The sequence below is a fragment of the Ziziphus jujuba genome, chromosome 9 (genome assembly GCF_031755915.1).
Source record: "Ziziphus jujuba cultivar Dongzao chromosome 9, ASM3175591v1".
In the NCBI taxonomy this organism is placed as follows: Eukaryota; Viridiplantae; Streptophyta; class Magnoliopsida; order Rosales; family Rhamnaceae; genus Ziziphus; species Ziziphus jujuba.
In genome coordinates, this window is record NC_083387.1 from 8,411,518 (window position 1) to 8,482,871 (window position 71,354).

Sequence of the window (71,354 nt, forward strand, 5' to 3'; positions counted from 1 at the left end):
ATCAATTTCTAATTAAGAAAAAAAAAACATTTCCTCAATTATTAACATAAAAAAAAAAATTTATAAAATCTATTTAGTGTTTTATTTTTAACCCATGGGGGAAAAGAAAAAAATAAAATAAAATTGAACAATGAAAAACACATCGCCGAGTGGTGGACCCCAAACCCAAAAGGCGCCGCCCTCCAAATTTTCAGTCTCGTGATCCCCACCGCCCGTTGAATGCGCGATAACTGACACTTGGACAAAGCCGATACCATTGATGACGTCTTCATGTTGACCTGAATCAGTGGGGCCCCAAAGGACACGTGTTGATAGCTACAGTAGTTAACTTTTTGGACGCGTGGCAAGTTTCTAGTGCGTCGTGCAAAAACTGAAAAGCTCATCCGTTGTTATTGAATCACTTGTCAACAAAAACGAAAGGGACTCTAGGGTCCACATAATTAAAGCCAAGCCCATTAATGCGAAAATGAGAGCCCATTTATATCAATCATTGGGCCCAACAATGAAACGACGTCACTCCTATCCATTCTAATCTCATCCCTATAGGACCTTTTCTTAAATATATTTATATATAAACAAAATCTTTATTTTATTATTATTTTATTTCGATAGATGAAAATAATTGGCCTAATTAGAGAAGTTGTTGTCATGGAATTATAGAAAATATAACACTATGCAACTTATTCTATGAAAAGAATAAAGTTTTCAAGGATAATAAGGAATCCTTTTTCCTTTTCGACAAAAAAACAAAAAAAGAATTCCCCTGTATGACAGAAACCTTCAATATCCAATAATATCTAGAAGAACAGGAAAAACACAAGGGACTAAAACTACACACCACAAGCAAAGCATTGTTGTTATTTGGAGAAAATTGGGGAAGATTCTTATTATTAGGTTAGATTTTCAAAAACTACAAAACCCACATAACTACGGAGAATTGCTTGCACTTCTAGTTTACATCCAATTTTGGGTCAAGTTTGTTTTCTATAACATGTCTTTTTCAAACATTTTTTTTTATTGTAAATGAAAAATATTTTCTTGGTCAAGTTTGGAAAACAATTGTTGAAAAGAAAAGCATAACCAAAATTTCAAAAGTTGATTTGCCAAACAATTTCCAACCTACATTCTTCAACAGTGGAGTGACTGGGCAATCCACCGCCATTTTGCCGACTGCCAATCACCAGCCGTAAAAGATTGATATGGCATCTAACACAAGTTAAAAGCTTAGAGACTATGAATAATAAGAAAAAAGTTGGAAGCATATATCATTCCTCTTTAGAGTTATCTAAGAGTTGGCAGAGTTGTATTGTAATTTGAATTGAATATGTATATTCACAGAATCAAACTCATATCAGATCAAACGTGTTACACCCAAATGCTTTAATATTATCTATAGGCATTGATAAAAAGAAGGAAAAAAAAAAATTACTAGCTTTTCATCCAAAAATAATGGAAAAAATTTGTCGGTGAAATAATATTTGTCGAAACTGCAAGCATAGGAAGGGTGGGGACAGTGGAGATTTGAAAATGTGAGTAATCTAGATCTTGTTCAATTGACTAAAAAATTGCAGAATTAGGTTTTGTTTCTTGTAAAATTTATAAATTTGAATGGCAGACAAGTTGTAGTTATTCTTTGTGGGTTGAAATCCAAGACCCAGTAGAGAATGAAAGGAAGACTTTTGACTGATAGTAGTAAGGTTGGGGGGGTGGGGGGGTGGTCCAATTATAGCAGAATAAGATATGAACCTAATTTTGGTACCGTCAAAGCCTGGATGGAGAAGGCCCTGCCATTAATGTCAGTAGTGCTAGCTTGATGTTACTTTCTTAAAACACTTTTCAACGTATCTTTGGCGTTGAAATTTTCTTAAACAAGTAGAACCTATACGGCTAAATAAAATTAGATCCAATTCTATTGGATTATTCACTTTTCTGACTAAATTTGTCCATTAATTTGCATTATCACTATTACTATTATTCAATTGGATAGCTTAAGATAAGTTATAAACAAACTCTCACATTAGTGTCACTCCAATTTTTATAAAAATTATTATTCTCTTTTATTATAAATAATACTCACTTATATTCTCATCTACCATACAAGTGTTATTTTGCATACTTAAATTTATATGGATCCATTTGTTAGTACTATGCAGTTGATTTTTCCGATCCCAATTGAAGCAATCAAAACTTGTGCCCTGATGATTTGGTGAGATTGGGTGCGTTGACTGATGAATGCGGGCAAAGAAATGTGGATTTAAACACCCTCCTCCGCTTTCATAAAGTTCAGCAACATTCGCTAACGAACGAAATCAGTAATTTATCAGTTAAATTACAAGCGAGAGAGAGGTGCTCAAAAGGGAAAACAACCTCGCAAAAAGTTGTTCATCAGCTACTTGATTGTGATGTAGCGATTAGTCCCATGTCTGGCCCAGTAATCCTTGAGATCCAGTGGCATTGAAAGGTCATGGCCTTGAGCCGCTAGTCGACTGAGCAATCTGGTAAAAACACTTCCACTCATCTTCCGTCCACCCATTCTTGCGTGGCGCTTATTTGGCATTTGAGGTAACGGGTACATTGACATATTGGTTGTGCAACACGATGATTGCCATCCACCATTCCCCCATTTGTAGCACTGCCGGGGAACTCCAGTGCATGAGCACATTGGAACTGGCATTGTAGACTCGTCAAAAGTGACCAGGTTCAAGCCCACATCGTGACTATCCCACTCTGTTTTGTACTTTGTACCATCAGAACAAGCCTGCCTATTTAAATCCTCACCTACTTTTTTCCGTGTTGGCTTAGGAGTCCTGGAGGGAACTGCCTTATTCTCCTTTGTTCGCTTAGCCTGACGTGACTTGACGGCATCAGAGGATATAACTGTAATGGGGAAGGCGTCGGTTATTTGCATGTCTTTTGAGCTGTAATTAGCTTCAGACATGTTAGATAGATGACTCGATGGGTGATGCACGCGCTTCACTCCCCGTTGAACACCACCACCTGATGGGAAGTTCATGGTATTATCCCTGATTTGAAGGGCTGCAAGGGCATTGTCTCTCTCCATCAGGGCTGTATCCCGCTCAGCAAGTGCCTCATCTCGCTGCCGGAGGGCCTCATCCCTTGCAGCCAAGGCCTCATTCTTTTCAGACAATGCTACATTTCTCTCCCGTATGGCGGCATCCCTCTCAGCAATTATAGACATGATCTTCTTGTTCATGACTAAAGCATTTGGTTCCTTGGCTTGATGTTGAGCCATCATATTCCACTGCACATTTCATTTCTATTCCATTCAAAAGGACCATGAATTGCATATTTAAACAAAGAAGATTTCAAGAAGTCTGGGTAAAAATGCTTTCTTATTACCGGATATTGTACGCCTCTGTAATAATCCATCTTATGTCTCCCATTTTCATGTTGTCTACCACCATCCATCACTCCAAACTATCAGCAGCAACTAACTGAAATCAATTTCAAACCACTCAGAATTTATGTTAAGAACATCTAGCATCATTTTTTTTCTTTTGTTGTACTAATATGAAATCTGGAAAAAGCCAAAAGGTAATGAAGCTAAGGATGCTTCTATTGATAAGTGAAATAAGAATCAAATCAAAAGAAGTACCATAACACAAAAACAGCAGAAAAACTAGCATGACGACAAAAAGGCAACCAGGTAACTAAACCTACACATAGTTGTCATCAAGAAAAGAAAGTTTGCAGTCCATCAATGACCAACAAGACCCAATATATACAGTCTTACAACAGCCACTATAACCTAAAGATATTTGGGACATGATGTCAAAGTACTAAAAATATTAAGAATTACAATGACAATGTTGAAATCACTTCTGCCGTTTGGTTCAAAGAGGAATCAAGAAAACAGAAATAGTGCAAGTTCACCTAGGTGATTAGTATAAGTCAATGCTACAAGTATGGTTACCACCTAAAGAAAGAGTGACAGCAATCCTGAAACTGTACATTGTTTCTCTGTCACTTTCCTTCTTCGTTTTCTTCGTTTTTATAACTTTTTGTTAGCAATGAAACTCAATGTCAAATGCATCACAACCACCCTCATCATTCAACACTCGAGCTCAAGCAAAAGAATTACTGTTGCATAGTTCTTTCATGTTATTTTCTCACCAAAAAGTGTAAAGTCTTCAACATGGCACCAAAGATGGTTCAGACAGAAAATATTGGCACCATTCTATGGATGCTTACGAATACCGCAAGCAACTTCTTTCAAACAAGATAGAACACAATGGTGCATGTGTGTATCATAAGAGTTGATATGCCTGTTACTAAACATATGCTGAAGAGCATGGCTGATAAAATTAGAGAAGAAGATATTAGTCATCCACCACAAGTTCCTGTACTACCTGTACTATTGCATCACTATCATACATAAAATCAACATATAAACACAAGCATGCAAACACATTAAGCACACAATGTTCCAAAAAGACTGTTCTACCAAAGTACAGAAGAAGACAGAAGGATTACTTCTAAGATTACTTCATCATTGTCTCCTTAGCACTGGTGGTCATACCCCTGTGGATAAATTATTGTACTTAATCAGGTTCAAGTAAAAAGTACTCAACAGGTCATCCAAACATTCCAAGATCTTTTGCACTGAAACTTAAAATCACCCTCTTTATCTGAAATCATCAAAATGTAAAGAGAAAAAGAACAGTTAACACATATTTATAGGCCACATGAGAACATACTAAAACTGCATACTTATAAATTAATAATTCCAGTCATTCCAACTATAAAGTTGTCACCTATCCCTAACTTCAAAGAAACAAAAAACCCAACACAACCATCAGGAAACCAACCACAAAGAAGTTGTGGTAATTAGTTTAGCTCAATCTTTATTTTATTTTTTCAAAAAATATTACATATCAGCTTCCACAAAACATAAAAGAGCACACAAGACACAGAAAGCATTAGTGTAATGTTCAGTGCACAAAACAGTATTCTCTAGCCAGTTCAAACATAGGCAACTAAAATCGACTAATACAAGTAGAAGAAGATACAATGTGATGGATATATATAAATCTGTGCCACAAATAGGAAGGCTTTTCCACTAATAAAATATAAGAAATCGAAACAACAAAGTATATGATGCCCTTATCCAATATCTGCACCCTCTTATCATCTCACATTGCACTTTAAATACCTAAGCCTATTCCTGACTGTATAACTACAAAAATAATGTTATCAACTTTCAACACTAAGCCAAGAACAACTTGCAAGTTTATTAGAAGCACCAAAACAGGCAACTCCAACTTGTAAGAATTTGTAGCATCTCAAAGGCAAACATTAAGTTAGACATATTAGTTTTGACGCTGAACAAAGTCTGGAACTCCAAAATATTACCACAAGTCACATTCAATCGTCAAAATTCCAAATACAAATGAAAATCTTCCAAGCCAGCCAAAAATTCCTATCTTATACAAGTACAATGAAATCATTATAAACTCAATATTAAAAAATAAGAATAAAAATGAAAAGCATCATAGTCTTCTTCACTTGTAAGCAGGGCCCTTAACAAAATTCCTCAGCCCAATTCACTTCCCATAAAAGGTCCAAAACTCTTTTTCAGATGAGATTTAACACCTCACCAGATCAAATACGTTTGTGGCCTCCAGAGTTTAATTTACAGAAGATTCCACCCTCTCTAGTCCATGAAAGAGGCTCATCCACACCTCCAAATGTAAGATTACTCCTTTGAGAGCAATGTGGTTGGATTTCACCTCTTTACGAATTTCTTTCTTATCCTAAAAGTAAAAATCAGAAGGTTTCACTACCATTATGACCCTAGTTGTACACCAATCTCTCTTGTTATGTAATGTGTTTCATGACAAGCATTTTGTTTCTGTTTCAGCCCATCAGCGCATTGCATTAAAGTATAAAAATAGCCCAATATACTTGCACTATAAAATATATATACATATATACATAATATAGTATATAAACCCATTAATAATTCTAAGCTCAATCCCCGATTAAAAACCTCTAACTGAGCATGATCATGAAACCAAATAAAGAAAAAAATAAATAAATAAAAATTAACCCATTATATTTTAGGAGCCAAACAAACAGAAGAAAATTACAAAAGGAAAAACAAACTATGAACACTCTATCAAACAGGAACAAACTAAATGGAAGCAATTGTAAAATAGGCAACCTAATCTCAGTTCAATATCACCGAACTCTGGGCAAAGTATTTGAAAAAAAGAAAAAAGAAAATATTAAAGAATAATTAAAAGAAAAAAAAACGAAAATAAAAAAGCACCCAATTCATGATCGAATCAAGAAAGTTCGAAGTTACACAAAAAAGAAAAAAAAAAAGAAAAAAAAAAAGAGAAGGTTTTTTAAGCTTGAAAATAAGAGAACAGTAAAGCATTTGTTGACCTGAAAAAGATAAAGCTGCAGACGCAAGCAACAGAAAAAAGGAGTCGCAGAGGTAAAAGAATCGGCTTGGACTCGGATCGAATCGCGTAACCTGTATAATTTTTCTGAAATAAACAAACAAACAGTTCCTCATAAAATATATATATAAAAATATAAAAAAAGAGTACGGGGTCGTAGTGGGCGTGTGCGTTTTGGGTTACTCCAGAGAAACGGCGTCGTTCTTTACGATACGGTTCCAAAACTCAGCTTCTTTTAAGTTTTACCTTCAAATTTCAGAAAAATTACACACACTACCAGCCTAGCCTTCTCATAAACGTGTGTGATTTTTTATTAGCACCTACAAGTTTTTATTTTTATTGTTCTCAGTAGCACCTTGTTATGAAATTAATTAAAAAAAAAAAAGATAAGTATTTTTAAAATCTGGCTTGGATATTCAATTAGGTTGGACAAAGTTGAGGATATTATGTTTTTTTTTTTTTTGAATAAAAAATTAAAGAAATTAAAAATTCAATTTTATATGGTTTGGATTTCGGACCAAACAAAATAGATATGTAAACAATGTTGGACATATTTGGTTAGTTTTCAACTAAACACTTGATTATATCTCAAGCCTGAATTTAGGAATAATAATAATAATAATAATAATTGGTGTAGCTTAACTTTCTCAATTTTATCTTTTTTACCTAAATTGAAGATGTAGTTAAGAAATAAAGATGCCAAGAAAAAAAAAAAAAAAGAGCAACACTAAAAAAACAAATAATTAATTAGGATGTTGTATATATAAAATAGTTATAATTAGTACATTAAGAAGGTTTATTATAAAAAAAAAAAAACACAATTGGTAATTAAAGTGTCATTAAAATTATACCAATTCCTCTAGTTTTTTTTTTTAATCATTTATGCTTTTTTAGGTATATCAAAACCCTTATTTTTATTTCTTTCTTTTTTATTTTTGGAAATAGAAAGTATATTCTGTTATATAAATTTAAAGCAAGAGATAAAATGATATTCGGAAATTGAAACCTTAAAAATTGACAAAATATGATTTTATTAAAAAATTACAAATAATTTGATTGGATGGAAAAGGATATTCCGAATTTCTTTTTTCAGTACCTTCCCAAAAAAAAAAAAAAAAACTTTTTTCGCCTAATCTCCATGGAATCCAATTTTCGGTTATTATACTTTCACTTTTTTCTTTTATTTTTAACTATTGGCGTGCTCTGTTTGCGTAACTCAAAAAAGAAACCCCTTGGATCGATGTTCTCCGGCAGACTGACCGGAATTTGAAAGTGAAAAAAACTAACAAGTCTACGTATTGATAAGAGCTGTTTATAACGACGCCGTATCAAATGCAGAAACGAACCGTTTCAAGGCTTCTATAACCTATTCGCCTTTGCGATCAAGCAAGCGAAAGCAGAGACGCGCAAGGCAGAGAGCTGAGACTCTCTCTCTCTCCCTCTCTCTTTCCTGAATCCAACGCAGCACGCCTGGTATCATTCATACTTGGATTGGAGGGCTTCAGAGTTCTCGTGATTCGATTTAATTCCATCACGTTTGGTAGATTTTTTTTCTTTTTTATGGGCTTTGTATGCACTTGTCCTGTGCAGCAATGGTGGCGAATGTTATTCGGGACCCAGTTGAGAAAACATTCATCTTCTCCTAAAACTATACTTTTCCAACTCTTTGAACTCTGTTTTCATCTGGGTATTGCTAAAAATGGAAGTTGGGCTTGTTGGGTTGCTCAGAGTCTCTTGGATTGCTGGAACGTTGCCTATACTCATTGCTTCGCTACCCTGTTCTGGTTTGACTTCGTTTCATCGAGCTCTTTCTGGGTTCGCTAAGAGAGGGAAGACACTGCAATCTTCTTCTGAGGTAGTTGATTAGTTTTTTTGGATGGTGATATATATATATATATATATATATATATATATATATATATATATTTATCCCTTTTTGCTCGATTGTTTTTTTATTCGGTCGTGGAGAAAATGAAGGCAAAGGGGAAGGAATTTGTTTTTTTGTTTAAATAAGTTTTGCATTGGGCTTGTCTAAAATCCAGGTTCATGTTTTTCTGGATTTGATCTTTCAATCTTTCATCCATTTTCTTTTTAGCAGCTGAAGTTGTTTTTGAATTTGGAAAAATGTCTTATGTGGATCATGTTAAGATATGATGGTTTTGCAAGTGTACAAAGCATTTTAGCTATTGAAATCTTCCTTTTTTCTATATGTAGATTGATTTCATTTTTTTTTTTTTTTTTTTTTTTGGTTTGGTTCGTCAAATATCTCCAACTTGTTTTTTTTTGTCTCCTTTGTATGAAGAAATTCACAGTTCCTCAAAAATTCTTCTCTCATTTCTATGTGGTGGCTATGGTATGGACAACATTCTTGCTCGTGACCACTTGGATATATGCATATAGAATGGCGCCAATTGTTTCAAAGCCATTTCATTATTATACTATTACCAGCCATTTGACAGGGGGTTCACACATATTTTCATGGCATAAAACTTATTCGTCTCCTATGGAGTATAGATATGGCATTTGGCAATCTGTCTTTCTTCTTTTGTTAATGGAAATTCATGTCTCGAGACGTCTTTACGAGACAATTCAAGTTTTCGATTATAGTCCGTCTGCTCGGATGCACATTTTTGGCTATCTAACTGGACTCTTGTAAGTTTCTTGAACAGGTGTTTATTTCTTTGAAGCATACATGTGTTTGTAGTTTATTATGGTCAGAGAAGCAATTCCACCACCTAAATATTATTTATTAACTGTTGTTACATGGCAGTATGACATTACATTATGATATCTTGAATGATGTTGACATTGCCTTGGATATCTATATCTATGGATAATTGTTTTGTTATACGTGTGCTGAATACATTTTTTTTTTCTGATTTGCTTAGGTTACAAATTTAGGGTGGATTATTGCATGCTTTAAAGTTTCGAGTGTGTTATTATTGTTGTTCCAAAAGTACCACCCTTTACTTGTTTCCTTTTTTATTTTATTTTAATTTTTTTTTCCCTGTTGGTTGGCTGATTTAGTTTATTATTGTGTTATTAAAGGTCTATGGTAAACGTAGATCACACACTCAAACTGAAATGTAGGAATAGATGAACAAGAAGCAGACAACATTGAGACTTGGTTGCCCTTAGTTCTATGAAGAATGATTTTTTTTGTTTTTTTTTTAACTTTTCAACGATTGAATTTATCTATTGTAGTTGAAAAAATGAAGCACACAAGGTGCTGGTTGCAATTTACGCTTATAGATTCATCTAGTACATTGTGTTCCTTTCAGTTACTGCAAATGATACTTGGAACTCATAAATTATCGGGAAGTTTAGCTAAATGAGATGTGTTCTTTGATTGATAATTACTAATAACATTGAGCTTCTCTTTGTTTCTTGTTGACTTCCTTATTTTGCACACATTGTAATTGTAGAAGATGTTACATTGATTTTGGTTATTTTCTGAGTTTAGTTTCTACATAGCAGCACCACTGTCACTTTGCTGCAACTGTGCACCGGAAGTTTATAAATTCATGTTGAATGGAGTAGCTCAGTTTATTGTTGAGGGCAAGAATTACGTGTCAGACATAGAATTTGATTGGTGGGTATTTGTGATCTCCCTTTTGAAGCTTCGGTGGCACCAATGGATTGGTGCAGCAATATTTTTATGGGGTTGGATTCATCAGCTTCGTTGTCATGCCATTCTTGTATGTTCTACTGTTTGATTACAAGTTTTTCAATATAGGTGCATTGTCAGAAACATCTTCATAATGCATATTATTGTATAATTACTTGCTGTCCACCAAGTTTCAGTTTCCATGTAAATGAAATATTGTTTTGACATTTAAATTCTTCTACATCAGGGCTCACTCAGAGATCATAAAGAACAAACCAGTGAATATGTAATCCCTCACGGTGATTGGTTCCAAATCGTATCATCTCCACACTATTTGGCTGAGATTGTAACTATATCTCTCTCTGTGTCTCTCATCTCTTTTTCATTTTTCCTATTTCTGTAGATAACTAAAGACGTTATTTTCATTCTCTGTTGTTTCTTTCTTTACGATAAAGGTTATCTATGCTGGTCTTGTGGTTGCTAGTAGAGGAGCAGACCTCACAATCTGGTTACTTTTTGGATTTGTGGTATTATCTTTATCTTCTAGCTAAAAGTACATATTTCCCTATAATATAATGTAATCTCCTTACTTTAACCATTTGGGTTCTCTCTAATTAGAAACTGGATTGAGTTTGTGAATTTTATGGTTTTTATTATTTGACTTTTGGACGTGTTATGAACTTAAAAAAGACATAAGATATGATATGCACATTCAATATGCTTATTTCTTATCACATTAAATGAGGACAATTTTATTTTGAATGGCAGGTGGCTAATTTAGTGTTTGCGGCAGCAGAAACTCAGAGGTGGTACCATCAAAAATTCAAGAAGTATCCGAGAAACCGGAATGCCATTATTCCATTTTTTTATTAAAGGAAAATGTGTATGAATTTGTAAAGAGTCGATTAAGCGGAAAATTTTGTAGATTACCAGTTCATGCACAAAGCTACGTATAATCAAATTGTTAAACTACATTGGTTTAGCATGTTACAATTAAAATTTCCAACTTTCAAATATATTCTGTCCCAAGTTTGTGCCATGTTAAACAAGTAACCTAATTTGATTGTATTGTAATAGCAATCTTGACCTTTTATCAATTTAAATTCTGTCACCAAATGAAAAATGAAATAAGAATCAAAATCTATTCTGCTAGTGCAAACCATCTTTTAGACATTCTAGTTCTTTTTATTTCATTATTTTTCTTCTCTATATGTGAGATTACTTTTATGTCATTATTTTTCTTCACTATATGTGAGATTACTAGAAGGCTAAAACCTAAAAAGCAAACGAAGAGAAAAGTGATAATCAGAAAGAGCTCAGCTTATACAAGCGAGCAATCAATTTACAAATCTAACAAAGCCATGAGAACTGATCTAAAAGTCTTTTTCAAAGTGCGTAAATGCCATTATCAAGTCTTGGAAAACGTGTAGTCTAGTGGCTACCAGCCTCCCACACTTATTCTTTTGAGAACGCAAGGAAAACCCTCTCAGACACATAAATGGTCAATGCTCATGCATAGAGATCTATGCCCCAAAACTTGGCAGGTTGGTTGGTCCTGTATTTCCTATCCAAACTTTTAATCAGCTCCATATCTTCTTTGGTAAGCTCGAAATCAAAAACTTCGAGGTTTTCTTTCAACCTCTCAAGTTTTGATGACTTTGGTATGACAACAGTGTTCCGTTGAACACCCCAACGGAGAGCAATCTGGGCAACGCTCCTTTGATATTTCTTAGCAAGATCCTAAAACAATGAATGAGAATATAAAATTTTCAGCAAATTGGTATAGAATAAAAACTTAAATAGGTTTCGTAACTGGAAACACTGACACTTGATTTGTTTCATATAAGAAGAATTATACCTTGAAAACTGGATCGTCGAGACATGAAACGGTACCAAACCATTCAGTATTGGCAGCAGCACCTCCTAAAGGAGTGTGGGCTGTGACAGAAATCCCATGCTTCAGGCAAAATTTGACGAGGGAATCACGTTGGAAATAGGGGTGAGTTTCGATCTGGTTCACAGCAGGCTTAATTTTGGAGTAAGCCAAGCAATCTCTAGTTAGGAAGATGTCGTAGTTGCTGTGAACAATATTTTCAATTATCAGAGAACAATTCCAGATCTCACAAAACTTTAAAAACTTAAAAGAAATGCACCAAAGTCGGGGAAAAGAAGATCAGTAGGCTGGACCAAAGTCGAGCAAAACCAACTGGTGTGTGTGGGTGTTTATGTTTGTTTTGTCCTCTCTATCTCTTCAATTTCCACTTTAGTACGCCATAGGAAAATGGAGAACAGTAACCTTCTAACATAAGATACATACCAAAGAGGCTACAAATAGCACTTCTAAACTTTTCAATGCACACCACAAAGCCCGTCATGTAAATGCATATACACTTGCAAGGAGATGATGATATAACCAGGTCAATATTCTTACTGGATGAACCTCTATAAAAAATAAATTAATAAATAAACAAATAACTTAGTAGCGATTGATATTACTACCCTACATAATGCATTTCTTGTAAAGTAGGGATTGGAAGGTTTCAATCATCTATCAGTATCTCCACTTGAATCTACTTGATTTTTCTTCCCATGTTTGTGAGCACAGAATGAGAATTTTTTTCTAGCGTGCATAAAACTTTGATAACATAATGGCAGAACACAAAGGGGAAATGGTATAAACAAGCATATGAGTACGAATAATGCCATATAGACTATAGTTATTATACAACAATTTAAAAAGCCACCAGAACATGGATAGAAATTTTTAAACAGTTTGCTCACCTGATTCCAATACTACGTACCAGACCCTTGGAAACCAGATCTTCCATAGCATGCCAGGTAGTTTCCAAGGATACAGTTGTGTCTATCTCTAGGACTCCATCCTCATCTAAAGCACTGCCAGTGTTACCAACTCCTGATGTATGTAAAACAGAACCAGCAGAAGAAAAAAATAATTCAATAGAAATGGGTGAATAAATTTCATACGGCTTTTAATAGCTAAAAGCAAAATCATTCTTGGACTCCAAAGACAAACTTCATAAAATTTTGTTAACCATATCTCCATAAATGGTACTAATATTTTCCAATCTAGCTAGCTAAAACCTATCATGTGGCCCCCACCACATCCCCTCTTTTTCTATGTAGCATTGATTGAGACATCTTTCCTATCTGACAAAGAGACTATCTACGTAGAAAGCCTTCACCGGAATCATGTAATTCCCCACCAATAATAACTTATACTGCATTGTCCATTTAATTTCTGGATCTACATGACCCAAGGAGATTTATCTTTTTGTTAGTTATTTAACTTTGGGTTACAAAACGCATATGAAGTTGTATAAATGATAATTAAAGCGGAGGGAAGCACCGGTATGTTTTGTGGCTACAGGGAAGTGGACAAGGTATAAATCCAGATATTCTAACCGTAGCTTCTTCAGGCTATCTTTGCAAGCCTCAAGAACGTGTCCATGGTCCGAATTCCAAAGCTGCACCCGGATCAACAGGAGGCAAATAAAACAGATTCAGTTTGGGCAATATAGAATAAGCATTAGTCAACCAAAGCAGATGAAAAATAGTTAAAATAGTTATAAATTAAACTGGCCTTGGTGGTAATAAAAAGGTCCTCTCTCTTCACAAGCCCAGTCTGAAATGCTTCTGCAAGAGCATCCCCAACTTCTGCTTCATTCTTGTAATCAGCTGCAAGCAACATCAATTGATCAAACATTGCATAGCTAACAAGCACCAGATAAAAGGTCTTATTATGGAATGAATATCCTGTCAACATTTTCAAGCCAGACAGAATAGAAGGCTGAAAGCAAACGATTAAGGTCACAAAAAACAGGGTTAGTAACCACAGTTGTTAAAATGTTGGCCATTATTCCAAAAACTTGAGCTTCTAACTAGGACCAATTTGTACTAATTATAATATTAATCTCAAAGCATAGCCTCTATTTATTAATTTCCACTTGTTTGCTGTCTCTCCATTAAGGGGATCAGGTGGATCTCTTTTAGTTACTAAATTTAACAAAATGCATTACAAATCACAACCTTAATTACTTGGGATTTTGTATAGAACTTATTGAAAGCAAATGAAAAGTGTTTCGGGGGAATCAAAATTTGACAGAACCCAGTAAACTAAAACCCAAACATCACAGGTAAATAGGAAAATAAATACAACCCAATAAACAAAAAAGGAAGTTGCAAATATCAATATGAAAAAGACAGCAGAAATGAAAAACACAGTACCAGCACAATCAAAATGACGGTAGCCAATTTGAATAGCGTTGATGATGAGGTCTCTGATTTCTTTTGGTTCCATGCGCCAAACGCCCAAACCCACGATCGGTATCTTAAACCCACTGCTCAGTGTTATTGCCATTTTCGTTTTTCAAACTTTGAAATCCCAAAAACCACGCAAAACTTTGTGATAAAGCTCTCGGTTCTCTGCCTGATGATAATCTGTTTACCTGGGTCCAGTTGCGTTGTCTGGTTGTTTGAGCTTTCTACTCCAGATGGCATCTCCGCGAGATCCCTGATTTTTATTTCCGTCCTAAAAATCAAACTTTTGCAATTGACTTATGTTACTTAATTTGCATAGTGCAAATTTACAATTAAGCGAACTTGATTTAGTTGTGAAATTAACGAAAATGTTTATTTTTTATTTTAGTTTATAATTTTTTGGACGTACAAATTATTGCTTGCTAGCAGTCCTCGATCGTTTGAATATGTTTTTGTACTACTACGCGTCTATAGTGTCAAAAAAAATAAAATTTCATAGTACAAAATTTTGATTATAATTGGCAATTATTAAAACTTTTAAAATTTTTAATATTTTAACAAAATTTTAATAAATTTTTTATCAAATATTTATATTGATTTATTGAAAATTTATAATTTTTTTTATTAAATTTATATTTAAAATAATTTTAATTAAAAAATAAATAAATATTATTTATGTTTAATTGTTTATTTAATGTCTGTTTGGCAGAGTTTTTTTAAAGGAATTAAAAGTTCTATTTGAAGGTTAAAATCTCTTCTGTTACAAAATTAGGATGTTTGACAAAAGTCAACAAGTACTTGTTGATCAAAAAATAATATTTTTAAACTATTTTATAGAAGCTCAAATATTGTACTTTTTTTAAAAAACTTTTCTTTTTACTTTATATAGAAACTTAATGACCATTTAATCTAGTTTTTTTAATTTATATGGAAATTTATTAAATATTTAATGCAACATTTTTATTTACAACTAAATATTTATTAATTTTTAATTAAAAATTATTTTTCAAAAACATCTATTATATAAAACTTTACAGACTAAAATTTTACTTTCATTAATTTTATTATAATTTTTATCATAATAAATTTAATATTTTTATAAATATTATATAATATATATAAATTATAATACAGATAAAAATATAAATATATATGTAAAAAAATGATAAATATTATATAAATGTATAGAAAATATATTTTCTGCATTTATAGTTAAATGAATCGATAGAAAATAACTTTTAGATATCCTTTCAAACTTAACTATCAAAAAATAAAATTTTTACATAAAATCAATTAATATTATATAATAATTATCAAATATGATAGCCATATTTGATATAAAATTGATATGATTATCATATTAATAATTTCATACAAAATTATCAAAAATATACAAATTTGATAATTATTTTTTATATTTTATTTATCAAAATAAAAATAAAAAAGAAATCAATAATTTTAAATTATTTAGAAATTTTATACGATGTTAAGATGCCATATCATAAAAGGTAATTTAAGTAAAATAATTATTATATATATTTTAATTAATAAAAAAATTAATTATATATGTATTTTTTAATGATAATAATATATTCAAATGTAATTTTTTAAAAATAAAAATAATAATTTGTGGATATTTGAGAGATTAAGAAAAAAATAAAGATCTATAAAAAAAAGCAATTAAGTATTTTTAAGATATAAAATAAAATTTTAAAAATTTATTTTTTAAAATATGTTCTTTTATTTATTAAGTATATTTTATAAAAAAATAATTTTTCAAATATTTTTCTTTTTATATTTTACAAATACCTGATGACCTTTTTTATTTTTTATAGTTTTTATTTTTATTTTTTTGATATATAAAATATGCACAAAGTATTGTTTTTATTTTTTGAAAAATTATATTTACATTTTTATATGAATCTATGGAATTCTTTTTTCATATTCGAATTTTTTTAAAAAAATTATTATATGTAAAATATTTTTATTTTAATTTTTATTTTTAAAAAAGTATGTTTAATTTTTTTAAGTTTTTTACTTATTAAAAAATAATTATCCTCTTTTTTTTATTTCTTATTTTTTTATTTAGAAATTTTTGAAATTTGCATTTTAAATTATATAAAATTACACTTTTACACCTTTATTTCCATTAATTATTTGATAGAAGGACCAATGATGTAAGAATGTTGTGAGTTTTGGTTGGGCATTGTTAGCAAACAATCTCTGGGATGCAACGTGCCAATTTCATTAAAATTTAGGGTAGAACGTACTAATTTTCTAAAATATTATTATTAGATAAATTAGTTATAATATTGCAAATTGTCATAATAAGAAATATTTAATTATTATATTTTTGTTTTGAAAAGATTTTACTATTAGATTAATCAACTTGCAAATGCATGTTTTTCTCTTGGATTAATCAACCAAATATTGCAAATTCCAAGCTATAATTGTACAAATATATGTAGGTCGGCTGGTGTTGAACTCTGGTCAACAATAATCTTGATTGGGTTCTTATTTATCGGGTTTGATTTGCCCAAACGCGGCCTTTGTCCTAAGCTCTTGGGCTGCGTCCCTGAGTCACCATGAACATTGGGCTTGATTCTTCAGCCGTGGCCGCATTGGGGCCTTGAATTTTGGGCTTGAACTTGGTCCAAGGATTGGGGCTTGAGCAGTGGACCTAAAGGCAGCCTTGACCTTGGGCCTCAAGCCCTGTAAAATTGGGACTCGACCATCTCCAATTTCTCAGTTGGGGAATTTGGCCCAATGCCCTATAGGGATGAGCTTCACGATTTCTACCCTTTCATTTGCTATCTTTTTTTTTTCTACCCTTCAATATCTATTTTAACCTTAAAACAAAAAAAAAAAAGATTTACATATCCTGTTATATTTTAAACAAAACAAAAATCTACTTTTTCTAAACAAACTTGTTTTTACACAAATACACACAAATACAAAAAACCAAAGTTGCCGTGGAAAAGCCAAACCAAAGTTCATCTCATCTCAGCACTGTCCGAGGTAATTGTTTGAATATTTTTGTTTATTTGTTGCCGTGGGACCGGTGTGGGTTTGTTTTTGTGTGGATTTTTAGCCTTGCCGTGACCCATGTGGATTTGTTTTTGTGTTTATTTGTTGCCTTGCCATGGACCCGTGTGCGTTTTTATTTTTATTTTTTTTGTGTTTATTTGTTGCATTACCGTTAAAAACTTACAAATTTAGTACAATTTGAGACATTGAAACTTGTGATTTGTGTTTAGAACCAGTTAAAAATGTGGAATTTTTGAAGATTTAGGTTTTTGTATGGAAGTGATTATAACCTAGGTTTTAGGATAGATTGATATTGGGTATTAGTAGGAAATGAAGAGAGGAAAAAAATGGGACCGGTTTGGCCTTGAATGGTGGCCAGAGGTGGGAGAAACAACCGGGTCAAGAATCGGATCGGGACCGGTTCAGGCGAGTTCGGGTCAACCCGGACAAAGGTTGAAGATGGATTGAACGACATGTCATCTGGGATGAACGACACCCAGACGACACGTCGTTTTTAATTTTTTTTAAATTTTTTTGGATTCCATCGACATCCCTGAGCATGGAAAATAAACAAAGGATGAAGGCAGGGAAATCAATGAATTTGATGAAGAATAATGTTAGTTTGTAATAAAAAAACATAATATATGTATATATATATATATATATATATATTTGTTACAACTTAGGGATATAAGGATTTTTACCCTGATCGAAGTTTAAATCCTTAAGCTAAAGGTGTTATCTCACTAGTGCATGATACTCAAACTCTGTCTAGAAAACTGCTTTTGTGGGTTGAAAAGAAGAATTTTTTTAAAAACGTACTTGACCCGTAGGAAACTAATTATATTTCTTTTTGGATTTGTATACAGATAAATCCTTGATCCTAAACTAATTATACAGATAAAATAAATATAAAGTGAATGATTTGTATAGCATATATAGGTGTCAGTAGGTCTGAGCTTTTATAACCAAATCAGGTTAAACACAAGCAGTATGGGGAAGAGATGTAGCTACATTAGTTGACATACTCATATAGAAGTGGTGGACATGTTGCAGTCTAGCTTAACCTATATGTTCAGATTATAGTCTGCAACTTTCTATGCATATTTTTTAGACATATATTGTATGGTAAGAAATAATTAAATATAACATGAATATGATATGTATATATACAGTCTAAGGGCTGCTTTTGATTGGCTTATAACAATCTGTTTGTTGCGTAGCTTCTATGTAGTCTTCCACCTCTATACTTCACTTTCTTGTTTTTCTATTTTGGGTGAATTGACTACTTCCTCTCCAGTCATTTCAATATTTCACTTTATCTGCTTCTGCATGTACCATCATAATTGGCCACACTTGTGGGTTGCCCTATTAAAACCCCACTTTAGACTATAGCTGCATTAGAAATCTTAGTTGCTTTTCAGACCTTCTTTTTTCTTTTAAGTTTTTTCTTCTTCCTTTTTGCTAGGGTAATTTATTACTAAAAATCAGTACTTGGAGATAAGAGAAAAATACTTTATGATTAATTAGAATTGAAGTTGAGAATTCCAGAGTTAGTACTTTCTAAACGTATAGATATATATATATATATATATAGAGAGAGAGAGAGAGAGAGAGAAGATTGGTGCATAAAATTTTAGGTACATGGTTAGCTAGAAGCAAACACGCAAACACTTTATCCCCAAAAAAGAAAAAAAAAATTAAAGAAGAAAAAGAAGAAGATAGAAAGATTTAGAAGTAAACACACTGCTATACAGTAAATGTTCAGTAAATATTTTGTAGATGGTATACACAATATCCTTAGGAAGAGAGCGTATGAAATCGAGGATTGCGGATATTTATATATGTATACATAGTTGACAATGTGGTTAAAGGTAGATAAAAGTTTATTAATGTTGTCAATGTACATTTGTAGGTTGTACTTTATAATGGCACCAAAGAGGAACTTGCGACGTCAACCGAAGAAGGGAGTTAAGAAGGTGGAAAGTAAGAGATGCGGTGGTAGCACAGCAGCACTCGACTCTAAGCGTCGACGAACTACTAGGCAGAAATCCAAAGCTGAGACGGAAAGCGCCAAACTTCGAGGGCACGTTCCACTTTCCTCTCCCCCATTTGATATGGTAAGTTTTATATTCATTTATGTTGTTTTGTGCGGTAAATGATAAGACATCTATCAGTATTTATTCATGAATGTGAAAACTCAAGAAAAACTTCACCCGATGGCCATTGGTAATTGCCGATAGGCCATCGGGATTTTTTTTAGTTCATTGTAGGTTGATTACTGATGGTTACATCGGTAATTACCAGTTGTGCAAAAATGTGAACCCATATGTCTTAAGATTTAGTTGGAAATTATTATTATCAAGTTAGGGTGGAAAAATAGGGTATGATTAAATTGCTGATGTCAGTTCCATTTATGTAATTCATTTTGCAACCCATCGATGCTCCAAAGGAACGAATCTTTCAGGATGCCGATATATTTAAAGTTAGGGCACATTCATTCGGGAATCCAATAGAAGCGAACAAAGTAATTACAAGTGTCCTCACAAGTGAGCAGCTGGAAAAGTATAGACAAACATGTTTTGGACACTTACTTGACATGAAGAACCTCTGGTTCTCTGGTCAGGTAGTGCATCACCTACTTTGCAGACAAATTGTGTCCAACAATCCAGAAGTACTGGAGTTTAACTTCGGTGGATCTGGAATGCGGTTTACGAAGTGGGAATTCGCACTCATTAGTGGCTTAAAGTTTTGTAGGTACCCTTCCATGTATGATATGCAAATTTCCAAAGGAAAGGAGCTGTTCACGAGGTTGCTAGATGACAGGACTGACTTGAAACCGCCCGAACTGGAACGAATATTCAAGGGTACACTTTTTGTGGATGATTGGGATGCTGTAAGAATTGCGTTACTATATTTCTTAGTTCATGGTGTACTCGGAATGGATCCGAAGGTTCAAATAAATAGAAAATTCATTGATTTGGTTGCTGATATCGAGGTATTTAATACCTACCCTTGGGGCATTCTGAGTTACAAGGAGACGATCAACTCATTCCATAATGCATTCCAGCATAGAGGACGTGCAGTAAAGAATAAATCACAGTATTATTGGTTCACCGAACCATTTTGCTGTCCATAATTGGTTCACCTCAAATAGCAATGTAAGGCAAATTTTTTTTAGACTACATGGTACGACTACATTCAAGTTACATTACCATAGTCAGTTTCCAAATTTACTTTTTTTTCTTTTCTTCATTTCATGTAGTATGTTGTGCATTGGAGGTTAGATGCTACCAATGAGGAGAAGACTATGGATTACTGGCGAACAATAGCAGTTAACATACATGAAGTGCGCTACACGTCACCTCCACTTGTAGCACCAATAGCCACTATTGGCGCTAAAGATGCGTCCAAAGCTGAGGAGCATTCTAGTGGCCCTCCAGATGCTAATTTCAGGGTATGCAATTGTTACTTGCACGCAAATTTGTATTTCATATGTTGTACTAATATATGTTGACTTATGCTTTGGATATTGATATTGATTAGCTTGCTTGCTTGGAGGCAAAATTTGATGAATTAAATAAAGAGATGGCAGCGTTAAGGAAGATGCTTAGTTCTGTTATTGACCAACAAAAGCATCAGGTATCATTTAGACTATCATTTAGACAACTTAGTATACTTTAGTGTTTCAGCATTATTAAATAATATATTGTAATTCAGCAATTATTTGTTGATAGAGTTTGGAAACTGCAAAATAACCATTGTGTTTTGCAGGCCGAACATCATATGCACAGCCATTCATCGTCATCTTCGATTCGACCATCATCCCCTGTGGCACTGTCATTTGGAGAGCAAGTCGAAGAATTTGATGCACCCATAGACGGTTCCAATGGTAGGAAGGAGGATGATGATTGTACTACACCGTTTGAGCCTATCGTACCTGGAGGACCCTATATGGAGGATTCCTGGGCTTTGGTGCCATATCGGCCTTTGCATTTTGGGTGGGATATCGGTGCTTCAGCTAACAGTCCACATCATGACCAATCAGCTGAGATTGAGGTGGAAGATTGGACGCATAATGTTGGTGATACAAGCCGATTCGATAGAGTTTACCACTAGTCACATCATGTCATCTCTCCTTACACCGACCCGTGTAAAAAGAAGGTCAAATTTAATCTTAATCGACATATTGATGCATCGAAGGAGAGGGCGTTCGATGAGTGGTATAGGGTGGCACCGAAGGAAGCAACCGTGTGTACATCTTATATGACGGTGGGAAAGAAATTTTTTGCTGAGCTACTTACCTCTGAAGGATGGTTGAATTTCGATGTAAGTTATATGCTTTATGTTCATGTAAAATCATTGTGTTCCTACGTTTGGAATGATGTTTTATTTATCACTTCGCACTTGTTACTTATTTCCTTTAATGTGGTTTTGCAGCATATTGATACTATTTTGTATTTCATACGAAAAAGGCGGTTTGAGAATGAGAAGATATTCACCCACACCTGTGCCATATTAGACGTGTTATTTTGGGTAAGATGATGGGATGTTACTGCATTACTTAATGTTATATTGATGATATTTTATATTGTATATATTTCATTATTTGGCAGTCATCCATCAAAGGGCGTTATCCCATATGGAGGGCATCTCGTAGCACATATTCATGTGATGCGACCCTTTGTAGCTGTGTGCGTGGGAAGTCACCCAAACCTAGCGTGCCGTGGCGGAGATGTGATTATGTAAGTCCCTACATATATTTAAAAAAATTCTCACTAAGTTTCCCATTTTGTGGATAATGAGGTTATATTCTAATTTGTAGGTGTACATCCCTGTCAACAATGGAGACGCGCATTGGTTGGCAGCATGTGTGGACTTGAAGGCCCGACATATTGATTTATACGATCCAAATATGGGAAATAAATATGTCCAGAATAAAGAGTTGAATAATGCGGAATGCCTTATGTATATGCTGCCTTACCTATTGAGGGATGGGAGATATTACGAGAAGAATCCGGACGTGCCTCCCACTTTAGAGCCATTCACGATAACCATGATCAAAGATGCACCCCGCCAAGATAATGGGTATGAATGTGTTGTCATTTCAAACAACTTCTATTGCTGCTGTTTTATTGTGGTTACGTGTGGAAATACAAGTGGTTGGTTTTCATTAATGCTAATCATTAATGCTATTCTGCAGGGGTGATTGTGGCGTCTACGCTTTGAAATTTATTGAATACAAGAGTAGTGAGGAGAATCCTTCATTTGGCCCGTAAGACATTATGTTTTTGAGAAAAAAATATGCTGTTGATTTGTACTTTAATAAACTTTTAATGTAGATCGTATGTTTAATGTTATGACACTCTATACTAATGTTATCTTAATATGCTGAACCTATCTTTAGTAATGATAACCGCTGAAAAAAAAAAAAGAGAAAAGAAGACCCTCGGTTGTGATAAAAATTAAAGCAAAGATGATTACCGATGGTGCATCGATAATTCCCGATTCACCATCGGTAATTACAGAAACGCTTTCGGTAATATGAATTAACCTTTTTTTTTCTCCATATACTCAGCTAATGGGGTGTTTCCGGCAACAACATGCAAATTATACATTCATCAATGCCCCCAAACATCAAAACCCCAAATGTTCCGAAAACGTTCTCCAATTGGCAAAAATATTTAATTACCGTAGGTTTCATCGGTGATTACCGAAACCCCTATGGTAATCACATTTTACCAATTTTTTGGGCCCCACAAGTCCCTTTACGTGTGTTAAATGAAAAACCATGCAAAATATGGATTCTAAAATTATCCTAAGGAGGGAAAACCCCAAAATCTCTGAAAAAGTTATCAAATTGGCCAAAAAATTACGATGACTGTAGACCTTCGGTAATTCCCGATGAAACCTTCGATAACCAACATATACCCTCTGGAAAAATTACCGTAGGTGTCATCAGTAATTACCGAAACCCCAGTGGTAATCACATTTTACCAATGTTATGGCCCCCATAAGTCTCATAATGTGTGTTAAATGCAAAAAGATGCAAAATATGGATTCTAAAATTATCCTAAGGAGAAAAAATCCCAAAATTGCTTAAAAATTTCTCAAATTGGACAAAAAAATACGATGACTGTAGACCTTCGGTAATTCTCGATGAAACCTTTGGTAAGCAACATATACCCTTTGGAAAAATTAGCGAAGGTTTCATCGGGAATTACCGAAACCCCTATGGTAATCACATTTTACCAATTTTTTGGGCCCCACAAGTCCCCTTACGTGTGTTAAATGAAAAACCATGCAAAATATGGATTCTAAAATTATCCTTAGGAGGGAAAACCCCAAAATCTCTAAAAAATTTCTCAAATTGGCAAAAAAAATACGATGACTGTAGACCTTCGGTAATTCCCGATGAAACCTTCGGTAATTCCCGATGAAACCTTCGGTAACCAACATATACCCTCTGGAAAAATTACCGTAGGTGTCATCTGTAATTATCGAAACCCCAGTGGTAATCACATTTTTTCAATGTTATGGCCCCCACAAGTCCCATAATGTGTGTTAAATGCAAAAACATGCAAAATATGGATCCCAAAATCTCTGAAAAAGCTCTCAAATTGGCCAAAAAATTATGATGACTGTAGACATTCGGTAATTACCGATGAAAACGTCGGTAACCAACATATACCCTCTGGAAAAGTTACCGAAGGTTTCATCGGGAATTACCGAAGGTCTACAGTCATCGTATTTTTTCGGCCAATTTGAGAAATTTTTAAGCAATTTTGGGATTTTCTCTCCTTAGGATAATTTTAGAATCCATATTTTGCATCTTTTTGCATTTAACACACATTATGGGACTTGTGGGGTCCATAACATTCGTAAAAAGTGATTACCATTTGGGTTTCGGTAATTACCGATGACACCTACGGTAATTTTTCCAGAGGGTATATATTGGTTACCGAAGGTTTCATCGGGAATTATCGAAGGTCTACAGTCATTGTAACACCCCGTCCCAAAGTACAATGGAAATTTTCCAAATTTGAACGATGTTGACCGTTGACTTTCACCGTTGACCGAAGGGGTCAAAAGTTGACTTTTTGACTCGGATGGAATTCTAGGTTGATTGAGGTACCGTTACAAAGTATACGTTGGCACGAGTTCGTAGACTAGTAGCACGTTGAAAACGGAGCTACGGTTTGAAAGTTATGAGCAAAAGAAGTTGAGGTCCAAACTGTCCAAGGGGTGCTGGAGTTGACTTTTTATTCATGCAAAGTTGAGCTTTGACTCATGCATGGTTGTGAAGTACTCATCGATACGAGTCCGTAGACTAGCGGCACGTCCGATTTGGACATGTGGTTTGAAAGTTATGGACATGCGAAGTTTTCCAATTACCGCAATATTTTATTCTATTTTCGAATTATGCACAGTGCATGAACAGTGATGCCACATGTCGACATCTTAGAGGTCCACGTGGGTGAACAGTGCCACCCACAGTGGCCTTAAACCGGTGTGAAAAAAGGGGGGAGGGGAGAGAGAGAGAGAGAGAGAGAGAGAGAGAGAGAGAGAGAGCCACCAGCCGCCGGAGTTGCATACTTTTCAGGCCGAATCTTGCCACACACGCCAGCTAGGCAGGAGCGCCTCTCCATTTCTGGCCAAACCCCAAAATTTCACAGCCAACTGACCAGCGACGCGCGCGGATCGGGGCTTTTTCTGGCGGCGATGCCGATTTCTTCAACCGCCGAGATCTCCTCATTCCGGCCTCCATTCTTGTCACCGTCGGTCTTGTTTAGACCCTCTCCCTTCAACCTACAAAATCCCCAAAAATCTTAGCCATCGGCCACCGGACGCGCCGCCGGAGGTGACGGTTTCCGGTGGGTCTCCGCGGCTCGCCGGAAAATCCAATTCCGGTGAGTATCCAGTTACGTCTCCGGCCCCTCCCCACTAATTCCGATCCCCTGAACTTAGATCCAGGGTCCTTTTCCTCCAATTTGCGACGGTTTGGGAGAATCGAGGCTCTAAAGGTCGAGAGCTTTCCGGCGAGATTCTGGCCACCACTGGTCTGATCTCCGGAAAGTAAGATTGGATTCATAATCCCCGCCTCACAAGCTTCGATTCAGTATATTGCTTGTAAATTTTGGTTAACGTTTGTGTTAGTCCCCCCGGGTACCGGGTATTATTTATCCGAATAAAATATTAATTTATTTGAGTTGTGTAATATTGTTGTTCTAGGAGCACGTGTATGTCGTGGAATTTATCCCATGGAGGATCTTGGATTAATTGCGTGCTCGAGGTGAGTGACCCACCTTCAAAATTATTTTGGGATGTTAAGATATATATATTTGGTGTAAATTGATTGTTTGAAAAATATGTTTGATGTGTTGAATATTTAGTAAATTTATATTTGGAATTTTGGTGCCAAAATTGAATGGAATTAAATATTTGTGCATTATAAAATATTTTGGTTTTAAGGAATTTGAGATTTTGGTAATTATTATCAAATTTCATTGTTGGAATATTTCATATTTAAATATTTGATAAATATGTTTTATGTATTTGATATTAAGAGAATTTTCATATAAATTGTATTGCTAAATTATAATGTTTTTAATATATGTGTTGGTGCCAAAAGAATATATTTGGGAATTTAAAGAAATTGTGGTTTGATTTATTTTAATTATTGCTATGGTTATTATTCAATTATTGTGCACAATTATATGAATTAATTATATATGAAATTTATGTGGTTTTAAGGATTCGTTGATTTAAATGGATTTTGAGGATTGGAGAAAAATATTGTTTTAAAGAATTATGTTTCAAAAATATTTATGCCATTGGAAAATTGTATATTTGAGTTGATGGAAATGAAAGTTGATGGATTTGAAAATTTTATAATTGTATCAATGGATTTTGTGATATGAGAAAAATTATATATATTATCGAAGTATTCATGCTGGTGATATTAAAAGAAGAATGTGGGATGTGAATTCGAAAAATGGTATAATTCCCACAGTGAATTTTGGAAAAATTACGTATCTTTTTATAATAAAATTTGGTTATTCATTTTAGATGCACTCATACAGTACTGGTGTTCTGTACTGTATATGTTGATGAGCGCGCAAGTTATAATGTCTCCCGTGAGTTGCCATCGGACCGAGGGCAGACAAGTTTATATGGTGCACATAAGTCGCCCCCCTCCATGGCCGGGATGACGGTTTAAGCAGCGGTGCTGTCGGGACGCCGAGGCGATCGTATGCAAGTTTTTCTCTTTAACCTCTCGCCGGACGGTGCTCGGGACGCTAGGTATCGGAGGGCATCACTGGTATATAGTGTGGTGCGTCAAGTATAAATTTTCAGATAGAAATTTCAAACCCTAAAGGTTTTAAAATCGTATTTAAATTAAGTGCATTTAATTTGTTTTATCATCTATTTATAATTATTTAAATTATATTTCTGATATTATTTATCTTAATCTATTTAATCAAATTATATGAATTATATATTGAATTTTTCTTTTATGTTATATTTCTTTCATGCAAGTATTCTAAATTTATTTTATTATATTTCATTACATTTTATTGGTATTTGGATTGTTTAATTAATTATTAAATTAATTATTATTGGATTTGTGGGGCATAAAATGTTGGATTTATTTTTGTTCTTATGCCAAATTTCTTTAATATAAGTATTATTTATGATTTTATTTATGGTATCCAATGATGTCTTATTCTATATTTCAATTATAAATTTGGATCCTTAAATTCTTGTATTGTATTTGAAATTTATTGACTAATTGTTTTCCTTGATTTTTTTGGGGCATAAACTATTGGATTTTGCGAAAATGTTTTCAAAAGGAGAACTTTTCCAACGGAGTGAATAGTGAGGGTTTTGAGAGAAAATATTATTTTCAATTAATTATTATTTATTTATTCTTAATTAATCAAATTTACTATAATTATCGTTAATATTATATTTGTATAGTAGATAGGGTCATTCACTGAGATGATTAGCATCTCATATTTTTAAATTCCGTTCCTCTAGGTACAAGGTTTGAGAGACGTCGATCGTCCGGGGCGAGCCCGATGTCTCAGTTCATTGGCGAAAGCCCAAGAAGCATTTCTTTCCTTTTTCCTCTCCATCTTGTATTGCTTCTTTATCTGACATTATATTAATTCCACATTTATTTATATAATGCTCTGTATACTGTATTGGACATTTAGTTATTAATTATGCACTGATTTACTATTATTCATTTGGAGTGCTGCAAATTTGTGGAATTATATTATAGTAATGTGGGAGGAATAAGGGGATGTATATAGAAGTGTGTTTTCAGTGCAGGAAATTTGTGGTAAGTCCAACACTTAGGGGAGGTTCTGCCGGATTTTCCATTGGAGGGTCCGATAGGGTTTCCCTGGGATTAGGGCTTGTTTAGAGTTCCGGTGAGGAATTTTGGATGGGTCCTGACAGTCATCGTAATTTTTTTGCCAATTTGAGAAAATTTTCAGATATTTTGGGGTTTTCCCTGCTTAGGATAATTTTAGAATCCATATTTTGCATGGTTTTTCATTTAACACACGTAAGGGGACTTGTGGGGCCTAAAAAATTGGTAAAATGTGATTACCATAGGGGTTTCGGTAATTCCCGATGAAACCTTCGCTAATTTTTCCAGAGGGTATATGTTGGTTACCGAAGGTTTCATCGGGAATTACCGAAGGTCTACAGTCATCGTATTATTTTGGCCAATTTGAGAAATTTTTAAGCAATTTTGGGATTTTCTCTCCTTAAGATAATTTTAGAATCCATATTTTGCATGTTTTTGCATTTAACACACATTATGGGACTTGTGGGGGCTATAACATTGGTAAAATGTGATTACCACTGGGATTTCGGTAATTACTGATGACACCTACGGTAATTTTTCCAGAGGGTATATGTTGGTTACCGAAGGTGTCATCGGGAATTACTGAAGGTCTACAGTCATCGTAATTTTTTTGCCAATTTGAGAACGTTTTCAGAGATTTTGGGGTTTTCCTTCCTTAGGATAATTTTAGAATCCATATTTTGCATGGTTTTTCATTTAACACACGTAAGGGGACTTGTGGGACCAAAAAAATTTGTAAAATATGATTACCATAGGGGTTTCGGTAATTTCCGATGAAACCTTCGGTAATTTTTCCAGAGGGTATATGTTGGTTACCGAAGGTTTCATCGGTAATTACCGAAGGTCTACAGTCATCATAATTTTTTGGCCAATTTGAGAACTTTTTCAGAGATTTTGGGGATTTCCCTCATTAGGATAATTTTAGAATCCATATTTTGCATGTTTTTGCATTTAACACACATTATGGGACTGGTGGGGGCCATAACATTGGTAAAATGTGATTACCACTAGGGTTTCGGTAATTACCGATGACACTTACGGTAATTTTTCCAGAGAGTATATGTTGGTTACGAAGGTTTCATAGGGAATTACCGAAGGTCTACAGTCATCGTATTTTTTTGGCCAATTTGAGAGCTTTTTAAGCAATTTTGGGATTTTCTCTCATTACGATCATTTGATAATCCATATGTTGCATGTTTTTTCATTTAACACACGTAAAAGGACTTTGGTAAAATGTGATTACCATAGGGGTTTTGGTAATTACCGATGAAACCTACGGTACTTTTTGCAGCAAAAACAAATTGAACGTTGTCATTTTTTAATGCCATTTAATCGCTTACTTTGTCTGAATTTATCATTAATAATGCTACATTTAGCATGTTATTGGTTGGAACATACATGATTGAAGTTGTCGGATGGAATTGTGGTGATTCTTTTACGACGGTGTACAAATGTCAATTACCAACTATGCATCGGTCATTACCATTGGGCAGTAATATCATCCGTGCAATAGTAAGAAACATACAAACAACTGAACCAAAAACTGAACATGGAATGATATGTTATCAAAACAATACGACAGATGAATTTGGCAACAAAAGAACATATAAAACCAACGTTTATTATGCCAAAACACATGTTATGCGGTTGAGCAACTAATTGCATTCCTGACTACATTGCATACACACGCATACCGCATAACATGGCCCCATTGTTTGAATTTAGCATCGTGCGATTGATGGGCCTTCGGTTCAATGGTGCTGTTGGTTGGTAGTGCTATCAAGAGGTACGGTGGCAGAGCATGATCGGCTGCTGTGACCAACCTGTTTGCACCTCCCGCATCTATATTGATGACGCTCCTCTCCTTGAGATTGAATCCTCTTCTTTCTCAGTCTTCCTGACTGTTTGCCAATTTGAGGTGGAAGTACAACCTGGTTTATGACATCATCTGGAGCATGCCACTGACATTTATTTCCAAGTGGAAATATGGTTTCTGAATATGCATCATGGAGTGAGTCAACTGAGTAATGCGCCGAGCAAAGGAAATATGGAGAAATATGTCGATGCTTACATGCTGCAATTGCATGGACACAAGGAAATCCATCAATGTCAAATTTCTTGCATGAGCACGTCTTATTTTCTAAATTAACAACTCCAACGAACATGCCATGGCCAACAACTTGAAACTCATATAAGTTCATTGGCATAACACGTAAGCCTCTGCCATTATTTGAGCGCTTCTGCATGATTTTTTCCAACCAATTAGTAACAGGAGTTTGCATTGCAGCTGCGTTAGTTCAACGTTCATACCACCACCTTTGCAAGACATCATGAATGTGATCTAGTAATGGTAAAACAGGTTTGTCCCTAGCATCAATAAGCATAGAGTTCATGCTCTCTGCAATGTTAGTTGTCATTATGTTGTATCTATTGCCCGGAAAATATGATCTAGCCCATTTTGAAGGACTTGCATCCTTAAGATATTGTACAGCTTCAATACTAACCCCTTCTAAAAGCTGCATGGCCTTATCAAAATGCTCAACAATATATGCTCTAGCTGCATCATTAAAAGTTGATATAATCGCATTGACATTACCTTTAAACTTCTTAGCACGTAAATTTGTACCAAGATGATATGTGCAGTGGCCATGGCGATTATTAGGGAAAACTGTACGTATTGCTTTTGCAATGCTCTTGTGTCTATCCGATATAAAAGCTATATTAGGATCATCCCCAAACGCTTCTTTAAAGCTCTCAAAAAACCATGTGTAAGCCGCATCCGTCTCCCTAGGACCTATTCCATAAGCAAGTGGATAAATTTGATTGTTCCCATCCAAACATGATGCAATATATAACAAACCTCTATATCTATTCTTCAGTGTAGTTCCATCAACAACTACGACTCTCTGCATATGCTAAAACCCTCTAATGCTAGCTCCAAGTGCCATGAAAAAATATAAAAATCTGTTTTAATTGTCAGTTTCAATTCGAGTAAACGTGCTCGGATTTTTGCTCTTCAAAACATGACTCCATAAAGGAAGTTTTGCATATGAAGCTTCTGGCGTGCCCCACAAACCTGATAGTGCAACTTCCTTAGCGGCCCATGCTTTGTTGTAGCTTATGTTTACTCCGTAATTAGAGCGAATGTCATGCATGATATCTCGAGGTTTGTATTGCCTTGAAATCCCATCAAACGTTGGCTGGATGATGTCTCCGATAACTGAACTTGTTGCTTGACGATGATCCCTTTTCATGATATTTAAAGAGCAAATATGCTCATCCTTGAAGGCCTTAATCATGAAGGCCTCTGTATTATCACCATGTAGTTTGGTAGCACGCATTCGCCACATGCAATTGTCGTTTGCACATACAACCTCATATCAGACTCTATCTGACTTTTTGACCTTGAATTCAAAATTTCTCCTTAGTGCATAAAGACTAATCTTCTTCTGTAGCACATTCTTACTCGCAAAGAGTTGGTTGATTCGAATGATTTCATGGGCATTGACGGATGAGAAGCGATGGTTAACCCTAAGTTCAGCCATGGTTGCGGTAGAATCCTATCGAATGTCCAAATGGTTTTCGGTACAAGGAGAGGCAAGCACATCATCATTCACATTATCAATTGGACTACTACTATAAAGAGACTCACCATGTCGACTATCACCAGCTGAAAGTCCCGAATGTTGGGTCCAACAAATGTCTTGTAACCCATCTTTACTACGATCAGTGTTGACCTCAACCTCAAATTGTTCATCTTGATCATAATCATGTCCATGATATTCATTCATATCATTAATGTCGAAGCGCTCATTATCATGATCATGTTCCACAGATTGCACATTGATTTCACAAATTTGATTTTCAGAGAATCCAGGTTGAGTTTCCGGCACATGAAGTTCGGTCGCTGGGGACTGCATGTCAGCATCAGAGGTACAAGTAGCTGTCTCGGGAACTGCAGATAGTGGGGCAATAGTCATAAATCCTGAACTTGTAGGTATCCTATTCACAACACATCCAGTAGTATTAATACTCTGTGGAACCCTGGATAACACATCAACAATAAGTGGAGATTTGTCTTGAGGTCTGTGTGAACTATACTCTTCTATAAAACTTTGTAGGTCTTCATCATTTTCCACAACGTACGGCTCACATGACAAACACACATGGTATATGAACTTGAAGATTAATTGATGTTGTGTAGAATCTAAGTTGAGAGCGTTGTAGACAACATCTTCAAGTTCTGCCAACGTACAATTCCTTTTGATACGTATAATCTTCGTTCTTTGACATTGGTATCTCCAGGTACCTTCAGAACATACACTCCATGTTCCATCATAGAACAGTAAAACTGAAATTTGTGACATTGAGCACAAAAGGTTTACCAATTCAAAACATACTAAGTATCTACTTGTCACAAGCTTGTGGTAATTCGTGAGGTCGTATGACTAAAAATAATTGCAATCGTAGAATCTTTGCTGGAAGGTTTAACTATAATCCTGAAGCAAAAGTAATGAAAAAATACAAATGCATTTTCAGTAAATGAGTACAGAAAATAAGCCAAACAATTATGTTATTAACGCCTAGTGGAATAGCATTTTAAATGCAAATGAGTAGAATAGCATTTTAAATACAAATACAAATGCATTTTCAGTAAATGAGTAAAGATAAAATACAAATGCATTTTATGTAAATGAGTACAAATGCTGTTTAAATGCTGCATATTAACACCTAGTAGAATAGCTACTCTTGACAGACATAGTGGATCAAGTAGATTAAGATGTCAAATCTGTGGCACATGTGCTAAATCATACAATAACGTTAGCTTGAATGGATGCAATGTTGACAATGTGGTATTCTGTAGATTATTTTGTTAAACATCATAAATATAGTTACATTTAGCATGTCATTCGTTTACAATAACATTAGAGAAGTGGACAAATTCGATTGTCCAATCGGTTTGCTTTTAGAAAATGGAAAAATTAACTATTCCGATGGAACTGCCGTTAAATTTTCCAACAAGCAAGTGTTTCATAATTACTGATGGACCGTATGTAACAAACAAAGGTAGTAATATTCAAATGGAAATTTCTGAACCATTTATGGATTGTTTTACATAAAATAGCACCAACATAGAACTTGCACTTATATATCATGTCAAAACGTGACAAACAATGAATCCAATATAAGGGAAAAATGTATACATATCTGTACACATATTTATATATATATATATATATATATATATATATATGTATATATATACACATACCAAAGAATCTTTAACTCTGATCCGCAGAAACGTACAATTTAATTACACCTTTCACAATGAAGATTTTCAGTCTTGTTGTTATCACAAAAGATTGGGGGTGTGCAAGGAGAGTGAACTGAACTGAAGGTGGTATTGTGTTTTCTGCAATGTTTGTCAATGCAAAGAAAGGCTGAAAGGTACGTAACCAACAAAAGAGAAAGAGAGAGGAAGACACACAGGATTCATTTAATGTTGTAGCAGGGAGAGTAAGAGAGAGGGATAGAAGTTAATGAGGGTAGATGAGAAATGAGAGATGGTAAAAAAAATTGTTTTAATATTTTCCACTTTATTCGACAATTAATGAGAAATGAGAGTAGATGAGAAATACGAAACTGTTACATTTATTTTATACTTTCATATCCATTTATTTAAATAGTTTCCACAAGTGCACAATTAATTCCCTCCTAACATCTCTCGTTTGGACATACTACCATGGAGCCGTTCATGTAAAAGTGATTGGAAGAAGCTTGCAAGCTAGGAATCACATTTTACAATCTAAAACTAACTACATTTCAATGCATACCATTCAAACAAGTTCTAATGGTCAGAAACTAGAGAGCCAATATTTGAGAACTCAATTACCATTCATTTAAATTATCATCCTTCTTATTTATTGCTTTTCCACATATCAAATACTATGGAGAATTTAATAATGAAATTGGATCCTTACACATCATATTGACATGAGAATCATGTACAAAAACTAAAAACAAAATCTGAATTAGCAAGAGGAAATTGTACAAGTGTTTTATGAATAAAAACTAGAGAATATTACAGCTCCTACAAAAGCCTCTGTTGGTATCAATCTCGAATTGACCCAATGTTCCCCATCAATGTCAAAATCTCGAACACCAACTGGCACCACAATTGGTATAATGCCAAACTTTAGTGACAGCATTAAAAGCATGCGGGGCACCTCCACTAAAACGGAGACCGATTTGATACCTGGATGAAATCAAACGAAATATCTGCAGTTAGTTACAATATTTAGCATACAAGTTTCAAAGAAAATAATTAAATACCTAGAGTATCCATAAAGAAGTATAAAGTTCAACCTTTGCCAACCTTCCAAAGTGCAGCATCAAATTCATCCACTAGTAATCTAACAAGTACAAAACATGTAGCAGAGAACAAACTACACATCACAGATGCAACAAATCAAACAAAACATCAACATGATCAACATTCAACAATGCTTTGGAATGCCAATAACCAAAAATTAATAAAAATAAATAAATAACAAACAATAGAAGAATAAGAAAAAGCATACCATTACACAACACAACTACGGTAATAAAAAGATAAGCAATGGCACCAGGAAACTAAGTACAGCAAAGACATACATTAAATAAGTATCACATGCAACTACGTAAAGCAATAAATTAAATAACTATCACATGCAAAACCGTGACTAATGAACAGTCGAAGTTTTACCCTTATTTTGCAAGAGCTCATTTGTTCTATCTATGGAGCAACCACAAACATTACTTAAATTTAATAGCATCTAGGTACCATTTTTAGAGCTGTCAAGGAAAAGATTCATACAAATCTAAAAGACCCAAGTATCCATGCAAAACAACGTACACCTAAATGCAGATAAAAAAATTGCCACTACAGTATGCATCATATACCAACTGCAAATTATCAAACATGCAGGAACCTTAAAGGCAACAGATTTTGCATCATAATTAGATGCATAACCATAAGCAACTAACCATCATTACTTAATCAATTTTTCATACCAACCACAAATTTCCAATAAATGGACAAAATTATTCTAAATTTTATAAAATGTTTTATAGCCTTTAGCATATATGTTGAAACATTCCTTACATAATTGCCAATGAAGAGTTCACGTTAATATTTAATTTCATTTCTGCCTTGTCATTTTCCAAATAGACCTTTCAATAAAATAACTAATAAATCTTGGGTTCTTATTCAACACATATTCCGCTCGTTAGCCTAAAGCCACTTACAAAAATGATTACATAACCTCCTGCACCTTGATGTCAATGGAATAGGGTAAGCCGTAAGTTTCAATAGCTCCAAAATTGTCCATGACCCTCCAAATAGAAGTTTGAAACATCCATCTTTCAGAGTAACTATTCAAAGGGCAACCTTTTCTTTTATGGAGTTGGGAACCGTATTACAAACCCCCAACTTTAACCAGTTCAGCCATCAAGCTCAATAGGAAAAAAGGAACTCTTGTCCTAATAAAGTTAAAATTACTTTTACATACATACATATATATATATATATATATAATGAACAACAGACAACAAACAATAAAAACCAAATGCAACCCCTAAATCATCATAGGAGACGCTTTTGATGAGGGAGAAATAAGATATACGAGAATCTAAACCTTTTGCTCGTTGTCTTCTCTCTTGAGATAGAAGAAGAACTCCGTGTAAAGTGAACAGCAGACCCAATTCTAAAAACTCCAACGGTTTCATTCACATACAATCACGATTTTCTGTTTCCTTCGACATAAAAACAGAGGGAAAACCTCGCAAGACTCTGACTGATAGGCAAACCAATCCAAAGCTTTCGCATTGGAAGGCACAGTGACCTTTAGAAATCCTCACAGAATCACATATGAAATGAAAACCAAACAAAACGACATAGTATCAAAATAGCAAAGTGAAACGACATAGTATGTGAAATGAAAATCACATACGGAATTTTCCAGTACCTGAAACCAAAAGAACCCATTGGAGGTAGAAGGAGGATTCAGCTTCAACTTCCCCACCGCATCTTTGATACTCTCTAATCCCTTCTCAAGCGTCAATGCCGGGGGTAGAGTATATGTAATGCAAGTCTCCACCACAAAATCCCCGTCCTCCATTCCCGAATCCTTGCTGATTTCCATTATCAGACCGTCAAATCGCACACCAAACACTACCTAAAACAAAAATTACAAAAGCATAAGGAAAAAAAATTACAAAAATAACAAAAACAAAAAAACATAACCCTAATTTCGATTCCAACTTATCCCAAAAGCAATCAGAAAAAAAAAAAATACACCCCACAAATGTTTTAAATAAACCTTTGAAACCACTCAAATCGAAAAGTTAAAGGAAAAATGAAGCAAACAGACCAGGCATTTTATTAGAGAGGCCAAGTGAAACAGCAAGCTTACGCATCTGCTTCCGCCATGCAGTACCACCCTTGAGCTTCGTATACAAATCCACGTCCTCCTTCTTCATAACACCCTAATTTCGAATTCCAAACCATCAATTTCTTTCTTTGTATGGAATTTTGGTGATCGGAGAGACGAAATGGGGCTGTTTGGCAAAACGGCAACTAGGTGAAGAAAGCTTGATGGATGAATGAGAAGAGATGAGCCAGCTTTAGGGAAGCGTGATGAAGGAGAAGAGAACAGTCAGGTGAAATAAAAGAAAGAAATAACATAAAATTAAAAAAAAATTAAAAATATTTAATTTGGATATAAGGGTAGAAAAAAAAATAGCAAATGAAGGGGTAAAAATTGTGAAGCTCATCCCTATGGGGGCATTGGGCCAAATTTTCCTTATCAGTTTTAACATTTGTCATCTAATTTTATAAGCATTAACAGAAGATTTTCAGCTAAATCAAACTTAATCAAAGGCAACCAATAATTAACATTATTGAAATGAACTCTAAACTTTATTTTAAAAATATAAACAACACTTAGATAGCTCTTTACAATTGCAGATATAAATTTCATAAGACTACATTGTAGCATACTCATTATTATTATTATTATTATTTTCCCTCGTTCTCCTTAAGGGGATCAAAGCTGGTTTTTTTGTAGATACTTTTCGGCAGGTCGATTATAATTAATTATGGTTCAAATTATACATTTCCATTTTGTTAATGAAAGAGAAAATATTAAAGGAAATTGATTTTTAACATAAAAAAAATTATTACTTTTTAATCATAACCCACCTAACAGATAAACTCCAGGTGTAACCTGAATTAATCCGACCCCGAATTAATAACCCGATTATTTACCATCATATTTTAAGAGACGACTTTACGGTTGGATTCAATTTTCGGTCACTCACTCTCGCTTGGTTTTCGGGTTAGATTCTTTAGGAATTGGTTATCATTCACTCTCAAATTGGAACATCACACTCTCTCTCGGCTTTAGGACTTGATTCTCTGGGAATTGGTTTCAAAGTTGATTGTCATTCACTCTCTAATTGCTGGTTGTAAATGTGATCAGGTATTACGTTGTTAATTTGTGTTGTATGATTGTTCAGTGCGGTTTTATTCTATGTAATTAGCGCTTAAAGATGATTTTATACGTATGTTCTTTGGTCCATTTTGGTATACGTATTTAGTGCTTCAAAGATGATCTGTTCTTGGCTCTGTTTTTGTGCATAAATCTTGTATGTCTGTAATTGAAATTTTGTTCGGTGCATTTTTATACCATGTATTAAAGCTTTAAAGATGATTTATACGTATGTTCTTTGGTCCATTTTGGTATATGTAATTAGATCTGGTTCTTGGCTCTGTTTTTGTGCATAAATCATACATGTCTGTAATTGAAATTTTGATTGTTCAGTTCATTTTTATACCATGTAATTAGAGCTTTAAAGATGATTCTTTGGTCCATTTTGGTATACGTGATTAGAGCTTTAAAGATGATCTGGTTTTTGGCTCTGTTTTTGTGCATAAATCATATACGTCTGCAATTGAAAATTTGATTGTTCAGTGTGATTTTATACAAATAATTGATGATTTTATACCTATGTTCTTTGTTCCATTTTGGTATATGTAATTAGGGCTTCAAAAATGATATGATTCTTAGCTCTGTTTTTGTACATAAATCACATATATCTGTAATTGAAAAGTTTGATTTTGTACCATGTAATCAGAGCTTTAAAGATGATTTTATATGTATGTTCTTGGTTCATTTTTTTAAAGATGATCTGGTTCTTGGCTCTTAGGTTCATGCTGTAATTGCAATTTTTTTATATGTGCTTTTAAAATGATTTTATATGTGGGTTTTAGAGTTTCAATCTGCTTCTTGGCAAGGATTCATGTGCATAAATCATCTATACGTCTAATTCCAATTTTGACGATCCAACTGTAATTGTTTATATAAGATTCATATGCATCATAAGATTCCTATTTAATTTTTTTGTTGTTTACTTATTTTTTATTTTTTTTTACAGATATGGCGCCATCTTTCACTCAGCTTGAGAATTTGCGTAATCAATTTCTGGTTAATTATATTTTTCATTCCGAATTAGTGTATCAAATATTGAAGGTGCAAAGCAATATAAGGAAAAGGGAGGCAGAACTAAGGGAATCAAATGGCCCCTCTTTTCAAGCTGAAGAACAACTCCGAAAGGTGTTTAATAGACTTAGAGAACTGGAGCATCATTATTCCCCCAACAAGGGGAAGGTCAGAATGTCTGCTGTAGAATGTTTAAGGAAGATGCGGCAATTTTGTCAGGAAAAAGAAAATATAAGAAGAATCATGATAAAAGAATCCATGAGGCTATGGGCTTTTCATACAATGAAAAGCTAGACTGGATCCAGTAGGAAGATGTCTTGGGATCTAGGTCGGTTAAGGAAACATTCTCCACAGTTTGAATGCATGCATGTGCTGGCTGGGCACCTACATGTGCTAAAAAGGCGACCACGTCGTGACCAAACAGATGGGAATAGAGGGCCCGTACCAGGTTGGATCCTGGTGCAGTTAGTAGTGATGATCCAGGACTTCCTGATTTAATTGATAAAGTGGATCTGGACGAGCCACATATCATTTGCAATCACGTGTCCAATAAAGAAACATGAGATGAAGACGCAAATGATGTTGATGATTATGATGATTATTATGGTGGTGGTGGTTATGGTGGTAGTCATCATAACTATGACTTTGGCAACAATTATGGAGATGACAGCTAATATGGAGGTGACAGTAGGCGTGGCAACATTTATATAGGTGCCAATACCAACAATGGGAGTGAAGACACTTCTCCTTCTTCTAGGCCCTTCTTCTTCTGGTGCAATAACCAACAAAGAGGAAGGGAGCAGAAGAAGACAACCCAAAGTTGCTCCCAAAGTTCTTCCAGGCGGTTTGGATGGTGAGGTATGGTACTTGCCACTGCTCAGTGATAAACCCATTTTTGTACTGCATATCATTACAAGATTTACTAATGACTGGAGGGAAAGGTACATCAGTGGCAAGTTCAGTTGCAACTGGGAGGCTCATAAGCCAGCAATCCAAGCATTTATAAAGATGACTTTGGGAGAACTTGTTAGAGGTATATAATAATTTGTTTGATGTTAGATTTTATAAGTTCTGTAAACCTGTGCCATTGTGTTTTTATTGGCTGATAAACATCGTTTTATTAAGGTTTAAGTGTTGTTCTTTTTCTTTTGGTAAAAGAAGTATAGACCAAGAAAGCCTCATTTTCAATGTTCAGGATTTCGTTTTTATGTTCTTTAGAAGGTTGATGATAGGGTATGGGTGATAAGAAAAAAAACTGTTAGCTGCTCTTGCGCGATCTTCTTTTTGGCAGTTGATAAGTTAGTTTAATTTCCCGTCAGATTGAAATGCATGTATCTAATTGATGTGTTGAACTTATGTTAGACTCTTTTTTTTTCTTTTTTCTTTTTTAAATCACAATTCAGGTTCAAGTGACACAACCATAATACTATGGAGAGGAAAGACATGTACACACACTTCTGTTGGGCATAGAGGTTCATTTTTGCTTTATATTTATTCAAACATTTACTACATATTTAATTTTTAAGTAACCTTAAAAAGAGATCCATTCGAGGAATACGGAGACTGATTGAAGTAATGAACCTCTCAATATTGGGAGGTTTATTACTTTCAATTACTGTGTATTTAATTTTTAACTAACCTTGATAAGGTTTGTGTAATAACTGTAACGGTAGTTTGAGTTATGGCCCTTATGGATTATTTAGGAATGAGGATGATATATGTATTGCTTGTGTAAAAGTGGAATTGTAGCATCCTAATTGCTATTAGGAGACAACAAAAAGTTGATCTTAAAAGATAGGCATTTGAGTTAGATTATGAGGCATTTAGGTTGGATTACGATGCAAATATTGATAGTTGGACTTGAAAATGATTTACTGCTGTTTGTTTTTTGTGTATATTTTCTCTATACAATGCTTTTTTGTTATTTTAAATGCCCAATTATCATGGAGAGGCAAGTTTGTAGTTAGTGGTAATGAGCATTTAAGGGGCTTGTGAGGAAGATTTTGTTGTGAATTATGAGTTTGATTTTGAGTACGAATGATGGGTTGTTTGTGTAGGGGCTTAATTATGATCATAAGAGTATGGGTTTCGAAATTGCATTCTTTCGCAAATAAGCATGTGTGGATTTGACAAAAAAGTGAAAAGATTGGAAGCAAGGGTGTAAATTGGTGAATGATACCCATAATTTCTGTGATTAATGATGTAAAACTCTACATAGTTGGCGGTAGTATGTAGTATTAGATTAATAATTACTTTGCTCTATTTCAAAAATGCTACATTTCATAAACTTGGCTTTGGCTTTTTTGTGTTTAACCATGAGACTCTATAAGCATTGATAATTTGATCACAATAATATGTTTACAAGGTTAGCTTTAGCTGATACTCAAGTGCTTATTTGTTATGATCATTCAGTTCATTATTTTTTCAAGGGTATGTGAAATTTTAAACTACCAGGACACAATCCAGATGCTTGGAAATTAATTACTTTTCACTAATGTGTTTCCATTACATATTTGTATCATCATGCTGCTATTTTTGCCATTACATTATATGCATATGGAAAGAGTCTCTCCTGCTGGAAATCCTAGATGAATTTTGTCTTGTTGATTTCACGAAAAACCGTTGTTTATATAGTTGTCCCAGACAAATTCGTTTGGGATTTCCCACATGTGACAAAAATGTTATATATATATAATATATATATATATATATGTATATATACATATTTGTTCCATGATGCTACTGTTGTTTCCATTACATAGCTTAATTCTAAACGTCGGATATATATGCGAAGTTATCTTGGTTTAGATATTGGAATTTAGAACTATGGCTTTCAGCTATATATTTGCTCTTCTTTTTTCTTTTCTTTTTTTGAGTATTCTTGAATTGCCAGTTTATGAATAATGGATTAGTTCTCTTTCTTATTTACAGGCTTGTAGCTTGGAAAATATTATGGATGTGGCAGTGGCAACAGTTATGAAGGTGGCAATACCAACGATGATGTAGGTGGGAGTAGGACACTTCTCCTTTTTCCAGGTCCTTCTTCTATGCACAATAGACAAAGAGAGGGAGGGAGCAGGAGAAGACAACCCAAAGTTGCTCCTGTCATCCTTCCAGGCGGTTTGGATGGTGAGGTATGGAACTTACCAGTTTCAGTTTCTATTGCTGCTCAGAATGACGTGCATGGTACTTACCAATTTCAGTTTGTACTACATATCATTACAAGCTTTACTAATGTACTTTTGCAAGACTGGAGAGAAGGTGAAGGTACATCAGTTGCAAGTTCAGTTGCAAGATTGGGCTGCTCATAAACCAGCAATCCGAGCATTTATAAAGGTGCTTTCAGTAGAGCTTGTTACAGGTATACAATAATTTGTTCAATGTTGAATATTATAAGTTCTCTAAACCTGTGCCATTGTGTTTTTGTTGGCTGATAAACATCCTTTTATTAAGGTTTAAGTGATTTTTTCTTTTGGTAAAAGAAGTATAGACAAGAAAGCCTCCTTTTGGATGTGAAGGATTTCATTTTTATTTTCTTTAGAAGGTCGATGGTAGGGTATGGGTGATAAGAAAAGAAACTGTTAGTTGCTCTTGTGCGATCTTCTTGTCGGCAGTTGATAAGTTAGTTTCATTCTGCTTCAGAATGAAATGCATGTATCTAATTGATGCGTTGAACTTTTTTATTTATTTAATCACAATTCAGGTTCAAGTGACACAACCATAATTTTAAAGTATATAGAGGTTCGTTTTTGTTGGACATAGAGGTTCGTTTTTGCTTTATATTTATCAAACGGTTGTTACGTATTTAATTTTAAAGTAACATTGGTAAGGTTTGTGTAATAACTGTAATGGTATTTTGAGTTATGGCCTTTATGGATTATTTAGGGATGAGGAAGATAAGTGTTATGCTTGTGTAAAAGTGGAATTATAACATCTTGGTTGCTATTGGAAGACAGAAAAAAAATGATCTAGAAAGATAGGCACTTAGGTTAGATTGTGAAAGATAGGCACTTAGGTTAGATTGTGATGCATTTATGTTGGATTACGATGCAAATATTGACAATAGGACTTGAAATTGATATATTGCTGTTTGTTTTTTGTTTATATTTTCTCTGGAAAATGCTTTTTCATTATTTTAAATGCCCAATTATCATGGAGAGGCAAGTTTGTAGGTGGTGGAAATGAGCTTTTGAGGGGCTTGTGAGGGAGATTTTGAGTTTGATTTTGAGAATGGAAGATGGGTTATCTTTCTAGGGGCTTAATTATGATTGTAAGAGTATGGGATTCAAAATTGTGTTCTTTTGCAGATAAGCATGTATGAATTTGACAAAAAAGTGAAAAGATTGGAAGCATGTAAATTGTGAATGATGCCGTGATTAATGATGTAAAATTATACAGAGCTGGTTGTAGTTTGTAGTTTTAGATTAATCACTGCTTTGCTCTATTTCTAGAATGCTACATTTCATAAACTTGGCTTTGGCTTTTTCGTGTTTAAACATGAAACTTTATAGGCATTATAATTTGATCACAATAATATGTTTACAAGGTTAACTTTAGCTGACACCCAAGTGCTTATTTGTTATGATCATCAGTTTCATTATTTCTTCAACGGTATGTGAAATTTTAAACCACCATGATGCAGTCCAGATGCTTGGAAATTAATTACTTGAACCTTTTTTTGAGTTTCACACTTTCACCGATGTAAGTATAATTTTTTTCATATTGTCGTTTAAAGAATTGTTTTTATGTCATTTTAGTCTAATTAAACATTTTAATCATATGAATTTGATAAAATTAACCATCCATTGTCTGTTGAAAAGAAAAAAAAAAAAAAAAAAAAACTATTCGTGATCCAAATAACTTTGTTTGAAAACAATTTTGTTTTCTTTTATTTTGTGCATTGAGTACAGCTGATTTATTATGTGCAGAGTGTACAACTAATTTAGCCAAATTCATTAAAAAAAATGCATAATTGAAGTAGAGTAGTCCAAGAGGAATATGTTAACACTAAAAATAGAGACATGTGGTACTTATCAAACATTAATTAGTTTCCCCCCTTTAATAATCGTTCGTATGGTTACATATTGTGTGTATAAAAGGAAACTAATTCGACATTTTGTTTTTGAAAATAATAAAAAAAAAAGGATGTCAAATTAGTTTTTGATTTGTTTATTAAATAGTTTAACACAATTAATAGTTCAAAAATATGTTGCAAAAATTTGTGATTATTAGTAAAAGAATTTTTTAAATTAACGCTAACAAAATAAATCCCACTCTACTAGCTTTCTAAACAGAAAATAAACAATACGGATATTAATGCCAATAACACCACCCAAAAAAAAAAAAAAAATCAATATAGAATTATTATTATTATTTATTATTATTTTTTGGTGAACACCAATGTATATAATTAATTATTGAATAAAAAATTATCAATATATATAATTAATTACAGTATCTTTTCGATCCAACTCTTAGCACAGGATGGGCTTAGGTTATGTACTTAGAAAGACCTCGGAAGGGAAATTTGGCCCAATATTACTCTTTAAAGACGGTTAAGGATATTTTTCCATACTTTCTGGATTTTTTTTATTTTATCTTTTAATATCCATTCTCATCTTAAAAAAATTATAAATGACTTCCATATCTTTATTTTACTTTTCTGTGTGTCCTGTATTCCACTAAACAAAAAAGAAAGATACCTTAGCAAGTTCCTATTTCTTAGAAATTGCAGAGATTCTCAATGAGTTTCTTTTCGAGCCTATCCACAGCAAACAAACCAGTCAAACATAAATGATAAGTAAACCAAAAATTCGAAGGCAATAATTTTCAAGTGCTTATTATCAAATAATAATCATTGGTTAGAGAAAGAAGGAGACTTGGGTTTGCATATTAAAGGTCTTGGAAGTGAGATGAAAGTGGACACCATTGAAGAATCTCAGAGATAAACAACGAGAAAATGCCGAAGCAAAGCCAATAGCAAGTTTGACAACTTTTGTAGAAGGAAGAGCAAAAGAAGAGTGTGTATAGAGTAGGGTTGCGTGGGATAAGGAAGCATGTGCCGGACTTGCCTATATTAACCCAGGAGTTTTGGAAACTTCCAATATCTCGTCTTCTTCTTGTTCTTCACCATGCCAGGCTCTGTTTTTACAAAGCTGACAGCTGAAAATAATTGGGGCAAAGCTGTTAAACTAAAGGATTACTGGTAAGAGAAAGAGGAAAATTGGATTTGAAGTGTGGGAGGTGGGACATTAGTTAGAGAGAGAGAAGTTGTATGTGGTTTATTAAGGAGTCTCCACATTTGCACAAATTTCTATCATCAAGTTTTGATAGTCAATCATAGAATTTTCCTCCATTCGAATCACCATATGGCCTACCACCATTCAATTCATTAGTCCATCCACCAGACAATACCATTTGTAGAGAGTTTACAGCCTTTGCCCAAGCACACTTATCTTGATCCAAGAAAGGTTTCAATCCAGAACCAATTAATTTTATATTGACATCTCAATTGAGCCTGGGCAAGTGGGCTTGAGCAGAGTGTCACGTCCCGCGAAAAAGGAGTAAAACCCTTGAGGTTTAACCGGAAGGTTCTACACTCTCCTTGAAGATCCATGAGAAGCCCGGAATATTCTAGAGGATTCAAGAGAAACCTAGACTAATGTAGATGAGAATCTCTCTAGAATACTCCATGTAAATATCTTGTACATAATCCTAGAATAATCTAGAACCCTAACTAGATAGGTGACACATGTACATATCTAGAATCTTCCTACATGCCAAGCCCTCTATATAAAGGGTTGGACTCTCTCATTTGTAATATATCCAAGCATATCCAAGACATCAAGAATTCTAGCAATACAAGTATTCTCCACATTCTCTCAAACTCTCCTACTTCCTACTCTCTTACTCTTAGCTTCCGCATTTTCATAGCTTGTGAGCAAGGCTTACTTAGCAAGGGAGGTGCTAAGTGCCGCACGGGAGTGTTGGAAAAGTTAGGCCCGTGACAGTTGGTATCAGAGCCTATTGCTACTCAAGCATATCGTTGGTGTAACGTGGAAGTAGGCAAGATGGCTAGCTCGGATGTTACCATCAATGTGGAAGGAGCTACCGAGGTGCGAGGTCGTGAAGAGCAACGCAACCCCAATGCGGGGAAGCAGAGGCATAAGTCCAAGTCCAAGGATGTGATGATGGACATAGAGTTGCGCTTGGAGGAGCATGCATCCCGAGTACAAGAACGGTTTGAGGCGCTGGAGAGTCCCCTAGATGGGCTAGAGTCGGAGGACATTGCCATCAATCAAGCCGTGAGGGGGTTACTCAACGGACTAGACGATGCCTTAAGGAGGGAGCTCCGTGCGACACGCGACCAATGCATGGGGGAGGTAGCAGACCTTCGTTCCATGTTGGGGAGAGAATTGGATGCCATCCGCACCCAAATGGAGGATATGCGGGGTGATTGGGCTCTTTGCAAGAGGGCGGTGGCGTCGGGGACGACCACTATCCGCGAGGGGCCACGAATCGATGTGCCAAAGCCCAAGTCCTACTCCGGGGCAAGGAATGCGAGGGAGCTCGAGAATTTCCTTTGGGGCTTGGAGCAATACTTTGAAGCAATGGGCATTGCGGACGATGCTTCAAAGATTAGGACTGCCACTCTCTACCTTAGCGACACGGCAATGTTATGGTGGAGAAGGAGGCATAGCGACATCGAGCGAGGTACGTGCACTTTCCGTACTTTTGATGATTTTAAAAAGGATCTCAAAAGGCAATTCTATCCGGAGAATGCCGAAGATGAGGCAAGGAGTCGCCTTCGACGACTCAAGCAAATAGGCCATATCCGGGAATACATCAAAGAGTTCACCAACTTGGTGTTGGAGATCCCGGACCTATCGGATAAAGACTCCCTTTTCTACTTCATGGATGGACTACAACCTTGGGCCAAGACGGAGTTGAAGAGGCGTGGAGTACAAGATTTGGCTAGTGCCATTGCGTATGCCGAAGGCTTCATCGACTACTCCAACCAAAGAGACTCTCCAAAGCCAAAGGAATGGAAAGACAACCATGGAAAAGGTGGGGGAGAACCTAGTAGGTCCAAAGAAGATGAAAGGGAAGAAAGTGCACATAAGCCAAAAGGCTCGAAATGGAAGCCGCCTAGGGAAGGTAAGGACGCTTCCAAACCTAAAAACTCTTGTTTCTTATGTGATGGACCGCATTGGGTTAGGGATTGTCCGAAGAGGAAGGCTTTGAATGCCATGACTACCCAATACGAGGAGAAGCAAGAGGAAGGAGCTAGTATAGGTTCCTTACAATTGTTGAACGCTATCAAGGCTGCTCCTAAGGAGACCAAGAAGAGTGGCCTAATATTCGTGGAGGCAAAACTCAATGGAGTGCCCACTAAGGCGTTGGTGGACACGGGTACCTCACATAACTTCCTATCGGTGGAGGAGGCACAAAGGCTTGGGATTAAGGCAACTCAAGAAAGGGGCTTCGTCAAGGCTGTAAATTCTGACGCGAAGCCGCTCCAAGGAGTTGCTCGAGGTGTGAAAACCACCATCGGCGATTGGGAGGGCCAATTGAATCTAACGGTTGTGTCCATGGATGACTACAAGGTTGTCCTTGGTATGGACTTCTTCAACCAAGTAAAAGCTTTCCCACTCCCATTTGCAAACAAGTTATGCATCATGGATGGGGGTACGACCTGCATGGTGCCTACGGAACAAGCTAGCAAGCGGGAGGCCAAGGTTTTGTCGGCATTGCAAGTTGAGAGGGAGGAGCAAATCAACTCGGTTGCTGCCCAAGAGCCTAGTGAGGATGCCCCAAGCCATGCCAAGACATCTCCTAAGGTACAAGATGTGCCAAAGGAGTTGGACCAAGGGAGCTTGTGTGTATTGATCTCAAGTTGTGGAGACAACAAGAGGAAGCATGTGGAGGCTAAGGGAGGGACCTTAGTCAAACCACTACCCCAACCACACAAGATGCATGAGGGGGTGATAGGACCCTATGAGAGGTCACTTCTCATTATAGGGAAAGGGGGCAAGGGAGCCCCAAAGGAAGGTAGGTCAAGAAGGGCACCCATGGAGATAGCGACTTCACCCGACAAGAATGTGGAAGTCACACCTGCGGATCGAGTCGGTCAACATAGAGGCATGCCCAACTACACCAAATACTTGGTGAAGGGGAAGGACCTGCCGGATGGCGAAGTAAGTGGGGAGCACAAAGATATACAATGGCAACTCAAAGATCACATTCGGCGGGCAAGGAAGAAGGCGCGACGAGGGCGTCACGAGTTTAGGTGGGGGAGAGTGTCACGTCCCGCGAAAAAGGAGTAAAACCCTTGAGGTTTAACCGGAAGGTTCTACACTCTCCTTGAAGATCCATGAGAAGCCCGGAATATTCTAGAGGATTCAAGAGAAACCTAGACTAATGTAGATGAGAATCTCTCTAGAATACTCCATGTAAATATCTTGTACATAACCCTAGAATAATCTAGAACCCTAACTAGATAGGTGACACATGTACATAGCTAGAATCTTCCTACATGTCAAGCCCTCTATATAAAGGGTTGGACTCTCTCATTTGTAATATATCCAAGCATATCCAAGACATCAAGAATTCTAGCAATACAAGTATTCTCCACATTCTCTCAAACTCTCCTACTTCCTACTCTCTTACTCTTAGCTTCCACATTTTCATAGCTTGTGAGCAAGGCTTACTTAGCAAGGGAGGTGCTAAGTGCCGCACGGGAGTGTTGGAAAAGTTAGGCCCGTGACAAGAGGCTCAACACTCTATACAAGATATATATCTCTTTGTGTCTCATTAGATCAAACCAATGAAGAAAATATCGATATCGATGAAAATATCGAATGTATGAATTTATATAAATATCGATGGAAATATCGATATCAATGGAAATATTGATAAGGTTACGGAAACTGTAAATTTTTAATTTAGAATACAAATTTTGAGATATAAAATAATTAATATAATAAAATAATATAAAAATCCAATAATTAGAATACAATAATAATAAAATATAATAAAATACTTATCCAATTAAGTATATATACTAAAATCTTATATATTATATAACAAAAAAACTAACAATGTTATTTATTTATTTTTAAATAGATAAAATCAAATTTATTAAAATAAATTAAATTAAATTAAATTAAACACTAAAATAAAAATAAAATAAAAAGATGTGTATTAAAATACTACATATAAAAAAATCATGTATTATCCTTTATATAATATAATATTATCATATTATTATTTTATATTATTTTATTATAAAATATTATCCTATTATATTTTATATTATTTTATTATAAAATATTATCATATTTTATTTATTTTTTTCTTTCTCTTTCCTTCCCCCCCATGTGGAAGAAAGATTTCTTTCTTATCCTTTCTTCTTCTTCCTTTCTTCCCTTTGTCTTCTTCTTTCCTCTCTTCTTTGCCAGATCACAACCAACCCAACCAAGGAAACAAATTCATAACATATCAGATCTCAGAATCACAGCCGCCGACATCTCCCCGAAAAATCTACCGAAACCCGATGACTTCTTGCCAACTTTTCCATCGGATTTTCCACCATATCCATCCAAAAAACGAAATCCTGACCAACTCATGCGTTTCCATTTGAAACCCATCGAATCCGGCGACATTCCGGCGACAACCATATGGGTTTCGATAATTACAGATGAAATCTACGGTAATTTTTCCAGCAACTACAAATTGATTACCATAGGTTTCATCGGTAATTACCGAAGGTCCTATAGTAATCAAATTTTTGTGCCAATTTGACAACTTTTTTAGAACTTTTGGAGTTTTTTCTCCTTAGAATCATTGAAAAATATATATTTTGCATGTTATTGCATTTAACAGACATTAGGGGACTTCTGGGGGCCAAAAACTTGGTAAAATGTGATAACCATAGGAGTTTTGGTAATTACCAATGAAATCTACAGTAATTTTTCCAGCAACTACAAATTAATTACCGTAGGTTTCATCGATAATTATTGAAGACCTTACGGTAATCAAATTTTTGTGTCAGTTTGAGAACTTTTTCAGAACTTTTGGGGTTTTTTCTCTTTAGGATCATTGAAAAATGTATATTTTGCATGTTTTTGCATTTAACACACATTAAGGGATTTGTGGGGGCCAAAAAATTTGTAAAATATGATTACCATAGGGGTTTCGGTAATTACCGATGAAATCTATGGTAATTTTTCCAGCAACTACAAATTGATTACCGTAGGTTTCATCGGTAATTATCGAAGGCCCTACGGTAATCAAATTTTTGTGCCAATTTGAGAATTTTTTCAGAAATTTTGGGGTTTTTTCTCTTTAGAATCATTGAAGAAAGCATATTTTGCATGTTTTTGCATTTGACACACATTAGAGGACTTGTGGGGGCCAAAAAATTGGTAAAATGTGATTACCATAGGGGTTTTCGTAATTACCGATGAAACCTATGGTAATTTTTCAAGCAAGAACAAATTGATTATCGTAGGTTCATCAGTAACTACCGAAGGTCCTATGGTAATCAAATTTTTATGCCAATTTGAGAACTTTTTAAGAATTTTTGGGATTTTTTCTCCTTAGAATCATTAAAGAATGTATATTTTGTATGTTGTTGCATTTAACACACATTAGGGGACTTGTGGGGCCCAAAAAATTGGTAAACTGTAATAACCATAGGGGTTTCGGTAATTACCGATGAAACCTACGATAATTTTTCCAACAACTACAAATTGATTACCGTAGGTTTCATCGGTAATTATCGAAAGCCCTACGGTAATCAAATTTTTGTGTCAATTTGAGAACTTTTTCAGAATTTTTGGGGTTTTTTTTCTCTTTAAGATCATTGAAAAATATATATTTTGCATGTTTTTGCATTTAACACACATTAGAGGACTTGTGGGGGCCAAACAATTGGTAAAATGCGATTACCATTGGGGTTTCGGTAATTACCGATGAAACTTACGGCAATTTTTCCAGCAACTACAAATTGATTACCATATGTTTCATCGGTAATTACTGAAGATCCTATGGTAATCAAATTTTTGTGCCAATTTGAGAATTTTTTCAGAACTTTTGAGTTTTCTCTCTAGGATTATTGAAGAATGTATATTTTGCATGTTTTTGCATTTAACACACATTAGGAGACTTATGGGGGCCAAAAAATTGGTAAAATGTGATTACCATAGGGGTTTCGGTAATTATCGATGAAACATACTGTAATTTTTCAACAACTACAAATTGATTACTGTAGGTTTCATCGATAATTACCAAAGGCCCTACGGTAATCAAATTTTTGTGCCAATTTGAGAACTTTTTCAGAACTTTTGGGTTTTTTCTTTTTAGGATCATTGAAGAATGTATAGTTTGCATGTTTTTGCATTTAACACACATTAGGGGACGTGTGGGGGCCAAAAAATAAGTAAAATGTGATTACCATAGGGGTTTCGGTAATTACCGATGAAACCTACGGTAATTTTTCCAGCAACTGTAAATGGATTACCGTAGGTTTTATCAGTAATTATCGAAGGCCCTACGGTAATCAAAATTTTGTGCCAATTTGAGAACTTTTTCAGAACTTTTGGGATTTTTTCTCTTTAGGATCATTGAAGAATGTATATTTTGCATATTTTTGCATTTAACACATATTAGGGGACTTGTGGGGGCCAAAACATTGGTAAAATATGATTACCATAGGGGTTTCGGTAATTACCGATGAAATCTATGGTAATTTTTCCAACAACTGCAAATTGATTACCGTAGGTTTCATCGGTAATTATCGAAGGCCCTACGGTAATCAAATTTTTGTGTCAATTTGAGAACTTTTTCAGAACTTTTGAGGTTTTTTCTCTTTAGGATCATTGAAGAATGTATATTTTGCTTGTTTTTGCATTTAACACACATTAATAGACTTGTGGGGGCTAAAAAATGGGTAAAATGTGATTACCATAGGGGTTTCGGTAATTACCGATGAAACTTATGGTAATTTTTTCAGTAACTACAAATTGAGTATCATAGGTTTCATCGGTAATTACCGAAGGTCCTACTGTAATCAAATTTTTGTTACAATTTGAGAACTTTTTCGAAACTTTTGGGTTTTTTCTTTTTAGGATTATTGAAGAATGTATAGTTTGCATGTTTTTGCATTAAACACACATTAAGGGACTTGTGGAGTATGAAACCTACAGTAATTTTTCCAGCAACTATAAATTGATTATCGTAGGTTTTATCGGTAAATATCGAAGGCCCTACGGTAATCAAAATTTTGTGCCAACTTGAGAACTTTTTCAGAACTTTTGGGATTTTCTCTCTTTAGGATCATTGAAAAATTTATATTTTGCATGTTTTTGCATTTAACACACATTAGGGGACTTGTGGGGGCTAAAATGTGATTACCATTGGGGTTTCGGTAATTACCGATAAAATCTACGGTAATTTTTCCAGCAACTACAAATTGATTACTGTAGGTTTTATCTATAATTACCGAAGGTCCTACGGTAATCAAATTTTTGTGCCAATTTGCGAACTTTTTCAGAACTTTTGGAGTTTTTTCTCTTTAGAATCATTGAAGAATGTATATTTTGCATGTTTTGCATTTAACACACCTTAGGGGACTTGTAGGGGCCCAAAAATTGGTAAAATGTGATTACCATAGGGGTTTCGATAATTACCGATGAAACATACGGTAATTTTTTCAGCAACTACAAATTGATTATCATAGGTTTCATCGGTAATTACTGAAGGCTCTACGGTAATCAAATTTTTCTGCCAATTTGAGAAGTTTTTCAGAAGTTTTGGGGTTTTTTCTTTTTAGAATCATTGAAGAATGTATAGTTTGCATGTTTTTGCATTTAACACACATTAGGGGACTTATGGGGGCTAAAAAATTGGTAAAATATGATTACTATAATGGTTTTGGTAATTACCGATGAAACCTACAGTAATTTTTCCAACAACTACAAATTGAATGCTTTCATTTATTAATGTCATTTTTTCTCTTACTTTGTCAACAATTATCATTAATAAAGCTAGATTTAGCATGTTCTTGGTGGAAACATACACGATTAAAGTTGTCGGATGAAATTGTGGCGATTCTTTTGCGACGGTGGACAAATGTCAATTACCGACGATGCATCGGTAATTACCATTAGGTAGTAATAGCATCTGTGAAACAGTAGGAAACCTACAAAAAATTGAATGCATAATGATATTTTAAAAACACAACATGACAGATGACTTTGCCAACAAAACAACACATAAAGCCAACGTCTATTATGCCAAAACACATATTAGCGGTTGAGCTACTAATTGCATTCCTTACTACATTGCATAACACATGCATACCGCATAACATGTCCCCATTGTCTTAATATAGTGTAGAGCAATTTATGGTCTTTCAATTGAATGGTATTGTTGGTTGGTAGTGCTATTAAGAGGTACAGCGGCAGAGCATGATCGGCTGCTGTGACCAATCTGTTTGTATCTCCTGCATCTATATTGAAGACACTCCTCTTCTTGAGATTGAATCCTCTTCTTTCTTGGTCTTCCTAACCCTTTGCTAATCTTAGGTGGAAGTACAAGCTGGTTTATGACATCATCTCGAGCATGCTACTGACATTTATCTCCAAGTGGATATATGGTTTCGGAATATGCATCATGAAGTGAGTCAACTGAGTAATGCGCCGAGAAAAGGATATATGGAGAATTATATCGATGCTTACATGCTGCAATTGCATGGACACAAGGAAATCCATTAATGTCGAATTCCTTGCATGAGCACGTTTTATTTTCTAAGTTGACTACTACAACAAACACGCCGTAGCCAACAATTTGAAACTCGTATAAGTTCAATGGAATAACACGTAAGCCTCTGCCATTATTTGAGCGCTCTTGCATGATATTTTCCAACCAATTAGTAACAGGAGTTTGCATTGCAGCTGCGTTATTTCGACGTTCATACCCCTTGTTGATTAATTCTTCAATCATGTCTGCAAACAAAACAGCTCAAAAACATTACCAACTCTAGTATTGCCCTTCCTCCTCATGATAATTATAGCAGACCATGCCTTCTAACGCAAGGAAAAAAAACTGCTAAATTATAACAAAACCAATATAATATCAACCAATATAATATTAAACACAGTAATCACATAATAAAAGCATTAAAAGTTAACTAAAGACTATAATTGTGGATATTTAGATATCACAAAACATCAACAGCAAGTAGACTTCTCATATAAAACATTTAATATGTCCCCAAGAAGATAATAATCATCAAATGCGGCTCCTACCATGGACCTACCAATAATCCAAACCACAACAGTTGTGGTCGTTATGGTCCTTAAAATTTTGAATAGAAACATAAAGTGAAAGAGCTTCATCATATCATAATATGCTGACAACACAAATACAATTGAGTGAATAATCTTCCATCAGTTCCTTTCACCCTAAAGAGAAAAAAAGTTCATCCCACATAACAAATAGCAGGGAGTATTGAGCATTTTGTTAAAATTAACAATGTTTCAGAACATGTGACAAATAAATTGCTTAATTTATAAAATCCTAAAAACTAGTTATTAAGTGCTCAGGAGAAAAAAGGTTCTTAGATAAAGGTGGAAATTCTGTGGTTTGGTAAAATAAAGTAGAAAGCTAAAGCATAGATATTAATTTGAACATTGTTACACAAATAATGAGGATCCATTAATAGTTGCAACCAAGTTAGAGATTAGAATGCCAACTCCCTGTGTGTAGAATGTACAAATATACAACAATGAATGGAACTCAATGTTGACCTTAATTTGAAGGTCAGCAAATATGAACTGAACAAGAAGAATATAGGTAACAATACTATTGCACTACTTTGACCAATATAGGAACCAAATGGACCTCTAAAATTCAGAACATCTAAATTTTTTAGTCTGGCTAATGATGAAATGAGGAAAAACAACATCTAAATTTTGAAGTGCATGTAAATGTTGATATCTATTTTTCCAATTTCAATTGGTTTACTTATTTTTTCATATGAACACCTTATTTTACATTCATTATGATTTTGCTTGTTTTCTAATATCTTTTCTTGGCTTTTTGTCCCCTTAATGTGTGTGTATTTGTCAATACAATAGATAATATAGTGGTGGCTAACTTCCAAAAAGCATAATTGATCCGTAGCCAAACCGAGAAACTCACATAAAATATCTTCCTTACACAGCTCCCATGGTTTTCTATTATTATCATACGTTAACTTATCATTGCATCTTTTAACATGAAGTGCAGAGGGAAATGATTCCACAACATCATAACTAGAGTTTGAGTTAAATCAATAAATGAAAGCCCCAATGGACTATTTAAATCAATAAACATGTATGAGAAATGACTAAATTAGAAGGGGATGAATACAAAAAATATAAACAAAGAAAACGGAGAACAATTTTTGTGAAGTATCTCTTTGACACAAGAATAATTTACTTGAATAAAAGATATTAAAGTAATAATAATAATATAAATAAAAAGAGAAAGAAAAATGCATGCTGATACAAAAAAAGAAAAGGAAAAACGAAGTGCATTTACATTGGATATTAAGTGTTATGAAGCGGTATGAATGCAAATACTTTAAATCGAAAAACTCATTCATAGAACTCAAAGAAAGACATTGAAAACAATATCGCTAAACAATTCACTTCGAAAACCATGATTAATGCTACAGAATAACACTTACCCCAAGAAAACTTAACTCATAGAGCCCAAATCCAACTAAAGCTACCAAAGGAACACCTGAAAGTGGACTCAAAAACTTGAAGAATAGAAACACAAAATCTAATTAACAACAGCTTCAGAATTCCAATTGTTTGTAGGACAAAACTATTTTGGAGAAAACATTAAAAGGCATTAGTGCAAACACTCAGCAGCCTTAACAAATATTTGACAATAGTTTTTGTAGTCGAGTTCTATTACTTCTCCAGTTCCCCTTTACAATAAGAAGCCAAATTTTAGAGCTTCAACATTCCTCACTTCCATTTTCTCACTCCACTTCCCAAGTACAACATATATGTTAGACAAAATTACATATGTAGATATTGGCTTAGGTTTTAAACTAAATATTTTCTTTGCTAGACAACATTATATAAGGTTAAGCACATTCAAACATAAGACCAGTTAACATTAAATAATTATCAACATCAAAAGTTTAAGCTTTAAGAAAACATATAGTTTTAACAAGAATGAAATAGTAAGTGGGATGCTTATTGTTCATTTTTATCATTTCTATGTTCACTACCATTATTATGGTTCTTTTAGTCTTTGCTCACAATAAAAAGAAAAAAAAAACAAACAAGGAAATGACCTAAAATGGGGTTTGCAACCAAAAAATGAAATAGAAATAAAAAATTGTAAAGTCTTGAGAAAATGTTCCACCAATAAGTGGTGGGTTTTGAATTTTTAATCAAAAAGGTGACAGGGAAGTGTACCATAAATGTTTATAGTGCCCTTGGGTGGTTCCTTATCATATTTCTTCACTGTGGGATCAGCACAGACAACAACATAAATTTTCTTGTATAGTTCTTCAAGGTTATCTGCTTAATTCCTTTTTCTATGTACTCATTAAAGGATTTCACTCAACCTTCTTGCTAATGTCAAATCAATTTATTTAAAAGTAGACAAGATTATACAGCTAAATATGAATTTGGCGGACAGAAAGAAAAAGAACTTAAAAGAGTATCATCTCACAAAAATAATAATGTTGTTATGCCTATGTATGAATATATACCATAATGATGCATATGATATTTTGTGTAGTAGCCAATTATAGTAGCTCGTGTAGGAACCTTAGAAGACAACGTATTGAGGTTATTTTGAATCACATAAAGTGCAATGCACCCATAACTCATTGGAAGAAACTTAAATTATCAATCAACAAAAAGGATGAACATCTTGACTTTTAAAATTAATATTATCAGACAGTAGGAAAGCATGATTAAGTAAAAAAGGAAAAATAAAAAGTTCTTCAACAACTCAACTAGAAAAATGTATTCTGATGTGTTACTTCAAGACATTGGATCAAGCATTCTTCTTGGAATTCTTTGTCTTCGAAGAAACAAGAGCATGCCTAGAATAGGGAAAAGAAATGAAAAAGGTAAAAACTAAACATTTAGAAATATTCAATCAGAATGAGGACACAAATTAAGCAACTCATACCTACCTAAATGCATAGATGCAATAAGTCCTCCATATCCAAACATGCCAAAAAAGGGCTGCAAAATCAAGATATGCTTAAAAGATAAATTTCAATGAGTAAACACTAAGAAGACAGTGGACACAGGACATAACTTACAAACAAATTGTACTTCAAATATGGAGGAAGAAATGCACGCTAATAAATAACCAAGAGAAACAGAAAATAAGAGGTAGACTTCTCTTTATATTAAAATGAAACATACATGCACAAGCTACAAAAGTTAGTGTCAGTTTTCACCATATAAATAAGTGTATTCACAAGATAAAAGCAAAAAAAAAAGATTTTGAAAACAAATTTTACCATAAGGTATGGAGATTTTAACTGTATTGCCTGTCCTTTTGAAGACCTGTGAAGTGATGCGCCCATCTTTCCCCTGTATAAAATATACGTAAATGAGACCTTTTGAGGAACACAAAAACCTCACAGAACATGGAAATCAGATTTAATAAGTAACACTTATTATCATAATAACAGTAATGAAAAATGTATTTTCTTGTAAAGCTGCTTAAGGTTTTAGTTCTTTCACAAATTCTTCTTCTATTTGACTAGTGTATCCACTTTATAGGGAAAACAATTTCTTTAATTCATTATGCCTCTTTGAAGTACCAGTAGCTTGTTTAAGAAATCACATCAAGAATGAGCATTAAAAAGAAAATATAAAAAAGAGCACATAATGAATATGAAATTTGGCCAATTAAACACTAGAATAGAAGAAAATTAGCTACCAAATCTATAGGACCCTGTTATGAAACATATCCACTGATGAAGTCCAGGTCTGAAGTGCCAGCCTAAATTAATTGGAAGTTCAGGTCCAAAGTGATAAACTAACGAAAACTAATGAAAAAAGACTTGGTTAACTTTTTAACATTTGATGAAAAATTTTATTAGTGGGTCATTGCAAAGAATGACATGCTAAACTTCCAGAAGAAAAATCCTCACCTCTGCCGCACCAAAGCTTTCCATATAACCATTGGCAAAAAACATGTTCTAGTTAACAGCTTAATGATAATGATGGAATTCTAAAACATAATATTATCTCTTTATTCATGCATTCAAAGTATAAACCAGACCAGAATTTCTAAATTGAAAAAGGTCGAAAAGGGATGAAAGGAGAAAGGGCAATGCTTACCTGCTGTGGTTGGTTTGTTGTCTTCCCTAAGAACACGTACCATGAGTGAGGATAGGTTTGAGGGAAGATTGCAAAAAAGGGTTGTGTTGACATGGCACAGGTTTCGATCACCGTTTGTCCTACTAATAAGTTCTGTAGATAACCGAAGCCGCTAAGATGAGAAAGAAAGGTGGCCGGGAGAGGGAAGAAGTTGCTGGCAGAATTTAAGAGCTCCTATTGTAAGAGGGAAAAGGATCCTAGAGAAAGAGAGAGTGAGAGGGAAAAGAATCATATGGAGAAGAAGGAAAAGGAAATGGAATGAAGCAAAAGAAATATCAAATAAAATAACAAAAAAACAGATAAGAAATAGAGAGAGAGAGAGAGAGAGAGGGGGGGGGGGAGGGGAGGGAAATTAGATACGAAATGTGGTAGGTGGGATACTGGTAAGAGGAAGAAAGAAATTGTACGTGATTTATAGGGTAAGGGTAAAGTTGGAATATTAAAAAAAAATGGGTAGATAAAAAATGTTTAAAGAAAAAGGGGTATTTTTCATTAAGCCCTTTAAAATAAGGGCATTGGGCCAAATTCCCCACCTCGGAATCTCCAAGGGGAATTTGGTCCTTTGCCCCCATGGGCAGGACTTTAACAAAATATACCCCTTCCTTTTTTTTTTTTTTTTTTTTGGTCTACCCTTCCATTTTTCAATAATCCTAAAATATCCTTATATCAAAATTAAATATTTTTACATCCTTTTTTTTTTGTTCATTTTTTCTTTCTTTTCTTCACCCGACTTTTCTCTTCTCCTTCATCACCCTTCCCCCAAAGCTGGCTCACCTCTTCTCATTCATGAAGATTTCTTCACTTGGTTACCTTTTTGCCAAACAATCCGATTTTATCTCTCAGGTCACTAAAATTCCATACATACCTGCTTAATTTGATGGTTTGGAATTCGGAATTAGGACATTGTGAAGAAGGAGGATTTTAAAAGAATTAGGGTATTGCGTTGCCACCTCGTTACAAAAAATTCCTTTTTCTTCCACATAATCCAATACCCAATAGCCCAAACCCTTCTCCATCATCTTTTCATTTCCTCTACCTTTTGTTTTTTAAAGGAAAAAAAAAATATTACATTACTCAGAAATTTAATTTAATATCCTTTTTCAACCTTCTCGTTGTTATTTCTTTTTGTTCCTTTGGTGTTTCTTCAACCCTTGTTTGTTGTTGCACAGCATATACAATTTAGTGATTTCGACTAGTCTTTGTTGGTTGCTCCTATTGACTCCTATTCTTTGCTGCAGGTAAATTTTATCTGTATCTTGCTCATGTTATTTATTTATTTTTTTTTCCTGGGGCTTTTATTTTTTTTTAAGTGAAAATCAAGGATTTTATTGTGGGTTTTGATTTTTACTTTATGAGAATGGAAAATAATTACTTTTTTTGGGGTGGGTTTTGTTCAATTGTTAGTTTGTTTTCGTCTTTCCTTTTATATGTATCTATATGTAGTTATTCAGAGGTTGTTTCTTCCTTAAATTTTTTTTAGGTTAAGCTTTGGTTTTTACTTTTGTTATGGGCGCAATGAAATTGGGTTTCGAAGTCCTACTAACCACCTCATTTGTTAGAGTATTATTTAGCTTGATGATAGAATGCGACTTCTTCAATTTACAAACTAGTTTCCAAACAACTAAATCATCTCTACCACATATCAAATGTCAGGGATTTCGTTGCAGAGTATATTAAAGGACGTCCAATTCATTGTCGTGGATTGACTTGATCATGATATTGCTTATTCTTAGTAATGATTGCTGCAATTGATGACTAGGTATTATACTGTGATTGGGTGAGAAAGATTTTTGGAGTTAAATAATTGTTTAGCTGTGGATTATGTTTCATCTTTTTGCCACGACCTTTTCAATTTTAGTTTATCTTGTTGATTTGTTCTTTTTAGGTGCTAATAGAACTTACGTAATTAAGCACATGTGCCTTGCCGTGCATTAGTGTTATTCATGACTGCCACTAATTGATTTCAATTGAAAAAATAGATTGGATGTCAATATTGATAGAATACTCACTTATGGTCTATGTTATACTAATATACTAATATGCAGTTATACTAATTCACATCTTATTTTGAGGTTGTCTAAAATAAACATGGCGGACTAGTTTTTTAGTATTAAGGTTAAGTTGCTGTAACGTAATTTCCAACGGTTTATTTGTTTATTTTAGTAATTGTAAAAAATATATGTAAATAAGCTTTCTCTCTTTAAGATATCTAAAAATTTACTCTTTGAACTAGTTTTTTTGTTACTATTTCCTCTTTATTTTTCTTGCACTTGCTAAACTTTGTTTATGTTGATAAGAGGGACTTCTCTGATCTCTTTCATCCATCCAGAACCTTGGCTTGACAGTTTGTGTGGTTTAGGGAATGGACTGGATGTATTTGCCCATTGTCAATCTTTGTAAATGATGTTTAGTGGGTCAAACGCTGCAAATTCTTGCAACATATTTAAGTGGAAGTGGCATGGTGAATCTTCTTTGACTGCAAGATTGCTTAACGATGTACCTCCAGAGATTGAATTATCTTATTACAGAAGGGTACCAAGTCCTGGTAGCGAGAGCCCTTCAGGGCTTCTTAATGGTGAGAGTTTGAATGTGGAACCAATTGCGGATTTGGACCTTTTCTTGTAAAGGCTCTACAGCTACTATTGTGAGAAAGGGCTCTGGTGTATCATTATAAAATGGATTGTTGAGCTTTTCAACCCGGGTTTCACCATATGTTTCTCAGGATTTTTCTTATTATATGTTGATTAGAATGGCCTTCGTAATGCTAAATGTGGGATGGATGCAGTTGAATCTAGAATTAAGGCCTGTGATCTTGCTAAAGAAGCTCTTCATCAGCACCCATTAACCCCTCTAACACTTTCAAAGGCTATTATTGTTGGATATTTGGGTATATTTTCCATTTATTGGCTCTTTTGTTTTTTGAGGTTTTTTGCTCAGCTAAGAGTAACTCTTGGAATCCGTCATTTCTATTATAATAGGTATGACTCAAAATTTGATATGCAATAATATTTGGTAGTGATTATACTGAATGTATCATTTTTTTAGGACAATGACCAAGACTTTTTCTTGCAGTCTTGATGTTACAGATAATGAAATTCAAACCATTCCATGGGCAGCGATTCTTGAAAAGGTTGTCTAGCTACAAAGTTCGCAACAGCTCTGTGTGGTTAAGGATCTTTCTACTCATGATGTGGTGATGCGATTGATGCGAAAGGAAAACTACTTGATCGGAATGCTTAACAAGGGAGTACTTGCATTTCCAATCTCAAAATGGGTCCCTGGTGCTGGTCCAACTGTCAAATCTGGTTCAAAGGGAAAGCGCCATCGTTTGATACTGACTAAAACCCTTGAGTGGACCTGAAATTGGTGCGTACTACAGAGCATATTTGATAGGTATGTTAAACTTGACCGTGCATTTCTTGTCATGGATTTCTGTTCATATTTAAGATACATATTTTGATAGGTGCATACAGTTGGACATATGTCAAGATGTCATATGTAAAATGTCCATTTCATATTTCTTAGACAATATGTAGAAGACAAGAAGTTATTTTTAAGTTTGGCAATTTTTATAAGTTTGTTCTTTTCAGGGGATGATTACTTCTTGTCCTAGATGCTTTATTGAACTTTATACCTTGCCTTTTAAAAGACAAGGTGGCAACGCAAATTAAAGATAGCCCTCAAATAGTCAGACAACCTTTTTTATTATAAAAGAGAAGGTGGCAACGCAAATTAGAAATAGCCCTCAAATAGTCAGACAACCCTTTTTATTATCATTATTATTATTACATGTTTTCAAGTCTTGCAAAGTAATTTTGTTTGCTTCATTTTGCAGGTCCTCAAGGGTCATATTGCACTTGGGAATGCTCAATTTCCTAATGTAACCAATGGTATTTTATTTTATTTTTTAAATTATGTATTTCATTTTAAGTGAAATGTATTGACTATATTCTTGTAAGTTTGTGTGATAGGAAGGTACATGTTCATTTTCCTACAGGTAATGCCCTAGACATTCTTGCTTGAGTTCCACTATAGAAAAATGGTCTTGATTATCGGCATGGTACAGGCCACGGAATTGGGTCTTACCTTAATGTTCATGAAGGCAAGTGTGTTTTACTACTTTCCTCTATTATTACTGGGTATGAGCTATTGCCTCAAATGTTAGATTTGAACCTTTATACTTCTTTATGGATACTCTAGGTATTTAATTATTTTCTTTGAAACTTATATGCTAAATATTATAACTAACTGCAGATATTTCGTTTGATTTTATCCAGGTATCAAATCGGTCTCCGTTATAGTGGAGGTGCCCCATATGCTTTTAATACTGTCACTAAAGTTTGGCATTATACCAATTGTGGTGCCAGTTGGTGTTCGAGATTTTGACATTGATGGGGAACTTTGGGTCAAATTAGGATTGATACCAACAAAGTCTTTTGTAGGAGCTGTAATATTCTCTAGTTTTTATTCATAAAACACTTGTACATTTTTCTCTTGCTAATTCAGATTAAGTTTTTCTACATGATTCTCATGTCAAGATGAAGTATAAGGATCCAATTTTATTATTAATTCTCCATATTGTTTGAGATGTAAAAAAGAAAGAAATAAGAAGGATGAGAATTTAAATAGATGGTAATTGAGTTCACAAATATTGGCTCTCTAGTTTGGGACCATTTGAACTTGTTTGAATGGTATGCATTGAAATTTAATTAGTTTTAAATTGGAAACTATTCGCAGCTTGAAAGCTTCTTCCAATCTCTTTTAAAATGCGGCTCCATGGCAGTATGTCCAAAAGAGAGTAGTCAGGAGGGAATTAATTGTGCAGTTGTGGAAAATATTTAAATAAATGGATATGAAAGTGTCGAATAAATGGAACCATCTCCCATATCTCATCTACCCTCATTTCTCATTAACTTTCGAATAAAGTGGAAAATATTTTGCATGTTGTTGCATTTAACACACATTAGGGGACTTGTGGGGACAAAAAAATTGATAAAATGTAATAACCATAGGGGTTTCGGTAATTACCGATGAAACCTATGGTAATTTTTCCAGCAACTACAAATTGATTACCATAGGTTTCATTGGTAATTACCGAAGGTCCTACGGTAATCAAATTTTTATGCTAATTTGATAACTTTTTTCAGAACTTTTGGGGTTTTTTCTCTATAAGATCATTGAAGAATGTATATTTTGCATATTGTTGCATTTAACACACATTAGGGGACTTATGGGGGCTAAAAAATTGGTAAAATGTGATTACCATAGAGGTTTCGGTAATTACCAATGAAATCTAAGGTAATTTTTCAAGTAAGGACAAATTGATTACCGTAGGTTTCATCGGTAATTACCGAAGGCCCTAAGGTAATAAAATTTTTGTGCCAATTTGAGAACTTTTTCAGAACTTTTGGGATTTTTTCTCCTTAGGATCATTGAAGAAAGTATATTTTGCATGTTGTTGCATTTAACACACATTAGGTGACTTATGGGGGCCAAAAAATTGATAAAATGTGATAACCATAGGGGTTTCGGTAATTACCGATGAAACCTACAGTAATTTTTCCAGCAACTACAAATTGATTACCGTATGTTTCATCAGTAATTACCGAAGGTCCTACGGTAATCAAATTTTTTTGCCCATTTGAGAACTTTTTCAGAACTTTTGGAGTTTTTTCTCTTTAGGATCATTGAAGAAAGTATATTTTGCATGTTGTTGCATTTAACAAACATTAGAGGACTTGTGGACGCCAAAAAATTGGTAAAATATGATTACTACAGAGGTTTCGGTAATTACTAATGAAATCTACGGTAATTTTTCCAGCAAGGACAAATTGATTGCCGTAGGTTGCATTGGTAATTACTGAAGATCCTACGGTAATAAATTTGTTTTTGGCAATTTGAGAACTTTTTTCAAACTTTTGGGATTTTTTCTCCTTAGGATCATTGAAGAATGTATATTTTGCATGTTATTGCATTTAATACACATTAGGGGACTTGTGGAGGCCAAAAAATTGGTAAAATGTGATTACCACAGGGGTTTCGATAATTACCGATGAAACCTACGATAATTTTTTCAGTAAGGACAAATTGATTACTGTAAATTTCATCGATAATTACCGAAGGCTTTATGGTAATCAAATTTTTTTGCCAATTTGATAACGTTTTTAGAATTTTTGTTGATTCTATTCATGGCTTCTCCGGCCTCCTTGATGTTGATTTTTCAAAAGAAACCTTGGCGAGCAACGTCAGAAACTTAAAAACACCCACAAATCCTAGCAGAACCGGAACAAAACCATCATCTGCTAAAGACCTAGATTCTTCCAATCCACCATTCAAGTATTTCTGAAACAGCAAAGAAGAAACAACCACAAGTGAGAAGGTAAAAGCATTTCGATACTCGTAGAAATAAAGGCGGGATTGAAGATGGGCATCGTCGAGCATTAGCCTGAAGATTTGAGCATTGCTTTCTTCGAACTCAAACTTGTTGTGTTTAGATTTGGTCCTCTTTCTAATCTCAGCGTTGGTTTTTTATGAGAACCCAGAAGCCAAATTAGAGGAACCACAAAAGGTTTATTTGTATTAAATCTAAAATAAAAGATATACAGATCTTTTAAAATTTTTTTAGGATGTAATGAATATTAAAGGGCAAAAAAAAAAAATTTAACCAATGAAGGAGTATATATCATCATAGCCCTTCTAAAAAGGACATTGGGCCAAATTGTCCAATCTCCAACGTCAATTAGCTTCACATGGGCTCAAGGGGTCAACCCCAAATCTTGGCCCATAAGGGCTGGTATCTGGACCGAGTCGAATTTGGATGATTAGGACCCGACCAGCCCAAAGTTGAAAAAAGACTTGTGTTTTTTTTTGTGGGGGGGTGGGTGTGTTGTTCGCGGTGCGGGGTTTTATTTAATAATAATATAGGAGTTAGGTGCTTCACTGTTTTTCCACGCCTTTCACGTACGGAAGTAGAAGCAGAACCACAGGCAGGGAGAGAGAGAAAGGGATCGAGGCTTCGAAAGATCTCTGGTTATTTCTTTGAGCGAAAAAAAGAAAGGAAAAAAAAAACTCCGAGATCCGTACGGTGTCGTTTCAGATCCACTCTTCACCATGTCTTCTACCTTCAGCGGCGATGAGACTGCACCTTTCTTCGGCTTCATCGGAGCCGCCGCAGCCCTTGTTTTCTCCTGTAATCAAAACCCTAACCCCATCACTTCAATTTTCATATTTTGTTTTTATATTATTGGGATTCGTCCTTTTTTTTTTTGTTCCTTTTTTTTTTTTTTGGTGAAATTGGGATCTGTTTGTTGTTTTCCGAGAAATTGGGGGTTATTGGATGAGGAATTTTGAAGTTTGATTTGTCAGATTGGTCCTTCTCTATCGCCATTTTGTATGGCCGTTGTGATTGTTGATATAGATCTACTGAAAAGTTTTGATCTTTGTTTGTGTTAAAAAGAATAATCAGTGCTTGATTGAATTCAATGTGCCAGTTTATCGGGTTGAGATTAGTTAATATTACTAGTGGAAAAATCATAATTTGTCTCCCCGTTTATTGAAATTATTAGGGCGTTTTAGTATATTTGAGTTTTTTTATATGATCTTTGCTAGTACTCGTAATTTGGAGCCTGTAAAAGAAAAACCTGAAGTTAATCGTATACGTGCCTCGTTAATGCCAATTAGATTCGAACATTATTAATTTTTCTTTTAATTTTTCATTACATTTCTCTGTCACTGATTGGAGGTTTAGTTCTCGGCCTGGAATTGGATAACATTTGAATTTTTAGACTGTAAGGTATCATTTAAATCTATGAAAAGAAAGTAGATCTAATTGGCTTAGTGGGAAGTGCTTGTGTTTCTATTCCGTTTGGTTTGATCTAAGGACTAGATTGTTTTTTTTTTTTTTCTTTTTTTATGTTATTCAGTTTTATCAGTAATGAAATGAAGATTTAATACTCTTTGGTCTTAATCTTGGTGTTGACTGACTGATTAGGTATGGGAGCTGCCTATGGTACAGCAAAGAGTGGTGTTGGTGTGGCTTCTATGGGGGTGATGAGGCCTGAGTTGGTGATGAAGTCCATTGTTCCAGTTGTTATGGCTGGAGTCTTGGGTATTTATGGCCTTATTGTTGCTGTTATCATCAGTACTGGTATTAACCCTAAAGCAAAATCATATTACCTTTTTGATGGCTATGCACATCTCTCTTCTGGGCTTGCTTGTGGTCTTGCTGGGCTTGCGGCTGGAATGGCAATTGGTATAGTTGGCGATGCTGGTGTCAGGTATTATTATTATTGTTATTATTATTATTATTTTTTTTTTTTTGTCTGCATTACCACATGTGCACATGTGTAATTTATCTTGTTATTGGTTGTTAATCTAATTCCTCTATTATATGAAGATTTTTTTTGTTTGGTTTTAAAAAGATGTTTACTTAAAGAGTCATTAGTAAAAAGTTCAAGTTAAGTGCTCTTCCCAATAAAACCAGTTAAGTATGGCATTAATTCTGCTTCCAAAATCAATTCCTCCGAGATGTTTGGGATCCTCTGTGACTAATATTGATAATTTGTTGAGATAATCAGGATGGTTTTGAGCAACATCTTTGGTTGTATGGGTATGGGGGTCTAAATAAGGGAATTGAAGATCAATTTTAATGGATAAGAGTTTATGGTAGAAGAAGCGATCAGGTTTTCTTATCATAAAGATTTTACTCAGGGAGACAAAATGTGAAACTAGTCTTACACTAATTTCCGGGAATTTGAATTTATTTTTTTCTGTTTATTTTAGATAAAATGTCATCAACTTCTGTAACTGTGTTTGAGTGGTATTTCATTACTTATTTGCAAATCTTTGTGCTTGATTTGAGTTCTGAATTACTCATGTCTTAATGGATGAACTTTTTTGGCAGAGCTAACGCACAGCAGCCAAAACTTTTTGTTGGAATGATCCTGATTCTCATCTTTGCTGAAGCTCTTGCCCTCTATGGGCTTATTGTTGGCATTATATTGTCTTCCCGTGCTGGCCAGTCTAGAGCTGACTGAGGAGAGCTGTGCTGCCCAAGATTCTTTTTTTCACTTATTATGTTACATCAGGAGGGAATATATTTTTTTAGCTGTTCTTCAGTTAATGGTGGTTGATCAGTGCTCATAGTGTTCTTGAAAATTATAATTGTGGAAGTGATTGCTCAGCCCCAGTTGTTTGATGGTGTTTTATTTATAGAAGTAGGATTGAGTTTCTTGACCAAATAAATGCTTTTGGAGCTGTACCTGTTTGGTTTTATCTGTTTGTGTACTTTTTGATGAGAACTGTTTGAACTGGTGTAGAATGTGTAATTCTTGAACTAGTGCATGTACGATTTTATTATCTTTCAAATCCTCTTCTATGTCTCCAAGTATTATATATATTGTGGGAAAAAAGAAAAAGTCTCCAAGTCTAAACTTTTAATGTAAGATTGCTTAGCTCCTGTTTCCATTTAATTTTTCTTGCAAAATGCTGGGTTTTATACTGTATTTATGAAAAGAAAATTCTGCGCTCTATACTTCTATTATCCACAAAAGCTCCTGCTTGTACCTCTTTGAGAGGAAAGTAGTATCGATATCGTTCACGGATGTAGGAAGACATTATGTAATTTAATTTTTTTACTTTGCCCATAAACGACAGATTTTCTCACATTAGTATTTGAGATGGATGAATTTGATGAAATCAATCACTTATATACAATTTATGTAACTTTGTCATGAATAATTTTTTTATCATTTTTATTTTCTTTTTATGTAGTGTGTAGCTGAGTTTAACCGAATCCATTCAATATAGATGTGTGTAATTGTTTGGGAGAATAATGGAATAAAAGATTTATGGGGTAAAATGATAGTAACTCTAAAATTAATAGTCAGCCTATTTGTTGCCTTAAGCAATTATCAGGTCGGTATCCTCCACCCCTAATTAAAAAATAAATAAATAAATAAATTACAAATCTTATGTTTCTAATTAAAAAAAGAAAAAAACTTCTAAAAACAATTAAAATTGTAAATCAATATATACATATATATAAACAAAAACAAATAAATAAATAAATGGGCTGCGGGCCTTCTTCTGCATTGGGTTCTAGGGCTCTTTATAAAATCATATTATGTATAAATATTAACATAGAATTGTAGGGTTTTGTATGCCTCTCTGTGTAGCAAGTCCATTTTCTTGAGACAGAGAGCCGCTGGTGCTCGGATAGCAGAGAGGGAGAGAGAGGGTAGAGAAAGAAAGAAAGAAAGAAATGAAGACAATTCTATCGTCAGAGACAATGGAGATCCCGGAAGGGGTGAAGATCAAAGTGAACGCGAAGGTGATAGAAGTGGAAGGACCGCGAGGAAAGCTTATTCGCAACTTCAAGCATTTGAACCTGGATTTCCAGCTCATCACCGACGAAGAATCCGGAAATCGGAAGCTCAAGATCGAAGCTTGGTTCGGATCCCGGAAGACCAGCGCCGCCATCCGTACGGCTCTGAGCCACGTCGAGAATCTCATCACCGGCGTCACCAAGGGATACCGTTACAAGATGAGGTTCGTCTACGCTCACTTCCCCATCAATGCCTCCATCACCAATTCCAACAAGAGCATCGAGATTCGCAACTTTCTCGGTGAAAAGCGGGTATTTTTTTATTTTTTTGTTCTTTTCTTGTATTTTTTTTTTTTTTGGTTCTTTTCTTTCTTTCTCTTATCTTTTTGTATTATTGCTTCATTTTGTTTGAATGTTTTGGATTTGATTTCTATGATTATAGTTCGTTGTTGTTTTCTTTGGTTTTAAATTGATTACCTATTCGGAATTGCAATCTCTTGTGTTAGGTGTCAGATAGAAGTTTTATATGCCATCTTGAGCAGCCTCTTTGATATTGAACATAACTTAAATTAGTTCATTTAGTTAACCCTTCCTAGTAGTAGTTAGACAAAATGATTTTACTTAGGGCTGTAATTTTGCCTGCACATTCATACATTAACAGTGTGGCCTTGTGAAGAAAGCTATCATAGGTTGTGATTTTCCCTGTTGTTTTGGTTTTCATGCTATTTTGTCAATGAGATTTTATTTTATTTTATTTTATAACAATGTATGTAAAGCTGTGTATGTGTTGCCATTTGGTTCAAGTAAATACAATTATTGAAATTGATAAATTGAAAAAAAAATATATATATCTAAGTGTGTCCAACCCATTGATGATAAACAGTTATATCTGCGTTGTTTATTATTATTTCATTAGCAGCCGCCTTGATTTGATATAGGTTAATGAATGGACCATTTAATATTCATAGATTGCAGTTTCTTAGTGGGCATTGTCACCTGTTGATTGTAAGTGCTAAGCTTGGTTAAATGGTGTGCTTTGCCTTCTGATATCAGGTCAGGAAGGTCGACATGCTTGAAGGAGTTACTATTCAACGGTCGGAGAAGGTTAAGGACGAACTTACTCTGGATGGCAGTGATATTGAACTGGTCTCTCGGTCCGCTGCCCTCATTAACCAGGTTACTCTCTTTTTCTCTTTCCCTTGGTTTTCTATATTTACATTTGATAGTGTCTTTAAGAATTCAAATTTACAATACTCAGTCAACTTTATCTGCGCTTTCCTGATGTTTCGGTTTGTTTTGTGTTTGGACAGAAATGCCATGTGAAGAACAAAGATATTCGCAAGTTCCTTGATGGTATTTATGTCAGCGAGAAGGGAACAATAGTTGAGGAAGACAACTGATAAAAGTGTTTTATGAGAATATTTCTTGGATTTTTCAACTAGTTTATTTTCATCTTGTTTTCGACTAATTTTTTTTTTGTTTTTTTTGCTCCTAGTTTATATTGGATAGCTTCTACAAGTTTGTTTAAATTGATATATAATTTTGTCGCGGGGAAGTATCATAACTTTTGGTTTGGTTAAAGATGTTTGCCTTTCCCCAATATTCTAGCATTGCTTGATTTGTAGAGATTACCTGTTTGAAACTATTGATTTTTTGCCCATTCTTCAACATAAACAACCTGGGATAGGTTTGTCTCGTTTTAAGTTCATATCTAATTGCCAGCAAATGCTGAATGAACAAGAGTTTTATATATATCATTGGCCAGAAAAACAAAACAAGATTTTTATATATAACCTTTTACAATACGTCGATACCTTTTTTTAACTGAAGAAGATGAAAAATTATTCAATTAACAAAAACAATTAAAGACTATGTATATGTGCTGTTTTCTCTTGGTATGCAATTCTCCAGACGAAGTTGAGTCTAAAGAAACGATTATATCCATTTTTTTAGTTAATGTTTGTTAGTCATTTCAATTTCAATTAACTAGAGGGAAGGAAAAATAATAATAATAATTATAAATGACAACAACTTTTTTTTGGTAGTTTTTGCAGCATTGCCGCACTGCCACACGAACTTGAGCAGGATGAAACAGAAGCACGGCCTGGGTCAGCTCGGCTGCGACCTCGGCCGCATAAATGACAACAACTTGAAAACATTTGAAGTTGTTTTTTTTATTATTTATTTTGATTTTTCATATAAATAATCTATCATACTAACAGATACTTGAAGCAAGTTAGTATATTTGAAGCAAGTTTGTCTATTTGAAGCAAGTAAATTACATATGATTAAATAAAATAAAATAAAATAAAAAAATCACAAACTTAAAAATACGAACCCAAACCAAACGTAAGATATCTCGTAAGTCGCGACCAAATGAAAATTAGGCCGAATAAAAGGACGAAGAAGATGGGTAATTTACAAATTACATGACAAATATGAATTCATATAATGAAAATAGAATCAACTTTAATATGTCAATTTCAGCCAAAAAAAAAAAAAAACTTTAATATGTCAAGATGGATTTTATTAATTTTACATACCCCAAAAAAAAAAAAATAGAAAAGAGGTAAAAATTTCACTAATTTGGCATTGTCCTGTCTTTTTCCAAGCATATAAACCCAGCCATTTTTGCTTTTTTTTATTTTTTATTTAATTTGTGTGAAATTGGTTTTTCTACCGTATTTTGCTTATTTCAATATTATTTAGTGTTAGCTATATATATATATATATATGTATATAAACACCAAATTAAAAATAATTTGAAATTGTATTAGTTTTTATTTTTCTTTTTTCAAATTGTTAGTTATTTAAGATATCGAATAAATTCTAACTACCATTAACAAATATTAAGTAAACAAATTAATAAAAAAAATTATCTTACATATAGTTAATGTAACGTTTTTAAACTTTTTTTTTATTAATTAGGGTTGAGTATTTGAGTGAGTGGCGTTAGTGGGGAGTTATTGGGCCTTAATGTGCTTTGCATGGTTTTGAATGTGGCCTTTTACTTTCCTACTGGGTTTTTGAAAAAGAAAAAACAGAAAATACTGATTTGGTCTCCTCCCTCATGTGTGCTTTGAAAACCGAAAAGAAAAAATAGTTTTTCCTGCATATTTTGCATAGTAAGAGTGATTAAGTTAAGATATACTGAAAGTTCGAAGAGAAAGTTTTAGTGATGCTGTGTTCGAGGATTTTCAGATCTGTTGTATATTGGGATATAACTATCGGGAAAACATCTACATCGATGGGACGGAAATTATCTTAAAGAAATTGTAGTACTCCACAAATCTCGGACCATTTTTTAACCAGCAGATTAAAGCTAAGAATATTCAAGTTCTCAATTTTAT

General features: G+C 34.4%; 6 protein-coding genes and 1 long non-coding RNA gene across 15 annotated transcripts; 5 read left to right on the plus strand and 2 right to left on the minus strand.

Annotated features, from left to right (window-relative positions):
* Positions 1-2,249: 2,249 nt before the first annotated feature.
* LOC107426555 (protein BASIC PENTACYSTEINE4) lies at positions 2,250-6,569 on the minus strand. 4 transcript variants are annotated; one of them, XM_016036760.4, is made up of 4 exons: positions 6,412-6,569; positions 4,495-4,649; positions 3,361-3,455; positions 2,250-3,262 (listed from the first exon to the last, which is right to left on the minus strand). In XM_016036760.4, the coding sequence occupies exons 3-4, from the start codon at positions 3,427-3,429 to the stop codon at positions 2,390-2,392; spliced, it is 942 nt and encodes a 313-aa protein (XP_015892246.1). In that variant the 5' UTR covers positions 3,430-3,455; positions 4,495-4,649; positions 6,412-6,569; the 3' UTR covers positions 2,250-2,389. The 4 variants fall into 4 exon arrangements, with proteins under 4 accessions (XP_015892246.1, XP_015892252.1, XP_015892251.1 ...); XM_016036766.4 differs by having other exon boundaries at positions 2,250-3,277; XM_016036765.4 differs by lacking the exon at positions 4,495-4,649 and having other exon boundaries at positions 6,412-6,557.
* A 1,046-nt stretch (positions 6,570-7,615) lies between these two features.
* On the plus strand, positions 7,616-11,074 carry LOC107426582 (polyprenol reductase 2). Of its 2 annotated transcripts, XM_048480853.2 has the most exons (7): positions 7,616-7,901; positions 8,019-8,283; positions 8,731-9,080; positions 9,892-10,126; positions 10,283-10,381; positions 10,491-10,562; positions 10,804-11,074. In XM_048480853.2, the coding sequence occupies exons 2-7, from the start codon at positions 8,128-8,130 to the stop codon at positions 10,906-10,908; spliced, it is 1,017 nt and encodes a 338-aa protein (XP_048336810.1). In that variant the 5' UTR covers positions 7,616-7,901; positions 8,019-8,127; the 3' UTR covers positions 10,909-11,074. The 2 variants fall into 2 exon arrangements, with proteins under 2 accessions (XP_048336810.1, XP_015892290.1); XM_016036804.4 differs by having other exon boundaries at positions 7,616-8,283.
* A 263-nt stretch (positions 11,075-11,337) lies between these two features.
* On the minus strand, positions 11,338-14,603 carry LOC107426562 (NADP-dependent D-sorbitol-6-phosphate dehydrogenase). Its single transcript, XM_016036777.4, has 6 exons — positions 14,281-14,603; positions 13,637-13,731; positions 13,403-13,520; positions 12,817-12,949; positions 11,894-12,113; positions 11,338-11,775 (listed from the first exon to the last, which is right to left on the minus strand). The coding sequence occupies exons 1-6, from the start codon at positions 14,411-14,413 to the stop codon at positions 11,545-11,547; spliced, it is 930 nt and encodes a 309-aa protein (XP_015892263.1). The 5' UTR covers positions 14,414-14,603; the 3' UTR covers positions 11,338-11,544.
* Positions 14,604-36,841: 22,238 nt separating this feature from the next.
* Positions 36,842-48,032, plus strand: LOC107426656 (uncharacterized). Of its 5 annotated transcripts, XM_060811673.1 has the most exons (6): positions 36,843-37,242; positions 38,198-39,295; positions 39,666-39,734; positions 41,194-41,396; positions 41,512-41,623; positions 42,855-48,032. In XM_060811673.1, the coding sequence occupies exon 6, from the start codon at positions 45,333-45,335 to the stop codon at positions 47,586-47,588; it is 2,256 nt and encodes a 751-aa protein (XP_060667656.1). In that variant the 5' UTR covers positions 36,843-37,242; positions 38,198-39,295; positions 39,666-39,734; positions 41,194-41,396; positions 41,512-41,623; positions 42,855-45,332; the 3' UTR covers positions 47,589-48,032. The 5 variants fall into 5 exon arrangements, 4 of the variants coding, with proteins under 4 accessions (XP_060667657.1, XP_060667656.1, XP_060667654.1 ...); XM_060811671.1 differs by having other exon boundaries at positions 36,846-37,242; positions 41,194-41,623; XR_007237335.2 differs by lacking the exon at positions 42,855-48,032 and having other exon boundaries at positions 36,975-37,242; positions 41,512-42,659.
* A 10,708-nt stretch (positions 48,033-58,740) lies between these two features.
* LOC132799481 (uncharacterized) lies at positions 58,741-61,056 on the plus strand. The gene is made up of 4 exons (XR_009634129.1): positions 58,741-58,918; positions 59,334-59,439; positions 60,040-60,658; positions 60,753-61,056. It is a non-coding gene; the product is annotated as an uncharacterized LOC132799481 (long non-coding RNA).
* Positions 61,057-64,609: 3,553 nt separating this feature from the next.
* LOC107426803 (V-type proton ATPase 16 kDa proteolipid subunit) lies at positions 64,610-67,046 on the plus strand. The gene is made up of 3 exons (XM_016037090.4): positions 64,610-64,869; positions 65,671-65,956; positions 66,583-67,046. The coding sequence occupies exons 1-3, from the start codon at positions 64,791-64,793 to the stop codon at positions 66,713-66,715; spliced, it is 498 nt and encodes a 165-aa protein (XP_015892576.1). The 5' UTR covers positions 64,610-64,790; the 3' UTR covers positions 66,716-67,046.
* Positions 67,047-67,827: 781 nt separating this feature from the next.
* On the plus strand, positions 67,828-69,604 carry LOC107426581 (large ribosomal subunit protein uL6). The gene is made up of 3 exons (XM_016036803.4): positions 67,828-68,316; positions 69,058-69,180; positions 69,315-69,604. The coding sequence occupies exons 1-3, from the start codon at positions 67,942-67,944 to the stop codon at positions 69,402-69,404; spliced, it is 588 nt and encodes a 195-aa protein (XP_015892289.1). The 5' UTR covers positions 67,828-67,941; the 3' UTR covers positions 69,405-69,604.
* The last annotated feature ends 1,750 nt before the right edge of the window (positions 69,605-71,354 follow it).

Bases quoted from the DNA above. Each gene is read 5' to 3' on its own strand.
- LOC107426555 (XM_016036760.4), bottom strand. From the start codon at position 3,429: ATGGATGGTGGTAGACAACATGAAAATGGGAGACATAAGATGGATTAT. The intron at 3,263-3,360 runs GTAATAAGAAAG...TGAAATGTGCAG, and splicing joins ACAGAGGCGTACAATATCCG to TGGAATATGATGGCTCAACA.
- LOC107426582 (XM_016036804.4), top strand. From the start codon at position 8,128: ATGGAAGTTGGGCTTGTTGGGTTGCTCAGAGTCTCTTGGATTGCTGGA. The intron at 10,127-10,282 runs GTATGTTCTACT...CTTCTACATCAG, and splicing joins TTCGTTGTCATGCCATTCTT to GGCTCACTCAGAGATCATAA. The intron at 10,382-10,490 runs GTAACTATATCT...TTTACGATAAAG, and splicing joins CACACTATTTGGCTGAGATT to GTTATCTATGCTGGTCTTGT.
- LOC107426562 (XM_016036777.4), bottom strand. From the start codon at position 14,413: ATGGCAATAACACTGAGCAGTGGGTTTAAGATACCGATCGTGGGTTTG. The intron at 13,521-13,636 runs GCCAGTTTAATT...ATCCGGGTGCAG, and splicing joins ACCTTTTTATTACCACCAAG to CTTTGGAATTCGGACCATGG. The intron at 12,114-12,816 runs GTGAGCAAACTG...TATTGTTCACAG, and splicing joins GTACGTAGTATTGGAATCAG to CAACTACGACATCTTCCTAA.
- LOC107426656 (XM_060811674.1), top strand. From the start codon at position 45,333: ATGGCTAGCTCGGATGTTACCATCAATGTGGAAGGAGCTACCGAGGTG.
- LOC107426803 (XM_016037090.4), top strand. From the start codon at position 64,791: ATGTCTTCTACCTTCAGCGGCGATGAGACTGCACCTTTCTTCGGCTTC. The intron at 64,870-65,670 runs GTAATCAAAACC...CTGACTGATTAG, and splicing joins CGCAGCCCTTGTTTTCTCCT to GTATGGGAGCTGCCTATGGT. The intron at 65,957-66,582 runs GTATTATTATTA...CTTTTTTGGCAG, and splicing joins GTTGGCGATGCTGGTGTCAG to AGCTAACGCACAGCAGCCAA.
- LOC107426581 (XM_016036803.4), top strand. From the start codon at position 67,942: ATGAAGACAATTCTATCGTCAGAGACAATGGAGATCCCGGAAGGGGTG. The intron at 68,317-69,057 runs GTATTTTTTTAT...TTCTGATATCAG, and splicing joins ACTTTCTCGGTGAAAAGCGG to GTCAGGAAGGTCGACATGCT. The intron at 69,181-69,314 runs GTTACTCTCTTT...GTGTTTGGACAG, and splicing joins CCGCTGCCCTCATTAACCAG to AAATGCCATGTGAAGAACAA.